This window comes from Onychostoma macrolepis, chromosome 01 (genome assembly GCF_012432095.1).
Source record: "Onychostoma macrolepis isolate SWU-2019 chromosome 01, ASM1243209v1, whole genome shotgun sequence".
Lineage (NCBI taxonomy): Eukaryota > Metazoa > Chordata > Actinopteri > Cypriniformes > Cyprinidae > Onychostoma > Onychostoma macrolepis.
This window is the reverse complement of record NC_081155.1, coordinates 47,509,603-47,575,377: the sequence shown is the minus strand read 5'-3', so window position 1 is coordinate 47,575,377 and position 65,775 is coordinate 47,509,603. Positions and strand designations below refer to the sequence as shown.

The following is a 65,775-nucleotide window of genomic DNA, read 5'->3' as shown; positions in this document are numbered from 1 at the left end:
ACTAACTGAAATAAATCAGTGATGATGATCACCAATAACAGTTAACCAAAAATATTTAACTACAAGCTCTCTTAGCTTTTCTTGTCATAACAATTAATTTACACATTTTTCTCTCTTTCTTCCTTTCTCTTTTCATCATGGCGTATTTTCAAAGCTCAGAATTGAATTTTGATCGGTTATGTCAAAAGCTGCTAATATTAACAGGTAACTAGTACTGGAAGCTCAGTGTTGAACCTGAAGAAGCTGCCAAAGGTTCAACATTTTCTGTTTTCTTTGTTTCAGCTAAGACCAAAGGAAGGCCTGTTGAACTCTTGTCTTGTTTGTGGAGAGGGATGAATTTGGCCATCTTGTGTGTTTACGGAGAAGACCAAAAGCTGCAAAGGCAAACATTTCCAATGGTACGTCTGTGTTGGTCTTAACCCTTTGACTGAACTTTACGGCAGTTACATTTTGCACAGCATTTGATGTTTCTTAAACTTTGGTTTACATATCCCACGGCCCCTTCAGGAAGAGTCCTCAACAAAGTCTTACGCTGTCCGTGTTGATTTTTATTGAACACATCTGTCTAAGCAAGAGTCTGGAAATGCTAGTTTAACTTGTCACGTGACAAATCAGATCTTCAATTAATTTGGCCAAATCAGATCACTATATATACACTGTAAAAAAAAATCTGTTAAATTTACGGAAAAATACCGGCAGCTGTGGTTGCCAGAATTTTACCGTGAAAAAGACGGTAGCAACATTTTAGGATTTACAGAACTGTTTAAATTTACAGTGAAAAACCGTATCTCATTAACTGATGCAATGTTAATACACAAACCTTTCAGTTAAGACATTTTATTTGCAGAAACCGACTACGCTTAAATTATCCAACTGCCATTTGTTTATAAACTAATATTTATAATGTTTATGTAATGTGAGCATAAGAGTATTGAGAACTACTTTGTTTAAATCCATGAAGAAAATCTTACTGATTTATGCAAAGTCACCAAATGGATTGCTTTTAAGCAATTGCAATATTACTTCACAACAAACATTTGCACATTGCTGAATTAAAAGCTTGAGGAAGCAGATGAGCTTACACTTTTGGCTTTTATGTCACTTGAATGAACATCATGAAGGTGTTTCTCTTTGGTTTATTTACTGATGTTCAGCGGTTACAGAACTGCAGGAATTTACTATTAAACAAATGCCATTGTAATATTAAATATTGGAAAAAATTAAGAATTATATTGCTCAGGCTTTTAGACATGAACACTTATCATACGATCCTCAACAGTGGTGACAATAATTATTCATACTGTGGTGTTACCCAGCATGCATTGCAGCATGAAGCATTTTGTTGATTGTCACCATTGTTGAGATTCATACGCTGGTTCTTGATGTCTGTGTGTGTCTGAGTAGGACTGGAGTTTAAATATTTAAATGCATTAGATTTAAAATTCTTTCTCTATAACTACTACAGCAGTAAATTCATTGTACTGTGGTTTCACAGAGTTGTTTATTCAAAAGCAGAACATAAATTTAAAAATGAAAATGTTGTATGTATATATATATATATATACACACAGTATATTGGATGCACACAGGTAAGCACCTGATGATTACCTCATCATATGAAAACAACTAACAGTTGCTCACTGCACAGCACTGATCTCTCCGCTTTACAACAGCACATGCATTGCTACAGAGATCTAACACAGGAGTCAAGGGTCAAGAGCCCAACTAAAGCAAACACTGATCTACATGATGGTGGTATCATTTTAACCAATAAAACATCAACATCTGATCCTCTGTGATTCACAGTAACAGCAGGTGTTCATCACTAATGCACAATCATCATTTAATTAGTCTCTCAATTATCTCTTAATTACCTCAACTCGTTGAGGTCTTGGGATTTGACTCGAAACTTGCTTGTGACTTGAAAGGAATGAGTTGGTTCCTCCTCTGGTGAAATCAGCTGCTGAGTTCATGGGTGGAATAAACACATGGCAGGACTTTTACTTTCTGACCCTGGATTTGACACCTCTGTTTATGACAAGAGTGCACCTGAAAAAAATCTACATCATGACATGAATTCTGACCTTTGTCACAGAAAGTCTTCTTAGTTGCCTTTTTCTCTATCACGAATTAGAAATCATAAGAAATTATTTATCAGTAGAAAACTTAAAATTTCAAAATTCATCCTTTGAAACCCATTTTAAAATCAGACATTGCATTACCATGTAAATGGTACATTAAAATCATGTTACAAAATATTTTCATTCATGAATTATAAAAAATTAAGTTTGGATAGTGCACTATAATGTCTCTGTTCAAAACTGTGGGTGACAGTTAAGGGGTTAAGGCAATCAGTTTCCTCAAACTTTTGAGTTACCCTAACTTGTTGGGTTTTACAGTGTACTGTAATTATGATTTATTATCTCACAATTTCAACTTTGTATGTCAATATTTGTTTATCATAATTTCAACCCTGCATGTCAATTTCAATCTCATAATTACAATTTAGTATGTCATAATTTTGACTTTTTACGCAATAATTATTATAATTATTATAATTATGCAATATATTATTTTTATCTCACATAAACGTGTTAATGGCTGTATAAAAAGCAGCTCCAGTAATTTCTTCCAGCATTCATCTAGACACATAAAGTTGTGCCTTAAACCAACAAATGCAAAATAAACTAAACTGAGAATTCATCTGAAACTGATACTTAAGATCACAGTATGATTGATTCAACATTCCATATCAGACAGAGCGTTATAAACACAGGTGCAAAGTGACTCAGGGAAACCTTTACCAAAAAACTAAACAAAAAAACACCCAGATTATAAGAATAGAGAGCTCTGCTGGTCACACTTTATGCCTTACAGTGACAAGTCTTTCACTCATCGAATAAAAGTGAGCTTAATTTATTTGCAAATCTCATACTATCAATACTACTCCTGTAATTTATTTTCCATTATAGTTTTTTTTCTGTCTGCATGTTTGTTTAGTAACATGAATTCCTGAAAGCACTTCTCAGCCTCCTCCGCTTTCTTCTTCTCCTCCTCTTTATCCCCATCAGTTCTTTTGTAGTAAACTCTGACCAGCTCTTCATTAAACTTCTCTGGCAGGAAACTGGAGAGCTGACAGAACAAATGAGTTTCTATTGTGAGGAGTAAATGAGCTACACTACAAACTTCAGTTCAGCATTCAAACAATACATAGATTTAAGCTCCTGCATCGTTTACAAAAAGTACTTTAGTGAGAAATGTATCACACCTACTTTATCAAATTATGATTCATACTTCTAATCTGAAATAATGATCTGAAATATAATGGTTAAATGTGACGGGTACCTGATAATCGTTAATGACAGAAGCTTCATTGGGTTTCCTCTTGTTGTAGAAATAGACGTTATCAATGGGGTTTTTGTCCTTCATGCCGTGATCCAGATCAACCACCTGAGTAAGAGATGAAATGGTTTATGAGGACATGAGGCAGAGATGACGAGGTGAATTCAGTAAACAGCTGAGCATCTTATTGCAGTGCAAAAACCTGCATCTAAACACCTGCAATCTAGTTGTAGTTTGCAAATCAGCTCTGAAATACAATGTAACTTACATAAACTGAGAAATCTTCAGCGTTCAGAGAAACAGTCGGGTCTGTAGGTTCGTAGTTTTGTACAAATTCCTTCCATGTTTCTGTCAGCTCTTCCTGATTAGAGAGAGTTAGTCAGTTACTGGATTGTGTTGTGATTCAGTGCAAAAGATGTAGTTTTGGACCCCAGAGTTTAAAAGATCATGTTTATAATGATATTTGGACTGACTCCTTGTGATTTTATGTTCATCGTCTGATGTATAAGTTATTTAAATACATGGTAAGGCATGTTTTTTTTTTTAATATTGCCCAGTCAACACGTGAGATCACGCGATGATCACAGTGACATCACATCATTCTCATACGGTGATCCTCACAGTGTGAGTAATATATGAGCTCATTGTGAACTCAAAAAGATGAGCGGGGTTCTTATTTCTGTCAGACATTTACAAAAGCGCTTATTGAGAATTAACAGATTTAGATGATGATGTTTTATTGTTTTGTTTGACGTTACCATCGTGGTGAGTAGTGTTTGCTTTAGTTGGGCTCTTGACCCTTGACTTTATAACATTATGTTTTTTGGGGCTGCTGTAACTGTGTTTGTAAAGCACATTTGTTATGGCAAGGAAAACCAAAAAGAGACTGCAACCAGGTGATATTGGTTTGTTAATGGTGATAACAGTGCAAATATCACGTAGATTCGGTATGCAGTCTTTGTGAGGAGTTATTAATCTAAAGTTGTTAATAACAGCTCTGTAATTATTCAGTATAGGACCCAGCAGTGTCATAATCATTTATGAAGGATTTTAAAAGCATGATAAGGTATAAACATTTTGAACTACTCTGTCATTTAAACACAAAGAGAGACATCAAGAATCAGTGTATGAATCTCAACAATGGTGACAATCAAAAGCTTCATGCTGCAATGCATGCTGGGTACCTAGTCTCTGTGCAGTGAGTGCACTTTGACCTCACATTAGTATGAGCACACAGTGAGGGCGCTGTGAGGTTACACTTTTAGCTCACTGTGACCTCACATTGTGACCTCATCACGAGTATCCTGTGAGCTCATGGTGACATCACTGTGAGATCAAATTGTTGACTGGGCACTGCACAGAGACTAGGTACCCAGCATGCATTGCAGCATGAAGCTTTTGATTGTCACCATTGCTGAGATTCATACACTGATTATTGATGTCTCTCTTTGTGGTTGAATGACAGGATAGTTAATAATGTTTGTGTCTTATGCTTTTATAATTCTTCATAAATGGTTGCAAGACTGCTGGTTGCTATAGTGTAATCACACAACTGTTACATTCAGAAACTTTAGATTAATAAGATCTCATCAAGGCTGCATGTTGAATCTAGGTGATGATTGTGTTGTCATCAATAACAAACCAATATCGTCTGGTTGCAGTCCCTTTATGGTTTTTCTTGCCATAACAATTGTGCTTTACAAACACAGTTACAGCAGCAGTTAGCTGGGCGTGCACTCTTGAGCTCATCATGTGAGAGCACTGTGATATCTCTGTGATAGTGTTGAGAAACAGGAAGTAAAATGTCCCTCGGTGACTGATATTTGAGCTGCCTCCTCTCAACCTGCTCAACATTTTGAATTCACAATGAGCTCATATATTACTCACACTGTGAGGATCACCGTATGAGAATGGTGTGATGTCACTGTGACCATCGCGTGATATCACGTGTTGACTGGGGTGAGTGCACTTTGACCTCACATTAGTATGAGCACACAGTGAGGGTGCTGTGAGGTTACACTTTTAGCTCACTGTTACCTCACATTGTGACCTCATCACGAGTATCCTGTGAGATCATGGTGACATCACTGTGAGATCAAATTGTTGACTGGGAATGTACTCGTTACATCGTAAGTTGAATGGCATCTACGCTAACATTTGTCTGTTTCTTTCCTAGTCTGTTTCTCAGTCCGTATCCGATCAGATGGTGGATCAGCACCAAGAGATGATGTCTACAGCCCTGATCGTCAGCGGAGACCAGGACACCCAGATGACCCCAGAGATATATCCCCAGATATATCAACCAAAAATAACAAAATAACTAAAATATAATAAAATACCTAACTACATAATACTACTATTGTTAGAAATTGCAACAAAACTAAAATAGAAATATAAACTTTTGAACAGCGGGTTTCGTCTGGTCAGAGGAGAACTGGCCCCCCGACTGAGCCTGGTTTCTCCCAAGGTTTTTTCTCCATTCTGTCACAGAGGAGTTTTGGTTCCTTGCCGCTGTCGCCTCTGGCTTGCTCAGTTGGGGACACTTAATTTCTAGCGATTATCGCTGATTTGATTGCACAGATACTATTTAAACTAAACTGAGCTAGACAATGACATCTCTGAATTCAATAATGAAATGCCTTTAACTGAAAATTGAGTGTTTAATCTTATCATTATACATTACTGACACTCTATCCTCCAATTTGATACTGTTAAGTGCTTTGACACAATCTGTATTGTAAAAGCGCTATATAAATAAAGGTGACTTGACTTGACTTGACATTTATTAGACAAGAAATAAATCATTGCTCCACCATTGTTGTTGATGCAACACAGTTTATTTTTGTCAGTTTTTGAGAATAACAAGCTGAAATGCATTACATTTTTTCCCTAATAACCTTTTTTCCCAGTAATCGCACAAGAAAGATGTAACTGAACTCCTGCATACTAAAAGGTGAAAGATTAGATGTAGAAAGACTGATTCCATATCAAATTCAGTCTCTAAAAATGAGCAACTCCCCAAAATATCTCACAGGAACTGTGCCCAGATCTCTACTCTACTCACACACTCAAAGAAATGACCAAAAAAAACAATTGTTCCATCAGTTACCTATATTTATCCATCACTAAACAAACCTGTCCTAATATAACACAACCCTTCACCATTATCTACTGTTAACTATTGCCTATCCACCCACCATCCAGCATCACATCGTGAATAATAATAACAACAACAAGCATACAGAAAGCTGCTCAAACACTAACATAAATCAGCTATTAGCCCCAAATATCTGTCTGCTGTATTTGTGAAGAACTAAAATCAAGGTAAAACCTCCCCCCACTTTAGTTTAATAGCTGTTTCTTTAGATTGATTTACTTTCATGATTTTGCTTTCTCATCACTGATTTTTCATTGCACTGCTCTTTGTCAGCGTTATGTGTCACAATGTTTTATTCACAAAATAATCTAGTTTAGGCACGTGTGGCTTCAATAGCTGTCAATCAGCTGTAATCATTCAATCCTGCCGTTACTCATTTTCTAGACGCTTTGGATAAAAGCATCTGCTAAATCAAATTAATTGCATGATATTCTATCATGATATGACAAGTAATTAATCAAGTTATTCCCAATTCAGTGTATATATTACCATTTGTAGAGAAAACAATTAAAATACAAAAGTAAAAGATATTACATAATTGTGACTGCAGAGTAAATCACTGATTATACTATTTTTGTTTAGAAGTTATAATTAAACATTAAATAAATGCTTTAAATTGACAGCCCTACTTTAAAGATGAACGAGGGCAACAGATGGAAGGATATTATAGAATTTACTCTGTCACACGTTTAACAGACAGAGCAGGAGCAGTGGGGTCACTGGCACACCACGACCCAGGATCACGATACTCCCCCTCCGACAGCTGGTAACTGGGTTCAGCATAGCCAGGACCCTCATAGAGATCCCACACACCACTGAGCACCTTACAGGAGCGGACCTCATTTATACCACAGCCGTCCAATGAATGACGGTCAACTGTGGTTTCATACATTCGCTCTTCAAAATCTTCCTTTTCATAGAGTTGGATCTTATAAGGTGTCACACGTTTAACAGACAGAGCAGGAGCATTGTTGCCATTGCCCCACGCCTCAGGATTGGGATACTCCCCCTCCTTCAGCTGGTAACTGGGTTCAGCATAGCCAGGACCCTCATAGAGACCCCAAACACCACTGAGCACCTTACAGGAGCGGACCTCATTTATACCACAGCCGTCCAATGAACGACGGTCAACTGTGGTTTCATACATTCGCTCTTCAAAATCTTCCTTTTCATAGAGATGGATCATAAATGGCAGACATTCAAGAGACCAAGCAGGAACAGGAACAGGAGCAGGAGCAGAAGCAGTGGATTCGCTATTGCCTAATGCTTTAAGATTGGGATACTCTCCCTCCTTCAGTAGGTAATACTCTCCATTGTAGTCACGACCCTTCCAGAGCTTCCAGACGCCTCGGATCACCTTACAGGAGCGAACCTCTGTTATACTGCAGCGGTCCAATGACGGACAGCTTCCTGTGATCACACACTTGGTACCTTTAAATGCATGCTGATCGTATAGCTCAATTACACACTTGAAGAAAAAGAGAGAGAAGAGGGAGGGTGAGATATATATTTTTTTTTCTTTGAATCAAGGTAATTGTGCTGCCTTTGAGCCATCATCAAAAAACTTTGACTATAGCTGGGTTTCCATCCAAAGTTGCGAATTTAACTTATTCACAAGTGTTTTAATGCGATATTTCAATTTTGCGCATAAGCACCTTTCCATCCAACAAGTCAAAGAGAACAAGATCGTTACTTCCTGATAAACTGGCACTATATTTCACTAAGAAAAGTAGGAGAAGCTATATATAATAATTTTCATATATAATAAATAAATCACTAAGTTGCGTCTCAGAGCGAGCAGACGAAACACAATAACTGCGGTCATTGCTTTCGGAGGTGAATGCCTGCTGTTTGGGAACGCAGTCGTGTAATGCAAATTATACAGAAATACTCGATGACAGACTTCGCTCAGGCATTTCATAATGACCATAACAACATTTCAGACACAGTGAACGAGATCGGTCCGCTGGTTAGTCAGGATTTGCCGTCCCATAGCACAAAGTCACATGATGTTTTTGATGCGCATGCAGGAATTTACTCAGCAAATGTGTTTACATCTCCCACTATACACATTAACCCTTTTTTCGCACAATTAAGTCTAAAACCACCTCAAGTGAGCATAAAAACGTTTTTGCGAATTAAGGGATTTATTTTTTTTATTTGATATTTCCATCACTCGTTATTGATGCGATACTTCAAATGCGTATTAAAACAGGGTGATGGAAACATAGCTTATGTGCTCATTATACTGTGTTTTTTGTGTGGCTTATACACTGTCTATGTGTGTCAGTTCTGCAGGAATGACAAACAAACCATAAACACTCACCATGCCAAGGCGCCACCATTTAAAGCAATCCTTAGCATCCATCTCCTCCTCATCAGAGTTTTTTGTGTAGTACACTCGACCAACATGTTCTCTAAATTTATTCGGCTGCAGACTGGATTTCTGTGATACAAGTGAAAACAAACATAACTTTTTGGTCAGTCATTACAGATCTAGGAAACTTACTTTGACTTACCCACAGTAAGTTTCCCTAGGTTGTATTTTTTGTGAGTGACTCTGTATGTAACACTGAAATAAAAGTTGTTATATGACCATCTGAATACCACTCAACTTAAAGGGATAGGTCAACCAAAATGAAAATTCTGTTATTAATTTTCACCCTCATCTCGTTCCAAACCTGTAAGGCTTTCGTTCATCTTCGGATACAAATTAAGATATTTTTGACGAAATCTGAGAGCTTTCTGACCCTCCTATAGACAGCAACACAACTGAAATGTTCCCAGACCCAGAAACGTAACAAAGACATTGGTAAAATAATCCATGTGACGGCAGTGGTTCAACTGTAATTTTACAAAGCTACGAGAATGCTTTTCATGCAAAAAGAAAAAGATGAATGAAGGTTTTATGGGTTTGGAACGAGATGAGGGTGAGTAATTAATGACAGAATTTTAATTTTTGGGTGAACTACCCAGTCAACACGTGAGATCACGCGATGATCACAGTGACATCACACCATTCTCATATGGTGATAATCACAGTGTGAGTAATATATGAACTCATTGTGAACTCAAAAATATGAACAGGGTTCTTATTTCTGTCAGACATCTACAAAAGCGCTTATTGAGAATTAACAGATTTAGATGATGATGTTTTATTGTTTTGTTTGACTTTACCATCAATGTGTGTAGTGTTTGCTTTAGTTGGGCTCTTGACCCTTGACGTTATAACATTATATTTTTTGGGGCTGCTGCAACTGTGTTTGAAAGTCACATTTGTTATGGCAAGAAAAACCAAAAAAGAGTCTGCAACCAGGTGATAACAGTGCAAATATCACGTAGATTCGGTATGCAGTCTTTGTGAGGAGTTATTAATCTAAAGTTTTTATAATAGCTCTGTGGTTATACAGAAAAGGACCCAATTGTTTATGAAGAATTTTAAAAGCATGATAAGACACAAACATTTTGTAATGTTGTGCCATTTAAACACAAAGAGAGACAACAAGTGTATGAATCTCAACAATGGTGACAATCAAAAGCTTCATGCTGCAATGCATGCTGGGTACCTAGTCTCTGTGCACTGAGTGCACTTTGACCTCACATTAGTATGAGCACACAGTGAGGGCGCTGTGAGGTTACACTTTTAGCTCACTGTTACCTCACATTGTGACCTCATCACGAGTATCCTGTGAGCTCATGGTGACATCACTGTGAGATCAAATTGTTGACTGGGTAACCCTGTAACCTCACTATTATCAATCACTTTTGGAACAAATTAATCTTGACTAACATATACATATACATATATATGTATATTATTGCTGTCAATCAATTAAAAACAAAAAACCTACTAATTAATCGCACATTTTTCCTGAAATTAATCGTTATTAATCCCACCTAACATTAAAGTTTTTAAATATACTTTCATATTGCAATAATTTCACATTAAATCTTCAAATTCATGTACAAACAACATAAAGACAGTATATTTTTAATATTTATTTAATGGCATCTTTATTTTTATGACTGAAGGCCAGTATCACTGATACCAATACTACCTATGTCTCTATAAAATAGTTTTTCCCCCTAATATTTAACCACTGACTATAGCCATTCAACATTGCATTAATAAATGTTAAAATTGATAGCTCTTAATTATAGACTTTATAAAGAATTTCTAATTTAAGTGAACTTAATCTTCACACAAACCTATTACAATAAATGTCATCTTTATTTTTGCCCTTCAGCAGAAATATACAGAAATTGAAACTGAAGTTATCAAAACACTAGATTCTAAATTAAATATAGATGAATCCTTAAAGCTATAACAGTTTTTTTCTTTGATTAACAGACATCACATTCACAGCAGCTTTTTATTAGGTTGTTTTGAGCTGTCGCTGCTGAACGTGACGCAGACCTGACAGGCATCATATTTTCTCTCAAATCTCTTTACCTTTTCTGACCCACTTAAGGTCTCTTTAATGAACTGACGAGTTGAATCGAGGGTGTTAGATGAGGATGACAGTGCTGGGCTGCTCTAGGACAGTTTCAGAGACATGCTCTTTAAATGTGACTCATATAAAATACATTACATGCATGCACAGTTTTAAGGCAGCTTTAATCGCCTTTTTGGTAACTTCATGCCTTAAATGACCATGTACACACACACATTTAATAATTAACAATTTGGCAGACACTTATCCAAAGCGACTTAAAAATGAGGACAATGGAAATTTATATGTATTGTGTGTGTGTGTGTCTGTGTTTAGTTTTTTTGCAAATATGATTTATTCTAATGCAATATAATCATCGATTTTCTATCAGCTGTGACATAGGCTATAAATCTGCATGTTTTTTTTTTTATATTTTATGCAAGGGATTTTATATATATTTTTTTACCTTTATAGAGAGCATTTTCCCACTAATCTCATTAACTTTCATTTCAAATTCTTACATTTGATCTATAAATTCAATTATAATAATGTGATTGTTATTATCTATACGTTATCAAATTAAATAATTTACACTGAAAAATACAACTACTATTAAACTATGAGATTCTTTAAAAACAAAAATTGAATATACAAACAAGAAATGATAATTTTCAACGAAATTAATCAGATCTTCAGAGATGTAATGCCATTTATCTTCAGTTCATCTAAGGCTGTGGCTGAAGAAAGTTGTAGTTTGTGTTCTTATGTCTCTTTCTTTCAGTGTTTGTTCACAGCAGGCGTTTGAATGATTGAGAGAATGTTTCAGGAACATCATACTAACCTTTAAATAACATTCTACTAACATTAAGGAAACTGGATAATATTTATGTTCTTGGAATATTACAAATCACCGTTCTTAGAAAGTTGAATTTTACATCAAAATTAAGTTGAAAGAACGTTTGAGGAACGTCATAGCTTTTAAAAACGTTCCTCTAACGTCAAGAAAACTGGACATTTTTATGTTGCCGGAACCAACACTCAATATTTGGAGAATATTCTTATAACAAAATTGTGTTAGCTGGGATGGCCTCTTGGGTCTTGGCCATTCAAAGCAGCCAAAGTTCCCAGACCTTCTGCCGTCAGTCTGGAGGTCTGGCTACACGAAACTAGATGCCATCCAGCATCGGAGTCACAGTAATTTGCAGGGATGTTACAGATGTTGTAACCGGCTGGAAGGCTGTAATCGCTGCATGTGACACTGACGCCATCGGGAAGATTTCATCCACCATTGAATTAGGCTCAGAGTGAAAAAGTGACCCAGGATTTAGGTGAACATCTCCCGATAATAGCAGCAGCAGTAATAATTTGGCTGAAGACAAATGATTCATCCGCCACCTGATTGTAGTTTTTAATACTGGCTTGAAGACCAAAGCACGGCCATCAGTAAGAATCTGTGTGAATACTCCAGCACAACCAAATCCAAAAAAATACAGTCGTGTCTTTTCTGATAGAATGCCCAATGAGTCAGCAGTAATACAGTGAGCATTAACAGCCGATGTGTTTGGTGCGTTGCTCGTGAGTAAAACAGGCATCAATATTAGGATGCCACAGATAATGAGGTACAAGCCGGTTTTGCTTTGGTCACGTTTACCTTTTCTTTTCCTTTTGCAGCTCCGTTTCAAAATACCATACTGAAAATTGTTTAAAAACCAAAATAAAATAACCTTAACCCTCTGGGGTCGACAAACGCATATATGCGTTTTGAGGCAGATTTTCCTGATAAGGCTGAAATGAGCTTGAATTACTCTGCCATCTTTGATCGTACAGATTAAAGCAATACACCATACGAATCTGTAAGGGGTCTACTTTTATTTGTATACACTCATAATAAAAACTAAACTTTGTGCTTTTGAAGAATAAAGAAAACAAACAGGGTGCGCTCTCTGTCTTCTTCGTCTCGGCGAACTGCTTTTAGAAACGCATCACTAAAATGAACTGTAACTCAGCAAATACTTCACACAGAGACATGAGACATATATCTATAGAATGCTTGACATGTCTACTGTTAAATGAAGCAAGTCTTACCGAAAACAAATATTCTGTGATAAAGTAATCCGTATGAAACCAAGGACATGTCCAGTTTTTCCGTCTGGTCTCATTATCTCTAATTAGGTCACGCCCACGCGCTGCTCGCGCTATTGTTATTACAAACCTCCACGCGAGCCACGCGGCATGTAAACGCCCACACCACCGTAAACAAAGCAGCAACACGTTCATCTCAGATACTTTTCAGTTTTGGAAGAACACGCTGTGAGGAAAAAGCCTTGTATATACCTCAGAAACGCGCTGAGAGGAAAAAGCCTTGTATTTACCGCCAGAAGACGCGCTGAGAGGAAAAAGCTTTTGTTTACTTCACAAACAGAGCGCGAGCGCAGCTGGAGCCTGCGGAGGAGGAGATACTTTATACCGAGTAAGTAATGTTTCTTATTGGCATTCGATAATGTGTTGTTGTGACAAAGTTGAACGCATTTACTGGTGAACTTGTCCCAAACTATAACTCCAGAATAAAATGTGTAAAATCGAGTGCAACATTTTGAAATATGATCATTTTGAGATATGACCTTTCATTGCATTTAAATGTTGCACGACGTGAGGATAGTTATATGTTCTATGCTTTATTTATTTTGAATAGTACAAATATGTAGGCCTATATATTATAATAAATATAATGTACTGTTTTTGCTGTATTTGGATCAAATGAATGCAGGCTTGGTGAGCTGAAGACACTTCTTACTGTTACTGTTCTACTCAAATCTTACTGTTTAAATAATTTGACTGGTAGTGTATGTATTGTCACCATGTTTGCTTTGTCTTTGTCCGTTCATTGTGTTGCTCACATCCGTTTTGTGTTTTCTCATGCAGTTTCTGCTGTCTCCTGTTTTCCTGGGTTCCAGTTTCCTGCCACTGTTTTGGATATTTTGGATATTGCACCCACGATGTCTTGACTCTTCTGTCGTTTATTTGTTCCTAATAAACTGTTTAACTGCACTCGCAAGTGAATCTCAAGTTATTTTATGTGATAGTTATACGTATACACATTTCTTTTTTCCTCACATTCTTTCTTGTAACTCTTCTCTCTCAGTCACACACCTGACTGAATGGCTCATTATGGAGCTCATTATGCGGGCCTTTGTCTTCTCAGGTGTGAGTCACGCCCTCTCGCATAGAGCCTTTCCACTCAAAAAGTGACTTAGAAAATTTAAATCAATATATTGTTTTTTTCTGAATGAGTGAGTTAGATTATTTTCAGATCATTTTGAAGCAAAAATTCTAGGCTACAAGATCCATTTCTCAAAAGTCTTGTGAACAAATGTTCTGTATGTGTTTTATGGCCTTATTTCAGTGACTTCAAAATTTTAGTTTTTCACTAGCCACGCATAAACGTTTCTTTACACAAATGCTGCTAACATATTATTGTAGCCCAGTTTGTGCTGTTTACAGTGATATAAGACTTTAGCCATTTATATGTTTATAAGCAACTGAAAAAAGCACAAATGTCAGGGCATGTCAAAACTTCTCCAGGCCCCCAAAACACCCTTAGACCCCAGAGGGTTAAGAGATAGGTTAAAATGGTTTAAGACAGCGATACAAAATGTATAAAATTCCTGCACATGAGTGAAGCCTTCCAAACCACTCAGAGCAGGTGCTGCCGCCGCCATCTTGTGTGTGTGTGTGTTTGTAACTGCTGGAAAATTTAGAAATGCTAAATTCCATGAGCAGAATAGTAATAGTGAGTACCTGATATTTCTTAATCGGCAAGGCTTCGGTGGGGTTCCTCTTGCTGTAGAAGTTGACACTGTCAATGGGGTTTTTGTCCTTCTGGTTATAATCCAGCGGAATCACCTGTGTGAGGGAAGATTTACGATGTCACAGTGCCTTGAAAGTGTTGAAGTAAAGGCATTAATATCCAAGAGAAGTTTGAGTTTGGAAAATAACATACATCAATGCTGAAATCCTTCTTATCCAAGAACGCAGTTCGGTGAAGTTTGTTCCATTTGTCCACTGCTTCATTCCAATTATTCTATAGATTTGGGGATTGAAGTCAAACAAATCAGAACAATTTTTCCACAAGAGCACTTGTGCTATGATTTGCACTTACCACTCAATAATAATTGAAAACGAAAAGTCACTGGTTCGTTTAGCCATATTATTTATTGTTTCTTTGTTTGTTTGTTTAATTAAATTGCATGCTTCCATTGATTCTTTGACATAAGAAAAAGCTGATCTGAAATTGATGATATGAATAAATGAAATTGATCACAGTGATTTGAAACTCTAATGCAATTAAAATTTCAAACTGCTTTAGACATTCAGTTAAAAAAATAATAAAAATCAACACCTTCAAACATCTACCAGCCACTGAAAATATTCTACAATGTTGTGGTATAAATGAATTAAATAAGAAGTGTGATGTGATGTCATGTGATTTTCACATGGGATACAACAGCTAATCACATTTTTACTTAAAATTATTTTTCTGTTAATTGCTACGTCACAACCCAAAATCTTCGGTTTCTATATCTACACGATAACACTACAGCCAATGAGAGAGCAAGATACAGGGCAGCGGGAAGTTCGACGAGGAATTACATGAAACATATGCTGCGTCCCAATTCGCATACTATCCGTCCTAAATAGTATTCGAAAATAGAATGAATATGTCCCAAATCATAGTACGTTTAAAAAAGTACGCCAAAGATTCCCGGATGGTCTACTACTTCCGGTTAGAATTCGAAGTACAGATCGATGCACACTCTAACGGCTAATATTGCCCACAACACATTGCGCGGTGGACGAGGAATCGATCAGAACTACAAACACGCATAAAACGTGTTAAAAAACTACAAACATGGCGGATATGCGCGACCAACGGACAGGTAGAGAAAGTGATTTGAGTGATAAATAATCAATGTGTAACCTGATTAAAAAAATATTAATTTAATGTTATCCACGTTATATTTCATCTGCAGCAACACTGTGAACTTTTATAATGATACGTTTGGTCATTAACTTTTAAATGCATAATTATGCAAACACATGAGCAGAGTTCTCGGCGTGAAAGACCCTCGATGTGCTTCATTATTTCTCTCCAGTAGGGTAGAAAATCAAATTAAACGAAATGTGGATGATGTTAATGATAAGATGATTGACAGGGCAGTTTAAACAGTGACAGGATGCACGTAACTAAGCAACAGAGCGTCCGTTAAAGACGCAGCTATGACGAAGTAGTACGTCCCAAAGCTTGCCTACTATTCTGCTACATACTCAAAAGTATGTACCTTTTCTTCACAAAAAGAGTACATACTTTTAGGACATAGTATAAGTAGGCGAATTGGGACGCAGCAATAGTTTGCGGACAGAGTTGTTGGCAATTCTTTCTATTGTAAAGTCATGCAGTGTGTAACCTCCTGTCGCCGATCCATCGTGCAATGTGAACACAGCAGCGACTGAATGCTACCCCAGATAGTCACGCAGTGTGAAAACAACAGCGATCCGACGAGTTTGAAAATCGTGCAGTGTGAACTCGGCATTAAACATACCCCTGTATGTCACGTAACCAGCTTTCTGGAATACACCCCTGGTGTAACATTTATATTTGCTGTAGTTTCCAGTTCATGGATTTCATTTTCTCATTCATCATTAGTTGCCATAGTTTCTGATCATGCCCTTGTTTGTCTCCTAGGTTACGAATTACTCCTCCTGTGTATCATTTGGTTTCCTTGTTTGTTCCATTATATATATATATATAGCTCTTAGTTTCTGTTGTTCATGGCCTGTGTTATCATTATTTTGCTTAATTTTTTGTCTTTTTAAAAAAAAATTTTTTAAAGCTCGTCATTTTGGATTATCTGTTGTCTTTGAATAAAACTGCTGCATCTAGAGCTACATTTCTGCTCTGCTCGAACTAACTAGGATAACAAATTTAAGTAATTTTAAGAGTAATAGTGGAACAAATTGTATTTGCCCATTGAAAAAAAAAATATATCACAGTTTCTAATCATATAGATTAGTTTAGAAGTTTAAGAGTGTGTTAAAAAATTAAGAAACAAATTAAGTTGGTATGATACTTATTCAGTATGTTTCTATTCACAGAAGTGTATCACTCACAAAAATAACAAATACTGCATTTCAGAATCCAGTGGCAATGAAGAAAAACTGGACAAAATAAGGAAGAACAGTTAATGAAGATCAGTGAAATCTAAAATTGTCCATGCTGTATCCTCTATAACCTTTTGGGACAAAGAAAACATTTTTGACCCATTTTTAATTGATAATGTAACTGCTGATGAATGAATTTGAAAATTTTAGCGAATCACATTCAAAGCAAATGTCTCAAAATTCATTGGCTGGCACTTCAGCAATGATTATACTGTTAAATCAACAAAATAATTTAAGTTAAAAACTGAGAAATCCCCCAGCTGAAGGAACTAACAACACAGGAGCTGGAGATGCTGCAGTACAGGGCTGGCAGAGCATCACCAGAGAAGATACTCAGCACCTAGCGATGCATATGAGTCACAAACATAATATAATACATGAGTCCCTGTATGCAGAGGTGGTGCAAAAAAGTACTAATCGTGCCTACTTCAATTCACATATTGCTGTCCCAAACATTTACAGATATTTCCGTGTTGAATTCAACCATTTCTCATCAAAATGGATGACTACGTGTGACTCATTTGATGCAGTTTTTATTGTACATAATTAAGTGGTGACACTTCACAATAAGATTCCATTATTTTCACTATATAATGCATTAATTAACATCATCTAACAATGAGCAATACACTTGTTACAGTATGTATTATATTATGTAGTATGCATTAATACAAATACTACTTTATACAAACATAGTGTTGGCCCAGATCTGGGCCGACACTGCTTGCTGTCTAGGATGTATTAATGCAAATACTATTTTATACTACTGTTAATTCAAATACTACTGTTCATTGTTAGTTTAGGACCATTAAATAATATTAACGGATGAAACACTTGATTTTAATAATATTTTAGTAAATGCTGAAATTTACTTGAAAACACTTACTAAGATTAATCAATGCTTTAGAAGTTCTTTTTTTTTCTTCTTCTTCATTTTTTAGTTTATGTTAACTGATACTGTTAATGTTAGCAAAAGGAACTTTGTTGTAAAGCGTTACCATATAATTTTAGGAATAACATCTAAGTCTAACTTAAGTCTAAGTTGACACTACGAAACTCTGGACCTTATTTTGATGCCACTTACTTTAACATCCTACGGTATATAAAGGATTATATTATATATAATAGAATGTATAGATATTACATTAATGCCATTGATTTGTGATTTGTCCAAATTAATTGTAAAATGTCCTCTTTTACCTCTAAGATCCTTTTGTCTTTGTATTCAGCTTGTGTTATTCTGGTCTCTCCCACACACTTCGGCAGGCATCTCTTCACAACATCCTCAAGCTTCATCCGGGCGTCTTTCAGCTCATCCTTAGTGGAGTACAAGATCTCCTCAAAGATGTGATCTGGTAGAATGAGAACATTTGCAAATGAAATGTATAAATACAAATATAAGTTCTCTGGTAAAATGAAAACAACTAAATAGAAAGCATAACATTAAATATGCCACAGATGAGGAAGATGCTTTGTACCAACTTTAATTTAATTTAATTATTTACTATTCCACCCATGTTTTCAACTGACCCGTCAGTTTGATGAACTCTTTCATTGCTCTTGTTGTTGGGTTCTCATCACCTCCTTCAGTGCTTAGAATATTTGAGAGCTTCCTCTCGATATCTTCTTGTATTTCGGATACAGCAATTGGTGAGAGCTTTGTGATATTGTCTTTCGCTGCTAAGAGGGCTTCTGAGATTCTAATAAAAAAAATATGTATGAACCAATAAACAACTTAAACAACACGGAACTAGAAAAACACAAATATTTTAAAACTGGAATACAATCAACATAAACATACTTCTCTTCGATGATGTTGCCGATCTTGTGCTGGTAGGCCTGAAGATACAGAGTGTATCTGGTGTGAAACATGTCATAAATATTATCAGCTGTCTGTGAGAGAAACAGAGAGAGTGATGAATTAGAGCACAGGCTGAGTATGTGGTTTAGTGATCTAATAACAAAACGCTGACCACTGGTGATCGGATCACCAAACATACATCTTAATATCAGGTGGAAGCAGAGCCATAATTTAACACCTGCTAAACTGAATGACACATCATGTGATTAGATGAACTGGAACTTTTATTTGTTTTATTTTCATCAAAGCCCCATCTAATAGGGTACATTAACTATACATCACTGGGTTGTCTTAAGTTGTTACAGGGTGTCTACAGATATGAACAAGTTAGATTTAAGACTAAGACCTTTTTAATACCACCATATGTCAAATTTAAGACCAAACCTGTGAAGGAAATACACATTATATTACATACGTAAATGTAATATTTAATGTGTTTTTAAATTTAAAAAGAAAACAAAATATCATCGCTGTCAAAAATGCTATTTATTATTATGATATACAGAGAACTTTTCATATCTGCAGACAATATCTCATACAAAATATCCCTCAAAAGCTCCACATCAGCAATATGGTGGTGTAAATGAAGCAATATTTTCATCAGTTTTCTATTCAGCATTTACATATTTAAATCTGCATGTTTTTAATATTTACCCCAGGTTGTTATTTACCTCCAATATTTGTTAACCTTATTAAATGTATGCGTCATCTTTCATGTCAAATTCTTACAACTGATGGAGAAATTTAATATACACAACAGGGCTGTTAGATTATTAGATAATTAAATAATTTGCACTACAAATTTACAATCGCAATAAATAATGTTATGAGATTAATGTTTTAAATAGATTTTTTTGAATATACAAATAAGAAATGTTGGTGGAAAAATGCATACTTTTAAACTATCTAAACCACCAGTAGGTGGCGGTACGTCACTTATTCATTCAACAGATTCATTCAAAACACTGAATCATTCAGGAACAAACATGCGAGTGCTGCTTGGAGAATGTGCAACACTTCTGATCTCTGTTTGGAACTATTTTCATTGGTGAAACAGAACAAAACAGTCAATATTCTGTCTAAAATGTAAATCTTCCATCTGTCCAGTGATTGTAAACAGTCACTGGGTCCGTCAGTCTGGTGAAACTTTTGTGGTATGAGACCGAAGATATTTAAGACCCACTGAATCTGAATTTAAGACATTTTAAGGCCTTTTTTTTAAGCAAAACTTTATTTAATACATTTTAAGACTTTTTAAGGACCCACAGCCACCCTGTGTTAATATTGTAATGTAAAGGTTTTTAGTTTTCATTCATAAATATCTTTATCAAATCTGAACATTGATTTAATGTATATCTTATAGCTACTGATATAAACTGAATTCAGTTATGTTTTGTAATGGAGGATGTTATCTTGTAAGTTTCCATTTTAACTGACTGAAGCATTGTTTCTGCAATCATTTCTTATTATTTTACAGGTGATATAATGTTTTATCACACAGCAAAGTATAAATAAAGTCATATTTCTGTGGTGTAGGTAACGAATGAACTTAGTAATATATTATAAGTGCTCTTGTGTATGAGGCACCTTGTCTCTGAAGCAGATGTGACTTCTCCCGTTGACTTCTTTACAGACTCGAGCAGATTTCAGCATGCGTTGATGGTCAAAGCTGTTTGGGATGCCGAGGTGATGACAGTCTCTGAAAGAGAGAACACAAATATATATTCAGTATTGACTATGATTGAAATATCTGACTTTATACACCAAACAGTGTGCTGTATCACACAAAAGCAATAGATTTAATCAATTCTAGAAATGCTCTATTCAGCCATAATTAATTAAAAAACAAGATTAGTTTAAAAACACACCAACATATGAATATTTTTGAAAATATATTAATGGCTATACTACATCAAAGGTGCATCATGATTTCTAAATTAACATATATCTATTTTTCCAATGTAATAATTCTTGTTAAGATTTATTTATACATTTTACCGTGCAAAATAGTCCCATTTGCGCACATCAACGCCATTCTGTTGATTTACCACAATTTCATACAGGAAAGATTTGTCCTCAGTCCTGCCTTCTGCTGGCCACTGGAAGAAGAATAATAAATAAATACTCAACAGAAACACTGTATAACTTGTTAGGCATTGAAACGGCAGTTCACAGGATTGTGTACCACTTCAGCTGAAGTATCAACTCCCTTTATCAGCTCCTGAATAAACCTGAGATCTTCCTTTTTCAGCTTCTTTTTCAGTTCAGCATTGTTCTCTACTATATCCAGGAACAGCCAAATCGAGGCCTCCTCATGCTATGAGAATAAAAGACAAACACAAATATATATGAATTATGCAATGAACCTGTATACAGCTATAAACACATAATTCTACATTAAACTGGCATCTACAGTAAATGATTATATTCAAAACAAAGCAGTCTTTGAGTGCTACACCTCAGAGCGTCTCATTTCTTGTCAACAGTATCTACAACTGAATTAAGAGATCTGTAATTTATTGGTATTGTGGCTTTGTGGCTAGCCACAGAAAACAATTTTGTCTTTCAGAACAATGTTTATGAAACTTTAATTATGTTTTTGGAGCTTGACTCTTGTGTTCTAGTGAAGAAGAGAAAGTCATACAGGTCTGGGAGGACATAAGGGTGAGAAATTATTACAGAATGATCATTAATTGCTTTAATGTAAGTGCTGTATCAAAAATGCAAAGTGTAATTTGACAATTTTCTGCTTTGAAACACTCCAGTACATTTGCTCCATAAACTTGTTGTGTGTTACTGTACACATTTGTTGTGATTGGTATTTGCTAAGACTTGATTCTTTCATCAGTACAGTATTTAATTCAGTTTACTCTTAGTATGTTGTATAGTATTCACATCAGGTTTAAATTTGTCTATTTGTTAAGAAAGCACGTTTTTTTCTGAGAAAACAGCATTCTGAACTGTAAAATATGCAAGCTGAATTTAAAACACGGTTTTCATTTTATGCACAGTAGGAAAATTTTTCTTCTTACCTTCCACTGATCATCTAAAAAAAAAAAAAATAATAATAAAAAAGTTATTATATATGACGTTTCATAATTGATCTCAAAAAACTGAAACTGAAGCCACACTACTGACATAATTTCTTTCTCTCTCACACACACAACCCTACACCTCACACGAAACTACTGCCAATTTAATAATAATAATAAAAAAAAACAATAATAATAAATAATAATAATAAAAAAGGCACACACAGTTTAGTGTGTTTGTTTTTAAGCCATTTGGTTTACAGGGACACGGGAAGTATAAAGCTCATACACTTACATTTTAGTACCCATGTCATTATACACATCTGTGTCCTCATAAACCATATATAATGTACCAGAACACACAAACACACACACACACACTAAAAAGTTATGTTGAATTTTTTGTGTAATTTTTTTTTAATGATTAAAAAAGTATACTTTATTTTTCAGTAATTTAAGTAACTCCTTTCATGAAATGCCATTACATATGCATTTACTCATTTTCACAACGGAAACCTTTCATTATATTGCATTTTTAACATAGAAGGACTTTACAGTAAATTGTAACCTGGAACATAAAACTAATACATGTACAGTAACAGAGCATCACTCATGTTTTAATGTTTTGCTACTTTTTTAAATGATGAATAAGGATCTGAAAAGACCATTTGAATCTCTCTTTGAATTATATATGTGTTAACATGATTACTGTTGAGACAGAGGTATTCATAAAGTAATTAACTAAATATAAAAAAATAAAAAATAAAAAAAAGTCAATTGAATGTATTTTGGAGTCTTTAAAGGCACACTTACCAGGCTCTAGATTTAGGGCTTTAGTGATGAACTTGTTCTTAAACACATAAGAGAATGGACCATGACCTTAAAGAAAAACATAACAAGATAATATATTGCATGTTCCATATTTTACACAATAACTATTGTATACTGTCTTCATTTGAATCACATAATTTGCTATAAAAATGTGTGAGGAAATCTTCAGTTAAAAGAATATAAGCTTCATTTGTGAACCATACCTCTACACACACACTACAGTCACAAGTTTTTGAACAGTAGGATTTTTAATGTTTTTAAAGAAGTCTCTTCTACTCACCAACCCTGAATTTATTTGATCCCAAACACAGCAAAAGCAGTAATATTGTGAAATAGTTTTACTTTTTAAAATAACTGCTTTCTATTGTAATATATTGTAAATGTAATTTATTCCTGTGATGCAGCGCTGAATTTTCAGCATCATTACTCCAGTCTTCAGTGTCACATGATCTTCAGAAATCATTCTAATATGCTGATTTGCTGCTCAAGAAACATTATTATTATGGCAGCGGCTATTTGCACTAAGTGTAAATAGTGATAGATGCTATTTACACAGTGCAAATAGCATATTTTCTTAGCGATACTATTTTTTTTTAATGATATGCAAAGTGCAAATATAAGTGCAAATAGCTATAGATTATATTTAAACTATATTAAAAAAGGAAGATTTTCTGCTATTTATACTACTTATTGCAAACAGTAGCAATATCTGCACCTCAGTATTTTAGTACATTATAAAACAATATGCAATAATAATGTATTGAGTGTAAATTATAGTTTTAATTCAGATTATTAAATGGATGCCACCTTATTGGGACAATAAAGCCCTACTCTAACCATAATCAATACTTTTTTTTTTTCAACTTTTTGATTATTTCCTTAATTTTCATTGAAAATAAATGCCTTTCCGATGCGGGTTTGAACTCGTGTCGATCACGTCAAAAAGCATGTGCTTTACCATCTACGCAACTGAAACTGATGTGTGATGACCGTCTTTTGTCACTGTTCACTATCCCAATCAAACGTTGGTGGGCGGAGTTAGTGTAAATAGCTTCTGCCAACAAGGCGGGCTATTTGCACTTAGTGTAAATAGACACTCCGTATTATTATTATTATTATTATTATTATTATTATTAACAATATTTAAAACAGTTCAGTACATTTTTTTCAGAATTTATTTGATGAACAGAAAGATCAGCATTTATCTGAAATAAAAAGCTGAAATAAAAAAAACATTATACATACCATTCAAAAGCTTGGCGTCAGTTTGACTGACTGATTGATTTATTGATTGATTGATTGATTGATTTAATTTTAGGGAAATACATTATTGAAATTAACACTTATTTAGGAAGGGTGCTTTAAAATGTAACATAATAACAACAACAACAACAATAATAATAATAATAATAATAATAACAATTATTATGATTATGATTACTATTAATGTTTTTTAATCAGCAAATCAGATTATTTGAATGATTTCTGAAGGATCATGTGACTGGAGTAATGATGCTAAAAATCTGTTTTAAAATTACAGGAATAAATTACATATATACATATAGTGTATAGCTCAAGTGTGCTTGTTTCATGATGCTCACCTAAATTGTAGCACAGAGCGGCAATTTGGACACACAGGACATCTTTCTCATCAAACTGTTGTTTCTCTTGCAGAACTTTGGCCAGAAGTCCTGCTAAATATGCCGCACTTACACAAACAGACAAGACATCATTTAAAACAAAGCACAGGATAAATTCAGCTTTTACATCACTTGAACAGTTGATTGATTCATAAGCTTAGAATATGATTGTCTATATTGAACTATGTGGTGATGGCCATTAGTAGCACTAGGGACAAAAGGAAAACAGTTATTTTTGTATATTTGTTAAGTATATTTGCTTCTTTTAGTAATGCCTAGTTTATTCTAATCTAAATTAGTAACAACTTAATGAAACAAAAGGTATTTTTAATAAACAGAACGGACAGAAAGATCTTCTCTAACATCATTTACCGAGAAAAGGCTGAGGTACAAAATACATATCTTCTTTTAAACTTTAAGAAACATATATAGGGGTAAATCAACCACACCACATTTCAACTTGCAGCTAATGAACATGTTTTAACATGTTAGCATATTGCACATAATGGAAGACAGTTATCATGTGTTCATTTCAACAATGATGAAGCCATTTAAGGATTTTTGACTATTTTCTTATTCCATGTTTCAAATTAGTACAGAATACATACAGCCATTTTACAGATTATGTCCACCTTACATTTTAGAAGCAAATTGATGTTACTGAAAATGACATTGTTTTATACCTAGCCTTCGTGCAATGCTAACTCTAAAAGCAAAAGGTGTCCTGAAATAGTAATATGATTTTACATTATTAAAACAATTATTAATTAAAACAATATATATGTTTTTTTTTCTATAGCATTTTTCTCTTAGAACAGATGAGTTAGGGTGATATTTTGTTTGTGCAAATGTCACTATATTGTTACACTTTACAAAAAGGTAAATATAATATGGTTATGCATTAACTAGCATGAACTAATCATGAGCTATATATTTATATACCATTTATTAACCTTTGTTAATTTTAGTTGTCAGTTAATGTTAAATGATTAAAGAGAACAACTTCTGATCTTAAAATGTTGATATTAACATTAACTAAGATTAATACATTTTGTAGAAGTATTGTTCATTGTTATTTCATGTCAACTAATTCAGACAAAACCATTTTCAAGGGTTTAAATAATTTTGCAAAGCACTGTGTGTGTGCATAATACAAATAAAAATAAAAACAAATCTTACCCAAGAGAGTGTTCAAAGCGAGTGTGAGTGGCCCCAGGATACACCAGATATGTTCCTCCCAGCTGTTTAATGTGTCTGAGTCTCTGGAACTGAGGCGTATCAATGATCTCCACCAGCAGCGGCTGCAGCTCAATCTGACCATGAATGGGGTCGTTGAAGATCTGCAGGATAGAAAGCAAGCAAATACATGCACAAACATAGACATTGTCATCCAAAAGTTTGGAAATGCATTAGGAAAAGTGGGGCTTTGGACAATATCAGAACATTTCTGGGATTCAGTAGACAATCGATACAGGAATCAATGTGTTCAGTTTTATTCACATTAACTCTCTCAGCTATCCAAATAAATATTTTTAAAAAGTAATAATAATATTAAACTTTAATTTTTACCTTGCCTGAGGGGGTTTTATCATCTTGGGATTTCATGATTTCGGATCCTATGAAAAAGGTATAGCATTTTAAATCCTAAGTGTAAAAAAATATATTTTTACGTTGTTTTATCATCCAAACTCAACATTAATTGAAAGCTGGTCATTTCATGATTATGTATGTGTCGTGCAAACACCTTCACCTGCACAGTAAAACCTCCAGTGTTAAATCAACACTCCCAGTGTATATATAATCCACACTCAGAGTGTTAAAAAAGTAACACTGAAGCGGTGTTAAAGTTAATGAGATAATTAGTTTAGTAATTGAGTGATGATTGAGCATTAATGAAGAACACCTGCTGTTAACAAACTGAACCATTGAAAAAAAGAGACGAGACGAGCAGAAAAACAAGATCTACAACTGACTTCAGCCACAGCCTTAGATGAAATCAACACAAGATAAAAGAAGACATTAAATCTCTCAAGATCTCAGCAGAGGATGATTAAACAACTCCACAAACATCATCACCAGCTTCACACGTTACTAACCAGACTGACTTTAGATGTTGATGTTTTAGTTTTGTTTGAATTACCATTATCGAGGTCAGTGTTTGCTTTAGTTGGGCTCTTGACCCTTGACTTAAAACATTACATTTCCTTTGGCTGTTATAACAGCGTGTTTGTTTAGACATTAGTTGTGACGTTCGCAAACGAACCGATTCTTTTGAACGGCTCATAAACATGAACGATGGGAGCCGAGTCGCGGCTGGGGGGGAGCCGTTCTTTCTGTCGTTCTTTTTTTCCTATGCGTTTCACACACAGATGCACACAAATTAGCTCCTCCGCGAGACAGAACAGTTATAGGGGGAGGGGCTACTGCCTAACAGCATGATGATAGTTGTGCACGCATCCTTCACTTGAGTACTCCAGTGGAAAAAAATCCTGCGTGCCTCTGTCATTGGGTAGGAGCGGAGTTAAAAAAAAAAAAAAAAAACGTGCGAGTGCCTCTCTGTCTCAGTGCCAACGTCAGTAATAGCGGGTCGTTCGAAGGAAGAAGACACACACGTGACACGTCTGAAAATGAGCCAGAGGAAAAGGAGCAGCATTTGGGTGCACTTTACACATACACACACTTTGTACTAAAGGTAAATCCAAAATAGTGATGTCACTGTCTAAGCAGAGGGATGTTATGCAACCCTATGGAATATAGTCCACACATGACAAATGAGGTAATAATCAATATTTCAGAATAATTCAAACTCAGATATTGGTGTGTGATATCTGAGTTTTAATTATTTGACTACAAATCTCACCTCATCATTCCTCCCAGTGATTATTTCCAGGATAAACTGCGATGCCCCCAAGCTGGCTTCTTAAAACTGACTAAATATTTAAAAAGAGCCGTTCTTTTGAAGAAGATCCGATCCGGATCCCCTCAAAGAGCCATAAATCCCATCACTATTAGACATGTTAGTTATGGCAATCAGGTGTTGATGGTTTGACTTCTGTAAAGAAATCACCAGCATTTAGTAATGTACATAACTGCTTTCATGCAGAGCATTGTCATTGAGTGATTAAAATTTATTTTGTTCACATAAAATATAAAGCTTGATCAATCAGTTTTAAGATTAATCTGAAAGACTTTTGGAAGTAAACCGGCACTAAAAGGTTAAAACTTCATTATCATACAGGCATCAAGAATCAGCGTATGAATCTCAACAATGGTGACAATCAACATATTCAGATAAACAGATACTCTGTGAACATTACAAAACAAGCTACTAAAAGTCACAACAAAATAGCAAAACAAAAGGAAATGGTAAGAATAAAAAAAAATACAAAGACAACTGCATAATTTATTCATGTCGCATTGCATGCTGGGAGCCATGGATTAGTTTTGATTGGTGCTCCCAGAATGCACTGCAACATGGAGCTTTATGTTGATTGTCACCATTATTGAGATTCATATGCTGATTCTTGAAGTCTGTGTGATGAAGAAAAGTACACTTTCAGTGCAGAATAAGTTTCACAAATGTTTCAGATTAAACTTTCAGGTCGATATGTATGTTATCTCAATAACAAAGTTAACTGATAAGTCTATCAGTGACTATACTCCAAATTAATTCAGTTACTCAAGCCGCTATACGCTGATTACATCTTTATAAATGTAATAAACTACTGATCACATTTTCTCTTGGCTTTTTTTTCTTTTTGCCATAACTAACATGTCTAAACAAACACGCAGTTATGGCAGCCAAAATAACTGTAAAGTTTTAAGTCAAGGGTCAAGAGCCCAACTAAAGCAAACACTAACCTCAATAATGGTAATTCAAACAAAACTAAAACATCTAAAGTCAGTCTGGTTAGTAACGTGTGAAGCTGGTGATGATGTTTGTGGAGTTGTTTAATCATCCTCTGCTGAGATCTTCAGAGATTTAATGTCTTCTTTTATCTTGTGTTGATTTCATCTAAGGCTGTGACTGAAGTCAGCTGTATTTCTTGTATTTCTGCTTATCTCATCTTTTTTTTCTGTTCTTCTTTCTCTTTCTTTCAGTGATTCAGTTTGTTAACAGCAGGTGTTCTTCATCAATGCTCAATCATCACTCAATTACTAAACTAATTATCTCATTAACTTTAACACTGCTTCAGTGTTACTTTTTTAACACTCTGAGTGTGGATTATATATACACTGGGGGTGTTGATTTAACACTGGAGGTTTTACTGTGTGATTAAGTCAATGGCTGTTACTAGGAAACACATGAACACTGAGCAGTGTGGGCACTTTGCTGTGAATTATTACGTAAATCTTACTTGTTTCATTCACGTATGACTGATGGATATGAATCACATTAAGTTTATTGATTTGTTTATGTTAAAACTATGAAATCTAAATGGATGGAAAATTGTTATGCAATTAAATTACATAAAATGTAAATTTAGTGCAATTAATTTGCACTCACCATCAATTAAACTTATGTCTTTTATTTTAAGGCAAATACAATAGCAGTGAGACAGAAAACTAAAACTTGATAGGGTTAGCTAAGTGTCAGTTATTTTACTGTACAGTAAGCAGCAGGAACACGTAAAAAGAGTGAATATACACTCAAAAATATGATTCGGTCTAAATTTACATTTTATGTAATTCAATTGCATAACAATTTTCCATCCATTTAGATTACATAGTTTTAACATAAACAAATCAATAAACTTAATGTGATTCATATCCATCAGTCATACGTGAATGAAACAAGTAAGACTTACGTAATAATTCACAGCAAAGTCCCCACACTGCTCAGTGTTCATGTGTTTCCACACTACAGAGTGTTAAAGTAGAATTGAAGCAGTGCTGGAGTTAAGGAGATAATTATGTGATGATTGATCATTAATGATGAACACCTGCTGTTATCAAGAAGAATCACAGAAGAAAAGAAAAACACAAGAACTACAACTGACTTCAGCCACAGCTGAAGATGAAATCAACTGAAATAAAAGAAGACATTAAATCTCTCAAGATCTGATTAAACAGCATCAGATTGACCAGATTGACTTTATTTCTGTCAGACTTCTAGAGAAGCTCTTATTGAGAATTAACAGAGGTTTAGATGCTTTATTGTGTTGTTTGAAATCACCATCAAAGAGACCAGTGCTTCCTTTTGTTGGGTGCTTGACTCTTGGCGTTTTGGTGTTAATATTATGCTGGTTGCTTTAATTGTTTGATTTTCAAAACACACTTAACTTAGCCAGCGAAGCCAAGTGAAAAAGAGTTGTGGGTAGATGATCCACTGACCTCGTTTCAAGCCCAATTTCTGATTATATAGACATTATGCTGTTTTAGATGTTTTCATAGCTTCATATTTTGTAGTATTGTAAATATCAGATAATTTGAATAATTTACAAATCACTTTGTGCACGTAAAGTTTTCATCTGTAGCAATTCAAAGACCACAGACATCAAGAATCAGTGTATGAATCTCAACAATGGTGACAGTCAAGAAAATATTCAGATGAAACTCTGAACATCACAAAACAAGCTACTAAAAGTCACAACTATAACAGCATACGTAAAATAAAAATAGTAAGAATAAAAGAAAATAATCAGACAATTCAGCTGCGTTGTTTATTCATGCTGCAATGCATGCTGGGATACATGGGAGAGTCTTGTACTATGCTGGTACCCAGCATGCATTGCAACATGAAGCATTTTGTTGATTGTCACCATTGTTGAGATTCATATGCTGGTTCTTGATATCTGTGTTTGTCTATATGCTACAGTTGTTAAAAAATTTGATGCAGATGGTTTTAAAAGCATTCACGATAACTGTTGGCTGCAACGTTTTCTCATACTGTAGCATCAACGGGTTAGTTGCGCAAACCCAAAATAAAATTTTTCAAAAAAAGCGTGCAGTCAGGCCAGTTCACAACAATTGTCTCATCACACAGAAGCATCTACTATGTGCTCAGTGTAAAGCACTAATCATTATCCTTTACAACAACATATGCATTGTTGCAAAGAAAAAACTAACACAGCAAGTCAAGTATCAAGAGCCTAACCAAAGTAAACACTCATCTCCATGATGGTGGCATTGTTTTTGACCAATGAAGCATCAATGTTTAAACCTCTGATAATTTTCAATAAGAGCTTCTGTAGTCATCTGACAGAAATAAAGTCAATAATAAGTGGAGCTGGTGATGCTGTTTGTGGAGTTGTTTAATCCTCTGCTGAGACCTTCAGAGATTTAATGTCTTTTATTTCAGTTGATTTTATCAAAGGCTGTGGCTGAAGTGAGTTGTAGTTCTTGTGTTTCTATTTTCTTTCAGTGATTCTGCTTGTTAACAGCAGGTGTTCATCACTAATGCTCAATCAGCACTTAATTAATCACATAATTATCTCATTAGCTTTAACTCTGCTTCAGTGTTACTTTAACACTATTTGGAGTGGGACAAAATACACTCTGAGCAGTGTTGATTTAACACTGGGGATTTTACTGTGTATGTAATCTAAATGGATGGAAAATTGTTATGCAATTGAATTACATAAAATGTAAATTTAGACCGAATAATTTTTTTGAGTGCACTCACCATCAATTAAACTTATGTCTTTTATTTTAAGGCAAATACGATAGCAGTGAGATAGAAAACTAAAACTTGATAGGGTTTGCTAAGTGTCAGATTTTTTACTTTCCAGTAAGCAGTGCCAGGAAGAGTGAATATGCAATAGACCCTAAGATAGAAGAATGAGTTAAATCAAGTAGTGTGTGACAATTTAGCATTAATATTGCATTATTATATGTGCATCATGTTTGTAATTTGCGCTTCACCTTATGATATTTATCATTTTGTATCTGTGCCTGTGTGTGTGTGCGAGAGAGAGAGAGAGAGAGAGAGAGAGAGAGAGAATATGACAGCACAGTTGGAGTTACCTGAATCAGTCCCAAAATCAATAAACTGTTTATTGATTTCACACCACTTATGAAAGTATTTCTCAGCTTCCTCCTGATCCTCCTCATCCTCCTGATTCTCCTCATCCTCCTGATTCTTTGGATTGCAATAGACCCTCACAAGAAATTCATGAAACTTACTTGGCTTGAGACTGGACACCTGCAAGGACAAGAAAGAAACCAAACAACCCGTTAACTAGCCTCTGTCAAACCGGGAAAAAAAAAAAAATCATGTTTTCACTATAGGCGGGTGTCAAGGCTGGGCAAGGCTACCCCTGGACACATGTCTGAAATTAACCGGGGCTTGAGGCAAAAGTACCACCAAGTTGGACAAAAATGCTGCTGCACAATGAAACTAAATCTATTACAGCTGTCACGAAAAGAATGAAAATGAAATCAAAAGTGTTGATTGTGGCATTAAATTTAGATTCTGTTGAGCTTATGAATGCAATGGTCAGTGGTGTTGTTCAGTGTGTGTGCTCACTGGCTAATTTCTGCTCTCTTATGAGTGCTCAAGATATTCACAGTCATGGCATTCATGAATAATAATTCTGGATATTTGGGATAAGTGAGCTTTTTTACCTGATACTTCTCCATCTTGAAGGCTTTGTTTGGCTCATTCTTGCTGTAGAAATGAACATTATCAATGGGCTCATTACCCACTTCACCAAAACCCATCTCAAGAACCTGAATGAGATCATATTTCAGAGAGGATAGAAAGAAAAACAGTGAAAATGAATCACAAAACAGGGATTTTTAAAACTGTATTATTATTTTTAACTGTTTACACATACATGAATGTCAAAGTCCTCCTCCGTCCCTGGTGGTTTAAACTCGCAGCACTTCTTCAGTATTTTCTTAAGATTTTGAAGGGTAAATATCAGTAAAGTAATAATCAAGTATTACAATCAATAAATGCAAATAATGGAGACAAAAATTATTTAAGTGGGGAATATACACTACAATTCAAAAGTTTGGAATCAGTAAGATATTTCATTTTTTTTTTTTTTTTTTGTTATAAATTCATTATTTTTAAAAAGTGACAAAAACAACATTTAAAGTGTTACAAAATATTTCTATTTAAAACAATGCTGTACTAAATTGTGAAAAAAAAATGTATCACAGTTTTCACAAAAATATTGGGCAGCACAACTGTTTTCAAAATCGATAATAATCAATGTAATAATAAATGTTTCTTGAGCAGCAAATCAACATATTAGAATGATTTCTGAAGATCATGTGACACTGAAGACTGCAGTAATGATGCTTAAAATTCAACTTTGCTTTACATAAATCAATTACACTTTACTATATATTCATATAGAAAACTGTTATTTTAAACTGTAATAATATTTTTGAATATTACTATTATTACTGTATTTATGATCAAATAAATACAGCCTTGGTAAGCAGAAGAGACATATTTAAAAAAAACATTTAAAAATATAACTGACCCCAAACTTTTCAACAGTATAGTGTCTAAGACTTTTCTGTCTTTAATAATATGTCTAATATTGTATTTATTCAGGGATGCATGCAGTGTTTTGTGACTATACAAACTAACAAAATATTAATATGGTATTACTGACAATTCATGTGTGAACATCACATAAAAAGATGCATATTAATAGAAAAAAATATTTGACACCTATAAACAAGGTAAATGTAAATGCCATATGTCTACAAAAACATATTTTTTATGTGTTTGTAGGTGCGTATTAGACTATATCAATTAAAAATCTATTAAACAGGGAATGGATACCTGATACAATTTGTTCTTGAAGAGTTTCTCAGACATTGCTTTATTCTCCTCCTTTACCTAAAAGATGTTGAAGGATTAATCATACATGCAAATATTACAGTAAAGAATAAGGTTAAGCAACATAACATAATAATGTAATAATCTGATACAACTGATGCTTCATATGAGGAAAAACACAAATATATATATATAGTTGCTAGCAGCAATAACTGGGCCAAACACCTCCAAGAGTTCCATGTGTTCAAAAAGTAGCAAAAAAGAAAACAGATAAAATAGTAGCAAAAGCACATTTCATGCTGGTCAGCAATAAAACCAACAGATACTCCTACTGTATAATAAAGGATGAAAAAATGTACAACAGAACTTTTCAGATTTTTTACATCATAACACCTATCTTAAGATATTGATAAGGAGAGCTTCCAATGCAAAAATAAAAATGAATAAATAAATAATAATAATAATAATAATAATAATAATAATGCAAAAAGCACACAAAAGCAAAATTTGGCATACTAACCAATTAGTATGCTAAGATAACTTTGCCACAAATGTAATTATGAACTTGACAGCCAAAAAGCCACATTAGAAAGAATGGCCTCTGATTATCGTGCTAAACTAACTAGCATAGAATGACAAACACAATTTCTAAGAGATATCTCTTGGTAAAGGTAGCAAATAAACTAAATGTGGACCTTTTCAAAAGTTGTAGTCATTTTTTTTTAAATCCTTATATCTCTGGAACTCTAAGTGATGCTGTGTTTAAATTGCTCAGGTACATCTGGGACATGCTGTCAATGCTGTTCATCTGATCCTAGTGTCCTCGGATTTGGCTAAGGTGTCCATAGACACAAAGATCACAATTTGCTGACAAACTGTTCAAACTGTTTGTAATATCTGTACTTTTGCAATAAAATAAAGAAGCAGACACAGACACGGTTCTCTATTCTTTCCTTCTCTTCTTTTTTCTCCTTTACTCTCCTTTTTCACACCGCCATCTAGTGGCCACACAATACCTTTGCAGACACAACACTGTTCACTATTTTTCAGATCTCAAGATCCTGTTCTAAATTCAGCATGGATCCTCAGATCAAAGTGCTGATGAAGCCTATCGAGTTTCATTTTAACTGATCAAAGTTTGGCCAAGATACAGCCACTGAACAAATATTTGGTCAACATTGTTTAGATTGCAATATCAAAGATGAATATCAAGTTCTATTAAGTCATTTCTGTGTGGCTCGGTCCAAAGATCATTTGAGCCAATTTGTGTAAGAACTATACAAAACTTGGAGGAGTAGTGAAAAAAAAAAAAGTAATATTGTCCTCTTCAAAATGGCCTTTACTCAGTCTTAATGTAAACTACTCAATGTGATCTACATCGTGAATAGGCCTATTTCACAACGTGACGTATGCATACCGGAAGTAGGGTAAACTCTTTTCCGGTCCGGTGAATGCGCTAATAGAACGGTGGATACGATTGAAAGTAATCAGTCCTGTATTGCGCCCTTATGTTCAAACATGAATAAGAAGCAACTGTTTATTGTTTTACAACTTTCCCAACTACGAAATTTACTCCAGACACTGACAGCAACTGACGCTGCAGCGCTGCTGGTGCAGGAGAAGCACGATTACGAGAGCCACCTTTCCCGGTGAGTATAACGTTCTTAATGGACTGTAAAACGGTAGAGGATTGAAACTAAACAGTGACTATAAATTTTCACAATATATTTAAAGTAGATTATGCTTAAACCAATACAATTTAAAACATCTCTGGTATTTTTTTCTTATGTCAGCCCCTCTTCATACTGCTCTCTGTGGTTAAGCTCAGTGGTTCCCAACTAAGTGCATAGATCCACTTCTAACTGTGATGTTCTATGATGGTCTAACTGTTCTATATCTGCATAAACCTGTAATAGTGATTCACCAAGTTAAACTTAGTCTTATGAATACTTAAATCATGAGATTATTATTTTTAGACTGACTGTCTAGACTTGTCATATTCCAATGTTAACTCAGAACACAATAATTAATGTTACACCTGGAAAGGAAGAAATGTTAGTCGTGATTAAGTATGATTAATTTATTTAAAAATAATTAATATTAAAATTCCTTCACAACATGTTTAGTGCAAACTATTAATGTTTTATTACTTTATTCTCTTTAATTAGGTGCTCTTCATGAGGCTTTGGAAAAAATATAGGAGCTGGAAGAACTGGTGTGAAGCCTCAACATCTCTCAAGCTTTGCTGGATAACCAGTTAATAACATCATCCTCATCTACATACCTGCTGTAACATCCTCCTCATCATCCAGTTACATCCTCCTCCTCTTTATTACCCAGCAACATCAACCACATTTTCTTAACACTCAGTAACATCAGACAACTCCTAAACTTGCTCCGCAAACAAGAGCAGGTAGTGCCTTTTAGAGAAGTTGCATAGTCACCCTTAGCCTATTTCATAAGAGAATCCCCATGCTATACGCCAGCGACCATCAGCAGACCCTGGACATGCCAGTGGTAGGTGTGTAGTATTATTATTATTATTTTTTATTTTTTTGGCCGCCCAAGAAAAAACAATTTGTGATGCCTATGCCTATCCAATGGCTTTCACATTAGGGCACTTCTACCAGGCCATAGGGAGGTTTTTCATTTGGACTGGCACCAAAGTGTGAAGCATCGGGGTGGATGAAGACACCACAAGGAAGAACATTAACATCAGAGTTCTCAGCATTGCAGTGAAGAACTTCTGCTGAGCTGCTTTTTCGAACTTGCTTGCAGATGTCATTACAAAACATATATGTATATCTCTTGCACTACATTGTAATCTGATTTGCACATCATGCACTTTACATTAATTTTTTTTATTAACTGTTGTCAAAATAAAACTGTTTTGAAGAATACGTTTTTTTTTTTTTTTTAACTGGGTGCAGAGCCTATACCAGGCCTTCTGTTTGCTTGTGCATTTTTGATTCTTAGTGTCACTTTATCACCAAATTATTAATAATTTTAAACATTTAATAATATTACCCACTTAATTGATGTTTTAAGTCTACAGGTGGTATGGTTTTGTGTTTATTTATTTGCCTTTTGTATATGTGCTTATAGAATAGCAAAGTTGTAAGTCAAATTCATTGTAAAGATTTACATTTCTCAATTTCATTCATGTGATAAAAAGAAAAATGTGCCATTGTGTAGTGGAAGACCACTGCTATTTATTGGAAAACAAACGGTTAAAGCCATTTACTATCGGACATCATTCCAATTTATTAAGTGTGTATATATAGTGGGAGCTGAATCTTCAAATGTCATGCCATTTAAATGAAGGGAACATTTTTTAAAGCAAACATAATTTGGTGCCCTGAAATCCCCGAACACTGAATAAGGGTTAAAATGACCATTACTATATAATATAAAAGATAGGTCAGTAGGCACAGAAAACATGCATTTTTAAATCACATGCCATGATATATATTAATCCTATTAGCAGAGGGTGCTGTTAATAAGAAGTTGTTATAGACACTGAGACAACCAATATATTTGAAACAATCTTATCAAAAAATATACTATCATCATTAGCTAAATCCAGTCGGTATTTACTTCAAGCTGATGTGGCTTCTCATGCTTTCTTGGTCTCATGCTTTCTTCAACTTTACAACTCTTGGACCAAATTACCACTTTTCCCTGCAATACTATTTGAGACTGTAGTGTCCGCACGCACGCACATTTGTTTGAGTATTAGTAAGGACATTGCTTAGACTTGCATCTGTTTTCTGTCAGGTAAGTTATATCTTTTATAACTCATTTACTCATTTTATAACCATTACCGCAAAACGCTAGATTTAAATAAATAATAATAATTATTATTAATTTAATAATAAAACACGTTTCGCTGATTTATAAGCCTTTTAACAAGCAAGGACCAGTAAAATGTGCCCACTAATCGGTTGTCATAATATTTCACTATATAAGTGAGGAAAATTGCCCCTCACAAGTATAGTTAAACCAGTATACACAAATAGTTAACTTTTTTTTTATTAAACCACTTTGAAATGCATCCATAAAGCCAACAAGTGATAAATTGGAAATGAGCTATAATGGCAACTGTCAAATAATACATACTTTGACAATAAAAATACAAGTTTCTCAAAAAATTATTTAGCCTTCCTTAAAAACGGTCCACAAAACGGACAACATTGGCTATTCTTACTTTATAAGAAAATAAATTAATGTAATGACGGCGAGAAAACTACTATTCCTAGAGCATTTAAATAATGAATAGCGATCGTAGTGGGCTGAGGCGTGACCGGACGTACCGCTTCCCTACTTCCGCTGTCGGTCGCCATATTGTGAAATAGGCCTATGGAATCTGATGAACTAAGCTTAATTTTTTTTTTTTTTTTCTAAAACAAATAGATCAAAAGTTATAACCATTTAAATGTGAATTTTTGAACTGGTGCAGACTTGGTTGTAGGGACCCCAAAGTTGGTAAAATTGCTTTTCGGGGCATCCAATACAAGTGTACATGGTTCATAGAGTAGAGCTACCATAGACTCCCATTGGAGAAAAATAATGAGAAAACCTATAGATACAATAGGACCTTGAAATATTGTTAACAAATTAAATGTTTATTAAGAAGTATGTATCAAAAAAAAAACAATCTGTATACAGATTTGATAACATATCTGCCATGCAAAACACATGTAAAGATAAAACTAATTGCCATTTATGTATGTATAATTGGATAATGGACAATTCTTTTTTTTTTTTTAATCATTAATCCATTGGGAATGGATCAATCTCAAGGGAAATAATTATAACATGACAATTCTATACCATAAAAGTTTGAGACAAGTTAGAAAATGAATGACTACCTTAATCTCGAAGGCTTCATTAGGCTTCTCTCCCAAACTGGCCAGCAGTATGTCCTAAAGCATTTAGAAGGGTAACTAGTATATCATACATTTAAAATCACAGTCAAATAAAACACACAACAGGTAAAATATTGAAGAATTTATCTTAAAAAGAACATATACATATATATATATATTTCTATTGTTTTAAATAATGATATATTGTGCAGTGTGCTCTGAGTACAAACTGATAAAATGGTATAGTTGATAATGCTGACATGTTCCTGATGATATACAATTTTATTGTCCTAGGGTCACATTTTAAAATACTGAAGTTATAATACTTTAAACAGTGTTAAGCTATTGTTGGGCCTACAGGCAGGTGAGTTTTTTTTTTCTTTTTCTTTCCAGGGTTGGATCTAAACTCTGCAGGACATTAGCACTCCAGGACCGACATTGCCTATCCCTGCTATATTGGAAAGCAATTCTGTTTTTTATTTTTTTATTTTTATTTTTTTGCAGTGCTGCTCTATCTGCTCATCTCTACAGTGAGTGTGTTGTAGGTGTCTGAAATGAGTGAACTTAGACTTGACCCCTGCTGAAGTGAGTGGGTTGAGTTTCAGCTAAGTGAGAGAGGGAATGGGTACCTGATACAATTTTATCTTGAAGACGTCACACGACTGGGCATCACCTGACTGGACTTTCAATCCGGCCAACAGTTCGTCCTGATACAGATACATACTTTTTCATTTACAAGAAAATTTAAAAGACATTTAAAAGAAAACGCCAGTTACTTTGTTTTCCTGTTTATTGACTGACAAGTCTCATGTCCCCATATTGGGAGAAATCGGAAGTGCAGAGGCGTTGTGTGCGCTGTGTGAACATGATGTTACTGTAATTCTAGACTAAATGTGAATGTGCATTAATTCATCCCACTCGCAAAAAAACAGATTTAGTATTCATCAAAATAAATTAAAACAGTGAAATGCAAACCTGCAATAATTAAATATGTTAAATGACACAAATGCATCTAATCCCATTTTATTAACCAGTGTCTTTGCTGCTGACCTTTGATGATCCAGTTCAACCATACTAATAAGCAAAACATGACTTTAGATAAACTAACAATTGTGCTTCATTGTTTTTTTTTTTACTGATGAAGAGTGTTGAACCTCCTTCTCCTGCGTTCTACTGTACAGACGTGAATTTACTTTTCCTTCAGCCTGAGGTTTATTCATTACACTTTTTGGTGTGAAAGGGCTTTTACATTTGCTAGAAATAGAACTTCTTATATTAAAAACAATCAGGCCCTACTCATATTTAAAAAGTAAAGCGAAAGTAACTCAAAAGTAACGTAACATTACTTTCCATAAAAAGTAACTAAGTAACGTAATTAGTTACTTTTTTAGGGAGGAACACAATATTGATCAACACTGATTATGAACATATAGTTAACTGCATTGAAATTTTGCATCAAAAGCAACTGAAGTGGCCTCAACCACTTAACTGAAAAGGTCTGTGCTTGGAGATTTCCAAATATTTTGAGCTGCCATCAAAGCATGTAAAGTATATTTAAAATGTTATAAACACTTTTCTCTAACTTCCGCTAACTGTCCGGCAGATGATGTAGAAAATATCGTAGCGTAAGCTCAGATGAGAATATGCACAGCAAAAAATCCAGAGTGAAATTAACTCTCCTGGGAGTACATGTGAGACCACACTCAAGAGTGTGAAAGTGTTAAAATAAGAGTGTTAAATTAACACTGAAGCAGAGTTAAAGTTAATGAGATAATTAAGTGATTAATTAAGTGATGATTGACCATTATTGAAGACACCTGATGTTAACGAGCAGAATCACCAAAGGAGAAAATCTAAATGTTCATGTCACCATTATAGTGCTCAGCGTTTGCTTTAGTTGGGCTCTTGACCCTTATCTTTTTAATATTACATTTTTTTTTGGTTGCTGTTACTGAATTACAACAGACAGACAAGCAACGAGAAAAAGTAAAACAAATATGTGTATTTTACTTTTCCTAAATCTCTCGTTAAGAGCCAAATCTCTGAGTTAGACTTACACTGTTGATTGTAGCAGTCCTGTGGTTCATTAGCATTGGACTTCCAGCATGTTCAATACAATCCGAGGAATTTCTTAAAAGGTATTTGATCAAAAATCTTTGAAAAAAATCTGATAAGTAGACACACAAACATCAAAAATCAACCTGTGAATCTCAACAACGGTGACAATCAAAAAAGCATGTTGCAGTGCATTCTGGGTGCCACCAATCAAAATTCATCCATGGCTCCCATGATGCATTGCGGCATGATTAAATTAGGAGCTGAATTGTTTTAGTAATTTCCTTTATTCTTACTATTTTATTTTTGTTTTTTTATGTGACTTTTAGTAGCTTGTTTTCTAATGTTTAGAGTTGATCCGTTTTTCTGAATATGCCGTTTGTCACCGTTGTTGAGGTTCATACGCTGATTCTTAATGTCTGTGTGTGCCTGGGAAAAAAAACTCTTCTTTTTAAAATTTTCAGAACAACTTTCAAGAAATCATTTTAATAATTGGATAGTGTAGAATCACAGGGCTGTTGTGATCAACAAGGTAAATCTGACTATTTTTAGGTTTAGGCTCTAAATGAGATTGGTGATTCAGATCAAATGATTATGTAAAAACACAACCAGCATCACATGACCACTTTTTTTCTTGTCTGTCTGTTATAACTCAGCTAGAGCAACTAAACAAAATCTAACTTTAAAAATTTAAGGGTCAAGAGCCCAACTAAAGCAAACGCTGACCACTATAATGGTGACATGAAAGTTTAGATTTTCTCCTTTGGTGACTCTGCTTGTTAACATTAGGTGTCTTCGGTAATGGTCAATCATAACTTAATTAATCACTTAATTATCTCATTAACTTTAACTCTGCTTCAGTGTTAATTTAACACTCTTATTTTAACACTTTCACACTCTTGAGTGTGGTCTCACATGTACTCCCAGGAGAGTTAATTTAACTCTGGATTTTTTGCTGTGCATGCACTCTAAAAAATGCTGGGTTAAATATAACCCAGCGCAGGGTTAAAAAGGAATGAACCCAGCGGTTGGGTTTTTTTGACCCAGCAGTTGGCAGAGGTGTGAAGTCCAGGGGTCAGAAAGTAAAAGTCCTGCCATATGTTTATTCCACCTTTGAACTCAGCAGCTGATTTCACCAAAGGAGGAACCAAGTCATTCCTTTCAAGTCACAAGCAAGTCTCAAGTCAAAACCCAAATCTTCAAAGAGTTAATGAGATAATTAAGTGACTGAAGAAAGCAACATCACTGAAGAAAAGAGAAACACAAAAACATATGACTTGAGCCACAGCCTTGGATGGAATCAACTGGAGAAAAAAAATAACTCAAAGTAATTTGCTTCGAAGCAATTGCAATATTGTTTCACTGCAAACATTTGTGCATTGCTGAATCAGACTTTGAAGTAGCAGATTAACTTTTGCTTTCGGCTTCTGAAAATGAAAACTCATTAGAACAAACATCATGAAGTGGTCTTTCTTTGGTTTATTGATAGACATTCAGCCATCGGTGAATTGGAAAAAAATAACCAAAAAAAGTCCTATTAAACAAATACCACCAAAATACTTCAACATTAAAAAAAAAGAGAGAACTTTTTAACCCAGCATTTTTTAGAGTGTAGTCTCGCGAGAACCAACGTTTGTTTACAGGAGCTAAGGAAGCAAAGTTTCCTTACTTTAGCAAAGGAAACCCAATCTCCTCTTGGCTTACATCGAAATCCTCCAAAATCTTTCTTTACAAATCCTCGTTTTGTATTTCTAATTCATGACCAGTGTTTTATTTTGCTGTCTCCGCTGTGCTTTCGCGTTCCTCACTTCTCACCGGCACGAGCTACGCATATGTCCTACGTCATCCGCCCAGAATGGCTTGTTTTAAAAGTGTTTAACGTTTTAAATATGGATATTTTTTGGACTGTTGAACAGAAACACCCGCCCATTGCCATTATAAAGCTTGGAAAAGCAAGGACATTTGTTTATGGTCCGTGTACCTTCGGATAATTCGTTTTTTCGTTTTTTTCTTTAAAACGGGAAAACGAATAAATCAGTGGTTTATCGCATATTTAAACCTTCTCCTGGGCATAATAAACGAATTTCAGGTGTTTTTCTTACACTTTTAATTTTGTCTTTGTCACTCCGTTCAAATGCATCAAATGAAAATACAATAAAACCAAAACGAAAAATTAAGCTTTCTGATTCTCAAATCCGTTTTGGCGTACCGGAAGTTCCCCGTCGCTTTGGGTCCGGGTCGTTTCAGCTATCTTTTTGTCATCTTATAATATTTACTATATATTTAGGTATTGATCACAGGATCGATTTGAAGGTTTGGAAGGCTTTGCTGACTCTGCTGTATATGTATGAAATATGAATTCAAATAAATGTACAAAGTAAATATGCCTCTAACAAGTATATTTTTCTTGTCGTGCAGCTTCTCAATCTATATATAGGCTATACATAGAGCGATTGTATAATATATACAATCAGTGGCGCCTGCAGGTGTGGCTGTACGCACTGTGCGTAGGCCTACCATGAGCACTGACCTGAGATTTGCCCCGCAAACATTCAGCAGTAAATTATAGGCCCGTCGTTTGTCCCGCATTTCTGTCGACTGAACCTTGCCATTAATTATGAATTTATCAGTCTTTTGCACGCCAAAGTCAATTTCTGCATATAAACAATGAATATAAAAGTCAATTGCTGTGTGTAAATATTACGCCAAATTGAAACAGAAAATCGTAGGCATAATATACGCATTTTCATGAGATCGGGTTACAATTCATTTGTAGCCTATTTTACAAATGATCATTTTAAAGATGTTTTTAAAGCATGTGCTGCATGGATTTTTTTTTTATAAAAAAAGGCCAATAAATAATTCACATATCAGACAAAATTGCCTTGCAGCAAATCCTTTAAATTTTAAGGTATTCAGAACAGAGCAACATAAAAATCAGAAAATGTAAACAGATATGCAATTCTAGGACAAAGATTTACATATTATATGGCATTATGTGTTATTTTTTTAAATTATATACAATTAATAAAACGCAAATTATAATCGGGCCTGTTTTAGGCGTTTCCTTATTTTTATATTTTAGATAGTGATGAAAAAATGACTAGCCATCTCTTCATTGGACGCGCCTTTAGAGAGAAATGCATCTTTACAGATTACATAATGTAAGAGTTTTTGTTTTCGATTTGAATTATTTCGTTTTACAGTAGCAATTTAAAACTTTCTATAAATATATATTTTTATCATGTCTGTGAGGCAATTAGTTGAGTTTCGGTTCATCATTGTGAAGCGCTCCTGCTCAAAACTGAGATGCAGCAAGCGAATCCTCTGTTTTCCTATTTATTTTTAAAAAGTACATTTTGTTGATATTGTGAATGCACACAAATAAAAGTAGACCCTTTACAGTTCCAAATGATGTATTACTCTTACATTTATGAGCAAAAATTACGGCGTATTTTAAGTTGTTTCTACTGTAAGAAAAAATGCAAGTGATCGCGCTGGCGCCTCCATGTCCTGTAAAGTGCTCTTCAACTTCCACTCTCCACACAAACTGCTGTGCTGGATATGCGTCAGCGCACATTTATCTAGGTTAAACTTTAAACTAACATTGTGATGAACTGTTTTATATCTATATATTTTATTTTAGGCAAGTCGTGAAGATTTGAGAAGGCTAAATTCATCAAACCTTTCTGCCTCACTGCTGCCACTGCCATTACTTAAAAAAACAACAACTTACATTTAACGAACAAAAAAAAATGCTCCAAATGTTTTTCTAACTTTATAAAAAAAACACACAAAAAAAAAAAAAAAACGAAATATAATCACCTTTCCATTACATTCAAAACGGAACTAGTTTCTAGTTTAGCTGAAACAAGCTGTTTTGGGAGAAGTGGAAAACGGGTTCAGGTCGGACTCGGGCTGGTAATTCTGTTAAGCTGCCACCACTTTGGCCACTCAAACGCTCCTCCTCACCGTGCATTAGGACGATATAGACACACTGTCACGAATCATGATATGCTGTTGGAAGAAGCACGAGGGAAACCTGGAGTACAATCAATAGTCTTTAATACACAGGAGTACCATATAATTGTAGCCATTGTGTTATAGAGAAAAATATTTATTTCTTAATGTGATTTTCCCCCACTTTTGTATTTTATTTATTTATTTATTTATTTATTTTTATTGTTTTACTTCAATAAAAGGTTAGATTTTTTTGGAAATTTTTGAATGAAAGATCAAATGAATAAACAATGCGGACTTATTTTCACAGCCTTCTTTGATCATACATACCAAGGGTATGAATAATTTTCAAACTGAATTAAGAGAAATCTAATTATTTCTAGATAGGCCTACATTAATAAAGGAAAGATAATGGTAAGTTAATATTTTATAAAAACAATAATTATGCAAGCTAGTTGAGTAATTTTGCAGTAAATAGCTAAAGTACCACATATCCTCAAAAGCATCATAAAAGTTTTGTATTATACAATCGCTCTATATATAGATGGAGGAGCACACACAAGAAAAATATACTTGTTAGAGGTATAATTGTACATTTATTTTTAATTCATATTTCATACATATACAGCACAGTCGGCAAATCCTTTCAAACCTTCAAATCGATCCTGTGATCAATACCTAAATATATAGTAAATATTATAAGATGACAAAAAGACCCGGACCCAAAGCAACGGGGAACTTCCGGTACGCCAAAACGGATTTGTGAATCAAAAAGCTTAATTTTTCGTTTTGGTTTTATCGTATTTTCATTTGATGCATTTGAACGGAGTGTGACGAAACAAAATTAAAAGTGTGAGAAAAACACCTGAAATTCGTTTATTATGCCCATGAGAAGGTTTAAATATGCGATAAACCACTGATTTATTCGTTTTCCAGTTTTAAAGAAAAAAACGAAAAAACGAATTATCCGAAGGTACACGGACCGTTTATATAACTCCAATTGGATTCGTCTGAAAGAAGAAAGTCATACATCGAGGATGGCTCGAGGGTGAGTAAATCATTGGCTAATTTTCATTTTAGGGTGAACTAACCCTTTAACAGGTTTTTGAGTTGTTTTATGATTCCCACTGGTGCGCGGGGATGGTGTGCTCTGCTCTGCCGCTTGCTGTGGTGTCTCATCCTGCCTATCTGAATCCACCAGCCTGCCTATCTGTTGTAGCATAGTGGCTGCATTTTTGATGAGAGGATTGGTGTGGTGGCGTTCATCGTCAACTGGGGTCCTGGAGTTTGCACTTGTTTGGGCTTTGTGACACTCAAGATGCGGTTCGATGCAGGTTTTGATGAACTTATGTTTACTGTAAAGCATTTCAAGTTTTGGAAAATTTGCTTATTTAAGTTATTAACTAATTATTATGTCCAACTCAAAAGGAAGATGAGAGATGGACTGCAGGATGTGTACCTGAGTCCTAAAGGAAATGGCCAAAACCTTCGGCACCAGCTCTAAACATGGGCCATGTGAAAATAAAGTGATGAGTTGGGTTTGCAGTGACTTGACATGATCAACAAACATAAAACTAAACTGCCACTCCAGTTACATCTGCACCTCATATATAGGCCAGATGAACTGTGATTCTGTGCAGGTGTCAGAAATCATCATTCCCATCGTACCAGCTACTCACACAACACAACTTTATGCAGATGTATATACTGAATTCACAACTGATAGAATCTGTTAAAATTAAAATCCTTACATAATTTTTGTAATCCACATCAGTCTGATCTTTGGTGGGGGTTTTAAACTCGTTGACCATCTTCTCCCAGTGTTCAGTCAACTTTTCCTAAAGGTGTTTGAAGGGAAAAGGACAGTCCATTAAATATAACTTTAAAGTACAGTCAAAAATTATAGTCAAAATATATTTAGGCGGGGGGTTATTTCTAAAAAATTTATTTCTATTTTCCATTTTCTGTTACTTTTATTTCAACTCTGCACTCTAAAATAAGGATGTGTTAATTATTAACACATTTTTTTGTGTTGTGGCCATTTTAACACATTTTGTGTAATTTTAAATTGATCATGTGTAAAAAGAAAGAGAGATAGAGAGAAACAACAGTGTGTCCAACACAATGTGTGTTAACTATCATCTAATCACATTGCTGCCTACATCACCCCACAAGCTGTTAACCAACCGCCTCTTTTTTCATTGGTGGATGATGTGGATGCACTCATGTCAGCTATATTGATTTCCCCGCTAGAAATGTAATGTTCCCAGAGCGTTCTCAGAGCATCCCGCCTGGTGTCAATGACGTTCTCAGAACATTTCCTGAGATAGTCATGATGTGGAGTTCTTTAAAGGGTTGGGGACGTTATTTGGAGGACCTTCAGGGATTAACACTGCTCAGAGTGTATTTGGTCCCACAATACAGAGTGTTAAAGTAACACTGAAGCAGAGCTGAACTTAATGAGAATGTTAACAAGCAGAATTACTGAAGGGAAGAGAAACAGATAAACAGAGAGAAACGAACAGAAACACAACTACAACTGACTTAGTCACAGCCTTAAAATCAGCTGAAATAATACACATTAAATCTCTGAAGATCTCAGCAGAGGAAGATTAAACAACTCCACAAACAGCATCACCAGCTTCACTTACAGTATTACTAACAAGTTTGACTTTATTTCTGTCATACAAGATTCCTTAATGAGAATTAACAAAGGTTCAGATGTTGGTTTCATTTCACAAAACTTCACCATCACCATGGTCAGTGTTTGCTTTAGATGGGCTCTTGGCCCTTAAATTTATAATGTGGTTTTCTGCTGTAATTCTCTTTGCAGAGCAAATTGTTATAGCAAATATACCCCAGGAGAAAGTGCGGTCTGGTGATGATGTCTACTTGATACTATAAACAATCATCATGTAGTTGCTTGATTCACTGACTGTTATATTTTACACTGTTTAATATGGAAATCCTTTGTTCCCTCAGGCTTTTTTTTTTTTTTAAATTGAAAATAAAATGTGCCCAAGAAGTTTTTGTTTTGGCACACACAGACATCAAGAACCAGCATATGCATCTCAACAATGGTGACAATCAACAAAATGCTTCATGCTGCAATGCATGCTGGATAAGACCATAGTAAACACTCCCATCATGCACTGCAGTATGAATAATTATTGTCACCATTGTTGAGGATCGTATTATAAGTGTTCATGTCTAAAAGCCTGAGCAATAGCGTTTTTCTTTTTTCCAATATTTAAGCATTACGATGGCATTTATTTAATAGTAAATTTTTGCAGTTTTGTAACAGCTGAGTGTCAGTCAATAAGCCAAAGAGAGATATCTTCACGATGTTTGATGGCGGCCACCCCTAAAATAATGGTAGGGGAAACACTGCTGCAAGCTCCGTGGCGACAGAACAGCAGAATATGCGCAAAGTTTCTCGTTGAGCGTTTTCCTCCTGCAGAAAACTATAAACACTTAATATGGCTTAATGTATTAAGATAGTGCTATTAAAATACCAAATTCAATATACAGTTTATTAATATAATGAATAATATGTATATATTATTTTCCTCCCATACCGCAAAACATGGGATAATGTGGAATAATGGAGTAAGATGATAAAGTGCAAACTCAATACCCAGTCAACAATTTGATCTCACATGATACTCGCGATGAGGTCACAATGTGAGGTAACAGTGAGCTAAAAGTGTAACCTCACAGCGCCCTCACTGTGTGCTCGTACTAATGTGAGGTCAAAGTGCACTCACTGCACAGAGACTAGATACCCAGCATGCATTGCAGCATGAAGCTTTTGATTGTCACCATTGTTGAGATTCATACACTGATTCTTGATGTCTCTCTTTCTTTTTAAATGCCACCAAAGTTCAAAATGTTTGAGACTTATGCTTTTAAAATCATTCATAAATTATTGCACCCTATACTGTATAATCAAAAAGCTGTCATAATTAAAGCATTCAGATTAATAACACTTCACAAAGACTACATACTGAATCTAGGTGATGATTTTGTTGTTATCAACAACAAACCAATATCACCTGGTTGCAGTCTCTTTTTCCTTGCCATAACAAATGTGCTTTTCAAACACAGTTATAGCAGCCCAAAAAATATGATGTTATAAAGTCAAGGGTCAAGAGCCCAACTAAAGCAAACACTAATCACTTTGATGGTAACATCAAACAAAGTAATAAAACATCATCATCTAAATCTGTTAATTCTCAATAAGCGCATTTGTGGATGTCTAACAGAAATAAGAACCCCGCTCATCTTTTTGAGTTCTGAGGATCACCGTATGAGAATGGTGTGATGTCACTGTGATCATCGTGTGATCTCACGTGTTGACTGGGTATGCTCCTCATCATTATTAAAATATACATAGCCTAACTAATGTACAGGCAGGTGAGCCCAGAATAAACGCAACACGCAAAGTTTATATTATTTTAATTTTTTTCCCAAATAGAATAAACGGTCTACAGCACTTTTATATCATTGTCTTTGTCCATAAGCTATATTATTACGTTTTATTGAAAATTATTTTCTATGGGAGGAAAACATTTAACGTGCAATTTAACGCATTGCGTCCTTTTAATATCACTTAATGCATTTCATAATGCACGTTCATATCTGCTAGTCTATATCTTTGTGTCAACAAGACTTATAGGCTAATGAATTGTCTTTATCATCTTAGTCAAAGACTGCAGAATACCCTTAAGTCCCTTATTGTTATTATTATTATATTAAATTTAGTCCATTATGCCACATTAGGCGTTTTGCTGTATGGAAGGACAAGTGAAAGTTTGCATATTGTGTTCATGGCCGTCTGCTTGCCTTGTAGTACATTTAATAATAACTACACATCGAATTGTATATTTTAACTGCACTTAATGTATCTTAATACATTAATCCATATTAAGTGTTTATGGTTTTCTGTGGGTGGAAAATGCTCAACGAGAAACTTTGCGCATTGCATTCATATTCTGCTGTTCTGTATCCACGGATTTGCAGGTCTTGTCTTCTTCTCCTAAAGATGACTTGCAGGAGGACCCTGTTAGTTATTGTACTAAATTACTTTTAATCGTTTAACCACCACAGCATCTCGTCTGGTTTGGCAACGCACACGATTCGTGTCGAATGCAAGTGACGTCAGTGGCTGAAAGCGCAAGCGGCGATTGCAAGTGGCATTGTAAATTAGTTTATTTTTTCTTATCTTTACCACCTGGCTACTGTTGTAAAATGTTGAGAGATTCAAACAAAAAATAATCAATAAATAGAACAAAATAAAAAAATAAAAAAGACTGCAGGTGACGTCACTCACGGAAGCACAAGTGTCTGAGAGTGCAAGTACAAGTCTGCAGCCAAACCCTGTTGGCCATTGCTGAGATTCATATGCTGATTCTTGATGAATGTTTGCATCTAAACTTTACATATGTTCAAAACGTTTTGTGTGCAAAGTGTTTTTAAAATCTGTCAAATTATCTGATTAAAAATGTACTTTATCAACATCACACCTATTTTTGCATGTTAACATGAAATAATCATGCCTTTGGACTCTGGATGAGATCAGTGAATTAGGACATTACATAGCAACTAAATTGTTATTAAAAACCAGCCAAAACCAACTGGTCATGTTTTCTTATGATTTTTTTTTTGCCAGAACAAATGCGTTGTTCAAACACAGATTTCCAGCAACCATAGAAAAACTAAAGTTAGAAAGTCAAGGGTCAAGAGCCCAACTAAAGCAAACACTGATCACATTAATGGAAAGTTCAAATGAAGCAAATTCAACATCTAAACCTCTGTTCTCAATAACTGGTTAGTAATAAGTGAAGCTGGTGTTGCTGTGTGTGGAGGTTCCTCCACTGCTGAGATCATGAGAGATTTAATGTTTAATTTCAGTTGATTTTATCTAAGGCTGTGACTGGAAGTCAGTTGCAGTTTTTTTGTTTGTTTGTTTTTGTTTTTGTATTGCATTCATTTTAACTGGTTAAGAATAGCACATCAATGATACAAATTGTTTTCTATTTAATTTTTTTAAAGATTTTAAAAATATTTTAACACACTAATGTGTCAAAAATCACACACTGCCTGTGTTAAAAAGAATAACACACTGGCTGTGTTAATTTAATTAAGAACTTGACACACAGGTGTGTTAATATATAACACAGGTTGTGTTGTTTTTAACACGTCTGGTTTTTTTAACACACTGATGTGTCATAAATCACACAATTGGTGTCATATTTGTGTCATTATGACACATTGGTGTGTTAGATATTTTAAGAATATCAACCTGTGTTAAGAAGAATATCACACTGGTTGAGTTGAAATTAACACAAAATGTGTTGTCCTTAACTTCACACACAGGTGTGTGTTAATATATAACACATTTGTTTTAAGAGTGTGTCTGTATCTTTCAGACACTCTCAATCTCACGGTTGATGTGCTCCTGCTCAGATCCACCCCACACCTGACTGCATCTCATCCAGCAGCAGCCAAACACTCTTTCTTTTTATAGTAACTCATTATCATATTGAATTTATCAAATTTGTGTATGTATACATGTATACATGAGTTTAAATATGCAGCATGCAAAGGAGTTTTTTTTCTCATCTACTTTAGGCAAGGCAAGGCAAGGCAAGTTTATTTATATAGCACATTTCATACACAGTGGTAATTCAAAGTGCTTTACATAAAAGGAAGTGAAATAGTCATTAAAATAATAATAATAACAAGGAATTAAAAATAATAATAATCACAACAATAAAAACAAAGTGATTTAAAAATTGATTTAAAAAGAATTTAAAACATTTAAGAATAGAAAGTGATTATACATAGTGCAATCAGTTCGGAGTAGCACAGTGCTCATTCAACAAATGCACAGCTAAACAGATGAGTTTTGAGTCTGGATTTAAATGTGGCTAATGTTTTAGCACATCTGATCTCTTCTGGAAGCTGGTTCCAACTGCGGGCGGCATAATAGCTAAAAGCAGACTCCCCTTGTTTTGTGTGAACCCTTGGTATTTCTAACTGACTCGATCCTAATGATCTGAGTGGTCTGTTAGGTTTATATTCAGTGAGCATATCTTCAATGTATTTTATTACTTTGATATCTTAAATATTCATATGGTAATTTTTCTTTGTAAATCTGATTTGGAACAATGATTTTTATACAGAGACGGACAATCCAGGGGTCAGAAAGTAAAAGTCCTGTCATATGTTTATTCCACCCATGAACTCAGCAGCTGATTTCACCAGAGGAGGAACCAAGTCATTCCTTTCAAGTCACAAGCAAGTCTCAAGTCAAATCCCAAGTTCTCAAAGAGTTAAAGTTAATGAGATAATTAAGTGACTAATTAAATGATGATTGCAGATGAATCACAGAGGATCAGATGTTGATGTTTTATTGGTTAAAATGATGCCACCATCATGGAGATCAGTGCTTGCTTTAGTTGGGCTCTTGACCCTTGACTCCTGTGTTAGATCTCTCTCTGTAGCAATGCATGCAGTGTTGTGCACTGAGCAGCTATACTTTTATAGCTGGACTGTTTGTTTTGTTCTTTTGTGTGTCTAGGTTTTGAAACATCAAATCTGTGAAGCTACAACATGCAAGGAATGTGTTGCTTTAATAGTTATAACAAACTAATTTAAAATCCACTGTATGTAATGCACATAAACTGTTCTGCATGCTGGGTAAGACCACAGTAAAAACTCCCATCATGCACTGCAGTATGAAAAATTGTCAACACCGTTGAGGATCATATGATCCCCCCCAAAAAAAAAATGTAATTACTGAAGCAGCATTTGTTTAATAGGACTTTTTTCCCCCCGCAATAGCAGAATATCACTCAATAAGCCAAAGCAAGACACCTTCATGATGCTCATCCAAATGATTTAAACGCAAAAAACGTAAGCTAATCTGCCACATCAAACTTTTGAGTCAGCAATGCACTTTCTTAGTAGCAATTTACTCTGATTTACTAAAAGGGGCAAGAACCCAACTAAAGCAAACACTGATCTCCATGATGGTGGCATCATTTTAACCAATAAAACATCAACATCTGATCCTCTGTAATTCTCAATAACAGCAGGTGTTCATCACTAATGCACAATCATCATTTAATTAGTCTCTTAATTATCTCATTAACTTTAACTCTTTGAAGACTTGGGATTTGACTCGAAACTTGCTTGTGACTTGAAAGGAATGAGTTGGTTCCTCCTCTGGTGAAATCAGCTGCTGAGTTCATGGGTGGAATAAACATATGGCAGGACTTTTACTTTCTGACCCCTGGATTGTCCGCCTCTGTTTGTATAGAGCAGCAAGCATGAAAAATTAAAAGATTACAATTTAGACCATCTCAGATGGCACCCTCAGCCCTTTGTAGTCCTTATCCTCATCTGCACTCTGCTTTGTGGACTGTAGGATGGTATATTACTGTTATGTTTAAAGTATCAGTGTAAAATGAATATAAATACCAATGTGTTAACACATACGGGCTACCTATACACAAAATAATTATGTTATATTGGACTGTCTAACAAAAAATAAGGTACCTTTAATCCTTCTTCTTTCAGTCGGGCCTCTCCAACAAACTTTGGCAGGCGTCTGTTGACAATGTCCTCCAAAATTCTTCGGGCTTCATCCAGATCCGGATTTGAGTCTGACTGGTTCAGGATCCGATCAAAGATGTGATCTGTTAAAAGAGAGGGGAAATGGCTCACTGAATTTTACCTTTCAGCAAAAAAAGAGCATAACATGTATTATGTATATGGACCCAGCTTAATATAACGTCAAAAATTAACCTGCCATTTAACTCAAAATCATTTAAAGAATAATTTATCTTGATTTGTAGCCATGATTTCTCTGACCTGTGAGTTTGGTGTACTCTAGCATGTCATCTATGGCATCGGAGATCTTGCGATCTGGACTCAGCTTGTCATTAGCTTCTACGAGAGCTTCCTTAATCCTAATGTACAAAGAGAAACACACATACACATGTAAAATGCAGTAAAATCTGGGCAAATGTCATAATGCGTGCAGAAGATTGAATACAATAAATAAATGTTCTCTTTCACACAAAACCCACTTGACGTCAATGATGTAGCCGATCTTGTGCTGAAGGGCCTGACGATGAAGAGTGTATCTGGTGTGAAACATACCGTTAATGTTATCTGCCACCTGTAAGAGAAACAGATTAACAGACTAGAACTTAGAAACTGTATATATTTTTCAGTGAAAGGTAGTATAAATACTAATAAAATAACTATTTTACTTGTATTCAAGACAATATTTTTATTTAAAAGTGGTAATGCTTTTAATAAAATGTTGATAAGAATATAACATTAATGACAATAAGTGAAGTTTTATTATTGTAAATTTTAATATAATGATTAAATTGGTTATGAAAAGGAGAATAAAAATGTTATTGATATTTATACATATGTGACCTTGGACGACAAAACCAGTCTTAAGTCGCTGGGGTATATTTGTAGCAATAGCCAAAAATACATTGTATGGGTCAAAATTATCCATTTTTCTTTTATGCCAAAAATCATAAAGACATTAAGTAAAGATCATGTTCCATGAAGATATTTTGTGAATTTCCTACCGTAAATATATCAAAACTTAATTTTTGATCAGTAATATGCATAGCTGACGATTTTCTCAGTATTTTGATTTTTTTCCCTTCCTCAGATTCCAGATTTTCAAACAATTGTATCTCAGCCAAATATTGTCCGATCCTAACAAACCATACATCAATGGAAAGCTTATTTATTTCGAAAAATTGACACTTATGACTGGTTTTGTGGTCCAGGGTCACATATGAGAGGTTACTGTACAATAAAAACAATCTGCAAATTTTATTACTCAAAACTAACTCCCCAGTTTAAAATATGAATAATTGTTTTCTACCCTCTGAAATGCCCAGATTTGAAATCAGGTGAATTGTGACATCACAATCCCCCTCGACACACCCTTAATATGTGTCACTGTCATGTGAAATCAAGGAGGTTCTGAACAACTCATGTCTGTCTGTGAGGTAAAGACATTTTTGGTGAAAAAAACCCCCCTGCTTTTATTTTATATACAGAAAGCGATCAAAGATCGACCTCTTTATAATCGCTGGAGTCTATCAGTGATTTGATTCCTCCTTTTTGCCAAAACTCACAATATCAGTGATTTAAATCATGTTTTCACTGTATTAGCTATGATGAAAGTATTTGATGAGATTGCAGAAACCAGAGCACTGTGATCATTATGTGAGTAAGTAAGTGAGTGACATGATGTGTGTCCAATACTCAGAATTTGTGCTCTGCATTTACCCACCACACACACAAACACACCATGAACACACACCCAGAACCTGCGACCTTCCGGTTACAACCCATATAGCAATTGTCATCTGGCCCACCTCTGGGCCAAACACGCAGTTACACTCAGACCGCATGCAACAAAGAATTACGGCCCTTGTGTGGCCCAGATCTGGAATACAGACATGAGCCACACATGAGCCATAACTGGGCCAAATCTCAACCAAATAGTAACTTATACCCAGCCAACAATCTTATGTGGGGCCCAGATGGGTGGCACCTGGGCTATCTAACTGGGCCCCAGCCAGTTTTTTCTGCGGTTTCCATGAGGGCCCCACATGGGTCAGCCCAGATGAAACAATGAAATAAACTCTGCTCAGTATGCATACTACAGATTGCTAAAAATAAGACTGAAGCAGCACTGCAGTTCATTAGATAATTAAGTGATTAAACTAATACTGATTGAGCATTAGTGACGAACACCTGCTGAAGAAAAAAGAGACAAGCAGAAACACAACAGCTACTATTGACTTCCAGCCACAGCCTGCAAAACAATTGAAGATAAAAGACATTAAATCTCTGAAGATCTCAGCAGAGGAGGATTAAACAACTCCACAAACAGCATCACCAGCTTCACTTATTACTAACCAGACTGACGTTATTTCTGTCAGATTGTCTAAAGAAGCTCTTATTGAGAAATGCAGAGGTTCAGATGTTGATGTTTTATTGAAAGTAAGAGTTTGGTTTGAAGTCACCATTATGGTGAATAACGTTTGCTTTAATAGAGCTCTTGACTCTTCTGCTCCTCTGTATGCTTGTTTTCTTTGCCACAATGTATTTAGAAAACATGTCGTGTGCAAAGACAGTTAGACTCAAAGGTTATCAGCTCATAATGGCTGTTCATTGTTGGTGGTATTTAATGTTGCAAAGCAGTTTTTCTCATAGAGCTCATCACTGTTTGGAAGTGGCTTGTCGAGATCAACAAAGTAAGTTTTCATATTACGAATCCTGAGAATAATAAACAACATATTTGAAATTCTGATTTGGGGTTTTTAACTGTCAACTGTTTCAGACACACAGACATCAAGAATCAGTGTACGAATCTCAACAACGGTGATGCAATTCATGCTGTAATGCATGCTGGGAGCCATGGTTGACTTTTGTGTGCTGCACCCAGAATGCATTGCAGCATGAATCATGTCACCGTTGTTGAGATTCATACACTGATTCTTGATGTCTGTGTGTTCGTGAGGCAGGACCTCAAAGCATTTTGTGAACGCTATATTTTAAAATTATTCTGCGCTGTTGAATGAATATGTGTACAGTACACTCACACGTCTGGTGCTATTAACGTGAGGTTATTATCACATCATGTGTACCATTAGAAGTCAGTTTCTAGAATCAGGCTGTTATTTGATGACTACATCTTCATCATCACAATTTTCTCTTGCTTGTCTTGCCATAACAAACACAGTTAAAGCAGACAGAGAAAAACTAAAGTTTGAACTTTAAAGGCCAACTACCCAACTAAAATAAACGCTATTCTCCATAATGGTGACAAATACACTTTTCAATAAAACCAACATCTGAACCTCTTTATTTCTCAATAAGAGCTTTTCTAGACAATCTGACAGAAATAACGTCAGTCTGGTTAGTAATAATGATGCTAGTAATGCTGTTTGTGGAGTTGTTTAATCCTCCTCTGCTGAGATCTTCAGAGATTTAATGTCTTTTATTTGCAGTTGTTTTGCAGGCTGTGGCTGGAAGTCAATAGTAGTTGTTGTGTTTCTGCTCGTCTCTTTTTTCTTAAGCAGGTGTTCGTCACTAATGCTCATTCAGTACTAGATTAATCACTTAATTATCTAATGAACTGCAGTGCTGCTTCAGTCTTATTTTTAGCACTCTGTAGTATGCATACTGAGCAGTGTTCATTTCATTGTTTCATCTGGGCTGACCCATGTGGGACCCTCATGGAAACCGCGGACAAAACTGGCTGGGGCCCAGTTAGATAGCCCAGGTGCCACCCATCTGGGCCCCACATAAGATTGTTGGCTGGGTAACCAGCCCTGAACTGGGCCAGAACAAGCATTTCCCACTGAGCCACTTATACTGTGCTCAGCCACAGACATTAAATACAGGTACATAAATATACAGGCACAGCACTCTGTTTGGATAGATGCTGAAATGTACAACATACACAGAAAAATCCTCAGTGAACACTGCACACAATGTTAAAAGAAACACTACCCAGTCAACAATTTGATCTCACAGTGATGTCACCATGAGCTCACAGGATACTCGTGATGAGGTCACAATGTGAGGTAACAGTGAACTAAAAGTGTAACCTCACAGCGTCCTCACTGTGTGCTCATAATAATGTGAGGTCAAAGTGCACTCACTGCACAGAGACTAGGTACCCAGCATGCATTGCAGCATGAAGCTTTTGATTGTCACCATTGTTGAGATTCATACACTGTCATTTAAACACAAAGAGAAACATCAAGAATCAGAGTAGTTAATAATGTTTGTGTTTTATGCTGTTGTAGTTCTTCATAAATTATTATGAAAGTGACGTGACATACAGCCAAGTATGGTAACCCATACTCGGAATTTGTGCTCTGCAATTAAGCCATCCAAAGTGTACACACACCCGGAGCAGTGGGCAGCCATTTATGCTGCGGTGCCTGGGAAGCAGTTGGGGGTTCGGTGTCTTCCTCAAGGACACCTCATTCGTAGTATTGAGGGCGGAGAGAGCACTGGACAGTCACTCCCCCCACCTACAATCCCTGCCGGCCCGAGACTCAAACTCGCAACCTTTGGATTACGAGTACAAGTCCGACTCTCTAACCATTAGGCCACGACTTCCGAAGACCAAGACTGCATATTGAACCTAGGTGATGACTGTGTTGTTATCATCAACAACAAACCACCTGGTTGCAGTCTCTTTTTGGGTTTCCTTGCCATAACATATGTGCTTTACAAACACAGTTATAGCAGCCCAAAAAAATATAACGTTATAAAGTAAAGGGTCAAGAGCCCAACTAAAGCAAACACTAATCACTATGATGGTAACATCAAACAAAACAATAAAACATCATCATCTAAATCTCTGTTAATTCCCAATAAGCGCTTTTGAAGATGTCTGACAGAAATTAAGTCAGTCTGGTTAATAATGAGTGAAGCTGGTGATTTGTTTATTTCGGTTGATTTCATGGAAGGCTGTGTCTGGAAGTCAGTTGTATGTTTGGAGAAGGTTCTTATAACAGAAATCTGTTAGCTGGGCGTGCACTCATGAGCTCATCATGTGAGAGCACTAGGGGTGGCACGGTACACAGATGTCATGGTTCGGTACGTACCTCGGTTCAGGGGTCATGGTTCGATACGATTTCGGTACAACAGGGAAAAGAATATCTTGAAAAATCTCTGAAGATCTCAGCAGAGGATGATTAAACAACTCCACAAACAGCATCACGAGCTTCACTCATTACTAACCAGACTGACTTTATTCCTGCCAGATGTCTACAGAAACTCTAATTTATAATTAATAGAGGTTAAGATGTTGATGTTTACTTAATTTGAAGTCACCATTGTGGTGGACAGTGTTTGCTTTAGTTGGAATCTTGGTCCTCATACTTCTTGTGTTTAGCTTTTTTTTTGGCTGCTTTAGCTGTTGTCTGGTAAGTTCGGTTGTTGTGGCAGAAAAAGAAAAATCTATCTTAGGAAGCTAAGATAGAATGAGATCAGGTACTATCTCCTTACCTTGATGTGATGAAGTCATAACAAAATGAGCATCTAATAACTTTAAAGCTTCATCAGTAACGGTGTTTTGTTTTTAACTTTGTTCCCCTGTGACATTTATAGACTAGAACCTTCTGAAACTGCAGCATAGTATACTAAAAGCATTAAAATGATCACAAATCCTGAAGACAGACATCAAGATTTTGCATATGAATCACAACAACGGTGACAATCAAAACCAAAAAGCTTCATGTTGCGCAATGCATGATGGGTGGCTTCACAGTACAAAACTTGCTTCTAATTCCACATTCTGGATTCCCAAGCTTTTTGGTTTTGATTGTAACCACTGCGGTGATTCACATGCAAAATCATGATGTCTGTGTGTGACCACATGATGTATTTGCTCAAGTTACCATTTTGTGCACATGCGTTTTACCCCCCTTCGGGATGTGACTATAACATTAAATACAAAGCACCATTACAACTACTGATGAAATTTTAAGCCTGATCTCATTTGAGCTTGGCTTTCTTTGCCAGAACACCTGTGCTTTACAAACACACAGCTATAACAGCCAAAAAGTATGAGGATCAAGATCCCAACTAAAGCAAGCACTGCCCACCACAATGGTGACTTCAAATGAAGTAAACCAACATCTAAACCTCTTTTAATTATAAATTAGAGTTTCTGTAGACGTCTGACAAGAATAAAGTCAGTCTGGTTAGTAATGAGTGAAGCTGGTGATGCTGTTTGTGTAGTTGTCAGAGACGGACAATCCAGGGGTCAGAAAGTAAAAGTCCTGCCATATGTTTATTCCACCCATGAACTCAGCAGCTGATTTCACCAGAGGAGGAACCAAGTCATTCCTTTCAAGTCACAAGCAAGTCTCAAGTCAAATCCCAAGTTCTCAAAGAGTTAAAATTAATGAGATAATTAAGTGACTAATTAAATGATGATTGCAGATGAATCACAGAGGATCAGATGTTGATGTTTTATTGGTTAAAATGATGCCACCATCATGGAGAGCAGAATTTGCTTTAGTTGGGCTCTTGACCCTTGACTCCTGTGTTAGATCTCTCTCTGTAGCAATGCATGCAGTGTTGTGCACTGAGCAGCTATACTTTTATAGCTGGACTGTTTGTTTTGTTCTTTTGTGTGTCTAGGTTTTGAAACATCAAATCTGTGAAGCTACAACATGCAAGGAATGTGTTGCTTTAATAGTTATAACAAACTAATTTAAAATCCACTGTATGCAATGCACACAAACTGTTCTGCATGCTGGGTAAGACCACAGTAAAAACTCCCATCATGCACTGCAGTATGAAAAATTGTCAACACCGTTGAGGATCATATGACCCCGAAAAAATGTAATTACTGAAGCAGCATTTGTTTAATAGGACTTTTTCCCCCATAATAGCAGAATATCACTCAATAAGCCAAAGCAAGACACCTTCATGATGCTCATCCAAATGATTTAAACGTAAGCTAATCTGCCACATCAAACTTTTGACTCAGCAATGCACTTTCTTAGTAGCAATTTACTCTGATTTACTAAAAGGGTCAAGAGCCCAACTAAAGCAAACACTGATCTCCATGATGGTGGCATCATTTTAACCAATAAAACATCAACATCTGATCCTCTGTAATTCTCAATAACAGCAGGTGTTCATCACTAATGCACAATCATCATTTAATTAGTCACTTAATTATCTCATTAACTTTAACTCTTTGAGGACTTGGGATTTGACTTGAGACTTGCTTGTGACTTGAAAGGAATGTCTTGGTTCCTCCTCTGGTGAAATCAGCTGCTGAGTTCATGGGTGGAATAAACATATGGCAGGACTTTTACTTTCTGACCCCTGGATTGTCCGCCTCTGGTAGTTGTTTAATCATCCTCTGCTGAGATCTTCAGAGATTTAATGTGTTTGACGCAGTTGATTTTACCAAATGCTTAATCATCAGTTATATGATCATTTAATTTGATCGTTCATCTCATGAACTTCAACACTACTTTAGTGTTTCCTTTAACATTTTGTGCAGAGTTCACTGAGGATTTTGCTGTGTATGTTGTACATTTCAGCATCTATCTAAACAGAGTTCTGTACCTGTATTTAATGTCTGTGGGTAAGCGCAGCATAAGTGGGATCTGGGCCAATCAAGATGCGGGCCGAGTGTAACTGCGTGTTTGGCCCAGAGCTGGCCCAGATGACAATTGCAATGTGGGCTGTTATAAATGAAAAGTTTTGAGTCTCTTGTTGAAGAACAAAAACATAAAATCATACACACCAGTGAAGGTGTAAATGAACAGGTGAATTAACAGGCACCTTGTCTCTGAAGCAGATGTGTTTCCTCCTGTTCACCTCACACACTCGAGCAGTTTTCAGCAGACGCTGAGAGTCAAAACCACATGGAATGCCGAGATAATAACAATCTCTGCATGTAAAATAAGAGAGGAATTACATCAACGGAATAGCTGATAAAACATGAATACACTTACAATGGGCCACATTCATTCTTCATTACCTTTAGCTGTTCAATACCTGTTCAAACCATTTAAACAGCACTTTAAAATAGTACTTACCGAACCAAATAGTCCCATTTGTCCACATCAATGCCGTTCACTTTATTTGCCACAATCTCATACAGGAAAGACTTGTCCTCAGTCCTGCCCTTCTTTGACCACTGCAAGATGGAACATATTTTGACCTTAAACACTGTATCCTGATAAATGCTGAAACAGCAGCTTAAACACATTTTACCTGGCCATCCTTTTGTCCTTTCAGAATTAATTCCTCAATAAATTTAATGTCTTCAGGTAGATTCAGTCCATAGATCTTCATCTCTTTGTCCAGTCCATTCCTCCTTTTCATGCAGTGAAACATGTCAACAGAGGCCTCCTCATGCTTCAGAAGATCAACATAAATACTCATCAGTACAATTAAAGTGTACACATTAACTAAGTGCTGTCAATCAATTAAAAAACTTGACTAATTAATCACACATTTTTTTTGCAATTAATCGTGATAAGTCACATAGTAATGCAATGTATTTATATTGTCATAATTTCACATTGAATCTCCAAATTAATGTAGAGACAACATAAAGAAGGTATATCTTAAATTTGAGTTTAATGGCATATATTTACTAACTAGCCTATTATTAATGAAGGCCAGTATCACCGATACCAATAATGCTACCAATGTCTCTATTAAATGCACTTTTCCCTCAATTTTAGACATTAATTACAGCCATTCAACATTAAATTATAATTAAAAGCCATTATTTTTTACATTTAATAGGCTTTGAAAAATATAACTTTTAAGTCAACTTAAAAGAATCTTCACATAAACTATACATTGTATATGAATAAACTATAAATTGAATTAGATTAATATTTTTTAGAGCTAAAGAAGCTGATCAGCGATTAGAGCAGTTGAGTGATTTCTCTTTTACTTTGTTCTTTGATTTCCATCAATGACAGGCTGCAGCAGTTTTCACTTTAAATGCAATGCTGTCACTTTAAAACCTGATACACAGATCTGACGCACATCCAATTTTCTCCCAACTCTTTACGATCATTTGGCCCGTTTAAACTAATTTAAAATTAACATGTTAATTGTGACAGCCTTATTAATTACATAACCTTGCTTTGTAATGTATATTCTTTTGTATTTTTTATTTATTTTTTTATTCTAAATGCTCTCTGAAGAAGCAACTTTGAAGGTGGATGTTCAGAGCATGGAAATCATGAAATTGTGACAGTTTTGCATTACTGCCGTTTACTGCTTCCAGTTTACACTTGTTCTACAGTAATTGCAGTCACAGTGTTTTTTTTTTTTTTTTTCTATTACCATATTTAACAGCAAAATTCAAAAAGACCAGAAAGGTGTTTTAAGAAATGTAATAAGTTTGCATGTTTTGACTTGGTATTCTATGTAACTCACTGACTTTGAAATACATACACATTTGTATATATATATATGGAGAGTTATGATGCTTACCTCCCAATGCTTATCTGAGAAATGAAAAGAGATTTTAGGTATTATGTAAGGCAGATTTAATAATGATTAATAACTCATTTACACAATTTTCAATTTCTCTCCACACATGCAAACACAAACTACTACACTGATTTAATAAAGAGCACATCAATTATTGAGCAATGGAAAAATATTTTGTTTGCTTTCAGATTTTCCTTAAAAAAGTGATTCAAAATGACTTATTGTTAATTATTGATTAAATCATTATGATTTGTATGAATAATATGTAAATTATTCATATGATGCATTTTATTGGCACTCAGGCTACAAAAAAAAAAAAAAAAGAGAGAGAAAAAAGGAACAGAAAAGAAAAGAAAATCTCCACTGATGTCACTGTGTGTATTATATGCACAATGAAAGTAAATTTAGCTCCATCTTTCTTTTAGTTACAAAACATTATATATTTGCCTTGCTTGTGGTTTAGCATTAAATGCATTTATTTACATATTCAACAGTTTTAATAAATATTGATTATTGCTTGCTTAAATGCCAAGCTGAAATCAATGAAGTGAGAAAACTCAGACACTTACCCTGCCGGACTTCAGGGATGAACATGCCATCAAACAAATGAGAGAACGGACCATGACCTGAAAGGACAAGGTAACATGTTGTATCATACATAATTACTGTTTATATAAGTTCAATTATAAATCTCATTCTTCTAAAACAAATAATAATAATAATAAATAAATAATAAAAAAAAACAATCCTTAAAAGGGACCCATAAAGGAAAAAAAAAGTTGACACTGTGCAAATTGTTACATCCCCACGGAAAAACAAAACAAAAAACAACAACATATAAAGAAATAGCAATGAAATACACACCAGTTTGCTTTTAATGATATCTTTAAAGATGTCCTATGTATATATTCACATGAATGTTTAGTACTCACCCATGTCATGGCACAGGGCAGCGATCTGAACACACAGGAAATCCTGTTTGGTAATGTTGAGTTCTGGCTGATTCTCATGCAGAGTCTTGAGAAGACATCCTGCTAAATGCGCCACGCTAACACACGCAAACACAAACAGTATTAGTGTATTTCAAGGAAAAATAACGCAAAGGTCCAGTCTTGAAAAGAGGGAAACGTTACCCAATGGAGTGTTCAAAGCGAGTGTGAGTAGCGCCCGGATACACCAGATATTTCGTTCCCAGCTGTTTGATGTATCGGAGTCTCTGAAACTGAGGAGTATCAATCATTTTCACCAGCAGCGGGTGCAGCTCAATGTGACCATGAATGGGGTCATTGAAGACCTGCAGGACAGAAAAACGGTTTATAGAACCTGACCTAGACAAAACTGCAGAAGCAGAAAGCAAAAGGATATAATCTGGAGTTACTTCGCAAAAATAACAACACATTTTAATGTGACATTTATTCTGGGTTTGTGTGAAGTTCTTAGTTTAAGTTCTTTAACTGAGAATTTGTGTTTGGAAATGAAATCAGTGATAAACTTTGATAATAAATGATATCAATTCGAAAAGAAAAAGTAAAAATATTAATTGTTGTACAAAAAAAACAAAAGATGATTATTGATTGCATTGTATATTTTATTAGGTCTTATTGTACGCTAGTGTTAAAAGTGAAAGATACTGGTATGCTATCAGTTATGTTCATGTGTGATGTGTGATATAGCGCAAGTCAATCTCACTCCAACAACGTAATCAAAGCTGGCAATTAAACATGTTTCAGGCTATTCATTTGACTAAAATGAGATGATTTCTTTTTGCAATAGGCTAAATTTACTATATCCATGAAACTTTCTTCTTTCCATTCTGATGCTTCACTTGCCTTCCTGATGTCCTTTGAAAAGTCTAGGCAGGATTTCTGTCTGACGTTTTCCAAATCCTCAGTGATTTGTGTCCGTCTTTTCTCTGCGGAAAGAAAATAGAAATAATTTTGTTAGAAATTTCAGCTTAAAGAAAAAAACAAACAAACAACAACAAAAAAAAAAAAAACAGCCCAGTCAACACGTGAGATCACGCGATGATCACAGTGACATCACACCATTCTCATACGGTGATCCTCACAGTGTGAGTAATATGTTGAGCAGGTTGAGAGGAGGCAGTTCAAATATCAGTCACCGAGGGACATTCTACTTCCTGTTTCTCAACACTATCACAGAGATATCACAGTGCTCTCACATGATGAGCTCATGAGTGCACGCCCAGCTAACAGCTTTCTGTTATAAGAACCTTCTCCAAACATACAACTGACTTCCAGCCACAGCCTTCGATGAAATCAACTGATATAAACGAATCACCAGCTTCACTCATTATTAACCAGACTGACTTTATTTCTGTCAGACATCTACAAAAGCGCTTATTGAGAATTAACAGAGATTTAGATGATGATGTTTTATTGTTTTGTTTGATGTTACCATCAAAGTGATTAGTGTTTGCTTTAGTTGGGCTCTTGACCCTTGACTTTATAACATTATATTTTTTGGTGCTGCTGTAACTGTGTTTGAGAAGCACATTTGTTATGGCAAGAAAACCTGAAACGAGATTGCAACCAGGTGATATTGGTTTGTTACTGATGATAACAACACAGTCATCACCTAGATTCAATATGCAGTCTTGGTCTTGGGAAGTCGTGGCCTCATGGTTAGAGAGGCAGACTCATAATCCAAAGGTTGTGGGTTCAAGTCTTGGGTAGGTGGGGGGAGTGAATGTACAGCGCTCTCAATACCATGACTGAGGTGCCCTTGAGCAAGGCACCGAACCCCCAACGGCGCTGCAGCATAAATGGCTGCCCACTGCTCCGGGTGTGTGCACTTTGGATGGGTTAATTGCAGAGCACAGATTCCGAGTCAAGTCACTTTCATAATCATTTATGAAGAATTATAAAAGCATAAGACACAAACATTATTAACTACTCTGGTTTTTGATGTTTCTCTTTGGGTTTAAATGACAGTGTATGAATCTCAACAATGGTGACAATCAAAAACGTCATGCTGCAATGCATGCTGGGTACCTAGTCTCTGTGCAGTGAGTGCACTTTGACCTCACATTAGTACGAGCACACAGTGAGGGCGCTGTGTGGTTACACTTTTAGCTCACTGTTACCTCACATTGTGACCTCATCACGAGTGTCCTGGGAGCTCATGGTGACATCACTGTGAGATCAAATTGTTGACTGGGAGTCTATGTATTAGCGAGGGTTCACAAGTGACAGTTTTAAATACATTTTAGAATGAGAAAGATTCCCATGTGTTCACAATGATTCGGTCTAAATTTACATTTTATGTAATTCAATTGCATAATAATTTCCCATCCATTTACATTATATAGTTTTAACATAAACAAAGCAATAAACTTAATGTGATTCCCTTTCGAGGGAACTTCGAACTGCGTCCTCTAGGGGTCGCTATGGGGAACGCCGTCAGCGTGACCCGTGTCTGAAGCATACAAAAACACCACATGTTGGCCGGCGACAGCCTATGACGTCACTACCGGCACGACCACAGTAAAAAGGGGCGCCGGGAAAAAACATCATACTCTTTTTCGTCTTCAGTGACTGTTTTGTTTGCAGCG

The 65,775-nt window shown here is 35.3% G+C and overlaps 1 protein-coding gene across 1 annotated transcript; it reads right to left on the bottom strand.

The window, feature by feature from the left end:
• Positions 1–5,909: 5,909 nt before the first annotated feature.
• Positions 5,910–64,515, bottom strand: LOC131544167 (uncharacterized). Its single transcript, XM_058782218.1, has 34 exons — positions 64,503–64,515; positions 64,031–64,113; positions 63,335–63,495; positions 63,134–63,249; positions 62,771–62,827; positions 62,202–62,215; positions 60,960–61,103; positions 60,782–60,882; positions 60,525–60,633; positions 53,240–53,331; positions 53,022–53,119; positions 52,707–52,846; positions 45,893–45,979; positions 38,756–38,833; positions 38,130–38,183; positions 33,262–33,318; positions 32,294–32,356; positions 32,082–32,186; positions 31,482–31,659; positions 26,085–26,131; positions 25,695–25,855; positions 24,477–24,583; positions 22,858–22,923; positions 22,045–22,058; positions 21,198–21,329; positions 21,011–21,111; positions 20,600–20,711; positions 18,953–19,044; positions 18,682–18,851; positions 18,352–18,503; positions 14,933–15,013; positions 14,731–14,835; positions 8,826–8,945; positions 5,910–7,967 (listed from the first exon to the last, which is right to left on the bottom strand). Exons 1-34 carry the CDS (start codon positions 64,513–64,515, stop codon positions 7,173–7,175), a joined length of 4,005 nt encoding a protein of 1,334 aa, XP_058638201.1. The 3' UTR covers positions 5,910–7,172.
• Between the last annotated feature and the right edge of the window lie 1,260 nt (positions 64,516–65,775).

What these genes read in the sequence shown, in the direction of transcription:
- LOC131544167 (XM_058782218.1), bottom strand. An exon ending in AGAGTACACCAAACTCACAG is followed by an intron (nt 52,847 to 53,021) that starts GTCAGAGAAATC and finishes CTCTTTTAACAG; the next exon opens with ATCACATCTTTGATCGGATC. An exon ending in TCAAGATAAAATTGTATCAG is followed by an intron (nt 38,184 to 38,755) that starts GTACCCATTCCC and finishes TAAATGCTTTAG; the next exon opens with GACATACTGCTGGCCAGTTT.